Source organism: Oncorhynchus mykiss, chromosome 25, assembly GCF_057628025.1.
Source record: "Oncorhynchus mykiss isolate SJ-2025 chromosome 25, ASM5762802v1, whole genome shotgun sequence".
NCBI classification, from domain to species: Eukaryota; Metazoa; Chordata; class Actinopteri; order Salmoniformes; family Salmonidae; genus Oncorhynchus; species Oncorhynchus mykiss.
In genome coordinates, this window is record NC_143046.1 from 8,432,315 (window position 1) to 8,491,579 (window position 59,265).

Below are 59,265 nucleotides of genomic sequence, written 5' to 3' on the forward strand. Positions count from 1 at the left end.
GCTGAGACTGCACCAGGCACGTGAGACAACACTACTGAGACTGCACCAGGCACGTGAGACAACACTGCACCAGGCACGTGAGACAACACTGCTGAGACTGCACCAGGCACGTGAGACAACACTGCACCAGGCACGTGAGACAACACTGCTGAGACTGCACCAGACACATGAGACAACACTGCTGAGACTGCACCAGGCACGTGAGACAACACTGCACCAGGCACGTGAGACAACACTGCTGAGACTGCACCAGACACATGAGACAACACTGCTGAGACTGCACCAGGCACATGAGACAACACTGCTGAGACTGCACCAGGCACGTGAGACAACACTGCACCAGGCACATGAGACAACACTGCTGAGACTGCACCAGGCACGTGAGACAACACTGCACCAGGCACGTGAGACAACACTACTGAGAATGCACCAGGCACGTGAAACAACACTGCTGAGACTGCACCAGGCACGTGAGACAACACTACTGAGACTGCACCAGGCACATGAGACAACACTGCTGAGACTGCACCAGGCACATGAGACAACACTGCTGAGACTGCACCAGGCACATGAGACAACACTGCTGAGTCTGCACCAGGCACGTGAGACAACACTGCACCAGGCACGTGAGACAACACTGCTGAGACTGCACCAGGCACGTGAGACAACACTGCTGAGTCTGCACCAGGCACGTGAGACAACACTGCACCAGGCACGTGAGACAACACTGCTGAGACTGCACCAGGCACGTGAGACAACACTGCACCAGGCACATGAGACAACACTGCTGAGTCTGCACCAGGCACGTGAGACAACACTGCACCAGGCACGTGAGACAACACTGCTGAGACTGCACCAGGCACGTGAGACAACACTGCTGAGTCTGCACCAGGCACGTGAGACAACACTGCACCAGGCACGTGAGACAACACTGCTGAGACTGCACCAGGCACATGAGACAACACTGCTGAGTCTGCACCAGGCACGTGAGACAACACTGCACCAGGCACGTGAGACAACACTGCTGAGACTGCACCAGGCACGTGAGACAACACTGCACCAGGCACGTGAGACAACACTGCACCAGGCACGTGAGACTACAACGGATTAGTCACTCATCCGAGACGAGTGAGGGGTCCCGTGCAGCGCTGCAGGCCGAGAGGAGTGTCAACAGTGGGGTTGGGGTGCAGGACCAGACTGGAGTGTGGTGGGGACTGAGAGAAAGGGTCAGGCTGAGGTCTAACAAAGCATTGGGCCAGGCAGGGTGTTGGGTAAGGGGATTGGGGCTGTGCAGCCTGGCTTAATACCCAGGAACGATTAAGAACACAAAGGACTGTGATGAAGCAGGATGAATGGTAGCCGTGTGTCCCACATCACACAAGGGTCTTAGGGAGAGGAGGCGAGGCTGGGGGTTGGTTGGATTAACGCTTGAGGAGGAGTGAAAGTGTCTGGGATGGAGAGAGAGAGGGAGAGAGAGAGAAAGAGAGATGGAGAAAGAGGGCAGACATTCTTAATTGTATTTTTTTTCTCAAATGCAGGCGTAGCTCTGTGTAGGGTGGATGGAGAACGCACATCAAGGCATGAGTGAAATTTAAGCTCATTCTAGATTCTTTTGAGGGAGACCCACACTTCCACCATCTCTATATTAAATTATCAAATCAAATCACATTTTATTTGTCACATGTGCCGAATACAACACAATACAATATACAACCTTACAGTGAAATGCTTATTTACAAGCCCTTAACCAACAATGCAGTTTTAAGAAAAATACCCCCCCAAAAAAGTAAGAGATAAGAATAACAAAGGATTAAAGAGCAGCAGTAAATAGCCTGGGTAACCACTGTGCACATTTAACTGTATTTTGATTCAGGGTCCTGATTCAGGGATTCAGGGTCCTGATTCAGGGATTCAGGGTCCTGATTCAGGGATTCAGGGTCCTGATTCAGGGATTCAGGGTCCTGACCATATTTAGATATCTACAGTCAACAGTCTTGGCTGTAATACTCCTCACACCTGCCACTAATGTTGCAAACTGTCCAAGTCTTGAAACTTGATTTGTCATCATCTCTGGACTGAACACGGTGGATTGTGTTTGGTGAATTAGTGCACAGTTATTTGTATTGTCCCATAATGGACAATGTGTAGCACCTGCATCTCCCTGGCTGGGAGACTCACTCAAGTGGAGTTGCATCAATCACATTATTAGCAGGCAGGCAGGCAGGCAGGCAGGCAGACGCGATCCATAGGCCATGTCATTACCCTCTATAATATGCAATGGTATTTCAACACAGAGAAAGAGAGAGAGAGAGAGAGAGAGAGAGAGAGAACGGTCTTCATTTAGGCAGTACTATTGATTCAAGAACGGTCTTCATTAAGGCAGTACTATCACTCCAAGAACGGTCTTCATTAAGGCAGTACTACCACTCCAAGAACGGTCTTCATTAAGGCAGTACTATCACTCCAAGAACGGTCTTCATTAAGGCAGTACTACCACTCCAAGAACGGTCTTCATTAAGGCAGTACTATCACTCCAGGAACGGTCTTCATTAAGGCAGTACTACCACTCCAAGAATGGTCTTCATTAAGGCAGTACTACCACTCCAAGAAAGGTTTCATTAAGGCAGTACTGCTTCTCCAAGAACGGTTTCTTTACCTCAAGGATACATAGCACAAAGAGGCAAAGGGGTGAATGGAAACAGTGTATTACAGACTTGCAAAACAAGGAGGTCGTCTGTGGACATCAAATCTTCCTGGTTCCTCCAGCCCTCTCATGCGTCCACAACATCTTCCCTGGTTCACCTTTGTACCTCGCCCTCACCCTCGACAGCTCCTTGGGGAATGGCGCTCATGTGCGTTTGAACTCTGCTTCCCTCTCTCCACAATACAGCCCACCCGAGGCCCCTCTCCATTTCCTTGCAAAGCTATGAGCACGTCTACACAGGGGTCACAAGGGGCATCCCAAAGTGGATAACAAAGCTTTGAAAAGCTTCGCCACTTGAAGATCGCCTGACGGAACCCCCTGGCCAAGCCCCCTCCTCCCCTTCCTCCCTCACAGAGAGGCTCAAAGTGTTGCCTGTCAGATTGGCCCACCCTCACTCACATCAGGTCCTGTAGCCTGGAGCGGTTTCTGTCCAGCTACCAACACAAAGAGAGCCCCTCACTGCAAAACGCTCTATAGTCTCCACTCTGCAAGCTCCTCAATACCTAGCCCTCAAAACAATAGACATGGCAATGGTGGCTATGGTCCAAACAGTAATTGTGGATAGTGTGTCGGTCATGACTAGTACAGTCTTCAGATATGGTCCCTTATTCTTGGTGGTGTAAGAAAATAGCCCCCCCCCCCCCCCCTATCCACTCCTCCCCTCCAGGGTCAGAGAGCGCCTCAACAACTGGCAGTAGTCACGGTTCTGTGACCTCTTCTGCTGTGGGGTATCGGCTTACTCTCAGAGATTTAGCCCCAGCTTATCAGCTGCAATACCCTTTCCCATTTTAATTTATTCTCTGCGCTATCCTAAATTCATTATCAAAAATGTTACTATTTGTATTTGAACAATTCTGATTGGCTCACATTCTTCCAACAGCACATTTCCATATTGACAAATAGTAAATCACATTTTGCGCATCATGAACATTTGTAGATTTTCCTTTTCAAATAATTTGTGCCGTTATGGAAGAATGTTTTTTTTTTTGGGCCAACTGACAACTGATACCAGTTCAACGATTTGGTTTATCTCTTATGATCTGCATCTGTTTGATACAAAATAATTCAGATCGATTCTCTGTGTCCCAAAATGTCCCAGCTGATCACAAGTTGCCTCTCAGACACACCTGCAGTCCAGGAGAGAACAGGAGCCAGACCCCCTTCCCCTCTACTCGTGTACTCGTGTCCTAATGTCACCCACCCCATCCCCACTCCCACACCTTGGGGACTTTGTATGGGGACTTAGTATCACCTGTAGCGGTAACTTCTAAACCCAACTCATCTGCTCCCTCCGTCCATCTTTGGGTTTGGGGGCCCCCACTGTGCACACAGGACAGAACAAGGGTGGACTGAGATGGGATGGGTATGGGATGCGGGGGGCTGCAGAAGTGTGCCGCCTGGCAGCCAAAAGCCTCCCTGAAAGAGCCAAGCAGGAGATCAATGCAAGCCCCCTGAAAATCCTGTTAGCTCTCAAAAGACACTTGTTGCCTTGGCTTAGATCTCTGGCTCTGACTGGCTCGGGCCGGCCGGCCAGCCTGCCCTGGACTAGTCTTTTTCTTAGATTTTTATCACATTAGTTCCAGGGTAAACTGGAAATCGGCAATAATTACAAGTTCTGTGATGCTGGCAAGACGGAGGGGGACGGGGGCAAAGGGGCACGCTGCAGGGGGGGGGGGGGGGGCAGAGGGGTATCTGGTCAAATAGGGTAGACATTTTGTTTGTTCTTGATACTTTAAAAAAAGGAGAATATATTAAGGCAGCACTTGATAGTTAATCTGGAAGATTCCTTTGGTGGGATTCAACAGATCTAGAGAGAGAGAGAGAGAGAGAATGAGAGAGAGAGAGATAGAATGAGAGAAAGAGAGAAAGAGAGAAAGAAAGAAAGAAAGAAAGAAATAAAGAGAGAGAGAGAGAGAGAGAGAGAAAGAGATAAAGAAAGATAGAAAGAAAGAAAGAAAGAAAGAAAGAGAGAGAGAGAGAGAGAGAGAGAGAGAGAGAGAGAGAGAGAGAGAGAGAGAGAGAGAGAGAGAGAGAGAGAGAGAGAGAGAGAGAGAGAGAGAGAGAGAGAGGAGAGAGAGAGAGAGAGAGAGAAAAAGAAAGAAAGAAAGAAAGAAAGAAAGAAAGAAAGAAAGAAAGAAAGAAAGAAAGAAAGAAAGAAAGAAAGAAAGAAAGAGAGAGAGAGAGAGAGAGAGAGAAAGAAAGAAAGAAATGTAATTAAACATTGAACATACTAACAACACTAAGGATAGTTACTGCGCAATAGTTCCTAGTGGCTTCAGATTAAGTCTTTCTGTTACTGGGGGAAACAAGGACCTGGAGAGGTATTGCATCGTTGTGGGCTTTGTGTCACGCTTCAGCTGCCACAAACTGACATTCCAACTCTCAGGAGTACGCCAGATAAATGATCAACTAGTCCTGTTGACCAATCACTGCTCTCCCTTTCTTATTCGTGGATGCATGGGCAGCAGCGGCCCACTCCAACACTTGACGTAATGCTTCTCTGGCAGATCCTCAGATCCACAGATCCTCCCGCTTCCTGTTTCTCATTATCAGAGGACCAGAGGAGATCATTGATCACTGACTCCAGTGGGGCTTTGGTCTGACATTGATCCAGCAGCAGTAGCAGCAGTGGTGGGTTGGTTTAAGTAGGGCCACTGGGCCACTGGGCATCCATCATGGTCCATCATGGCTCCTGAGGACCTGTCAGTGGGATGAGGTAGCAGATAGGCTGTCGCTATCAGCCTGACAATAGAATGATTACCAAACGGACTAATATCCCCAGCCAGGCCAGGCAGGACTCTCCTCTTTCACAGTGAAATACAGTACAGAGCAGAGGGAGGTGAGGAGGATGTCAATACGGCAGGAGGAAATGACCTGGAAGATGAAGGGTCATCTTTCCATGACATTCAGAATCTCAGACTCTCTGTGCAATTATATATTTTAAGATGTTCCTAAATTGTGCTTTATGACTGAATAAGTAGAGTTCGAAAGGTACTGGCATTCAAACCATGAAACAGAATAACCCAAGTAGGCTGAGATGCAGAAATAATATACTTATTTGAAAGAATACCAGGGGTGACATTACTGAATAAGGTTTGGTTTGTGTATGTCGACGTACAGTCTTGTCAGAACTCAACGGGAACATGTCCTGCTATGATAAATTGGAACTGAACTGGATACAATAGCTGGCACAATTACATGGTGTTTATCTTGGTGATATCGAAGACTAGACATGTTGCATGTGCTAAAAGGACAGGTGTCCATTATAATGCCTGTCATAAAAAAACAAACACTTACAGAGGTCACAATCAGGGCTCTAAAGTGCTACTATATTGGTCGCATTTGCTCCTAGATAAAAAAAAATTGCAGTGGGGCCCGTGACAATTTATTTTGGGAGCACCAGTGTGATCAGGAAAAGAAAACTACGCGTTAGTCATTCGTATTTCTTGCATCTTTGTGAAGATGGGAATGACTGGGTCTACAACTTTGTGTAGCCAGTTAGTGATGTAGTCATTTCTAGAGGCTTTCCCATACAACTTTCCAAATGAATGTTTAAATAGGCACAGGCACATGCACACACACACACACATGATAACCTACGCACTATACACACACGTACAAATGGATTTTGCGTTGTGGATATGTGGAAGTGGAGTATGGACCTGAGGGTACACACTTAGTGTGTTGTAGATATGTGGTAGTGGAGTATGGACCTGAGGGTACACACTTAGTGTGTTGTGGATATGTGGAAGTGGAGTATGGGCCTGAGGGTACACACTTAGTGTGTTGTAGATATGTGGTAGTGGAGTATGGACCTGAGGGTACACACTTAGTGTGTTGTAGATATGTGGTAGTGGAGTATGGACCTGAGGGTACACACTTAGTGTGTTGTAGATATGTGGTAGTGGAGTTTGGGCCTGAGGGTACACACTTAGTGTGTTGTAGATATGTGGTAGTGGAGTGTGGGCCTGAGGACACACACTTAGTGTGTTGTAGATATGTGGTAGTGGAGTTTGGGCCTGAGGGTACACACTTAGTGTGTTGTAGATATGTGGTAGTGGAGTTTGGGCCTGAGGGTACACACTTAGTGTGTTGTAGATATGTGGTAGTGGAGTTTGGGCCTGAGGGTACACACTTAGTGTGTTGTAGATATGTGGTAGTGGAGTTTGGGCCTGAGGGTACACACTTAGTGTGTTGTAGATATGTGGTAGTGGAGTATGGACCTGAGGGTACACACTTAGTGTGTTGTAGATATGTGGTAGTGGAGTATGGACCTGAGGACACACACTTAGTGTGTTGTGGAATCTGTCATGAATGTATTGTATTGTTTTTAAAACTATATAACTGCTTTAATTTTGCCAGACACCAGGATGAGTAGCTGCTGCTTGGCAGGAACTAATGGGGATCCATGATAAACCCCAGGAAAAACCACAGGAAGAGTAGCTGCTGCCTTGGTAGGAACTAATGGGGATCCATAATAAACCCCAGGAAAAACACCAGGAAGAGTAGCTGCTGCCTTGGCAGGAACTAATGGGGATCCATGATAAACCCCACAAAAAACCACAGGAAGAGTAGCTGCTGCCTTGACAGGAACTAATGGGGATCCATGATAAACCCCACGAAAAACCACAGGAAGAGTAGCTGCTGCCTTGGCAGGAACTAATGGGGATCCATGATAAACCCCACGAAAAACACCAGGAAGAGTAGCTGCTGCCTTGACATGAACTAATGGGGATCCATGATAAACACCAGGAAAAACACCAGGAAGAGTAGCTGCTGCCTTGGCAGGAACTAATGGGGATCCATGATAAACACACATACAAATAACTGCAAAGTAGGCTTACCTAGTAGAATGACGTGATATTATGATGACTTGTATCAATCGGGTGGTCTTTTGATTTGCAAACTCTGCTATTGAGCAGTACAGACACACCTCCAGACAAACACCAGTCTCTTGAGGTGTGCAATTTAAATTAAAGGGCAACTACACCATTCAAAATGTTTAAAAATGTAAAACTCTTCCCCAGACCTCAAAAGTTGTTTCCTGATGTGGTGTAGTAAACATTGTTATTGTTGTAAACGTACAACATACAACATCCAATTTGGTTGTTTTTCTATTTTATGAAAGTGTAATTCTGAGAGTGAAAACCTGGAAAAACAAAACCTAGAAATGTTTGTGTTTTTTTATATTATTATTAAATGTATTGGCTGGTATGAATTCTGAGTGGCAGATTTTTGATCTACCTGCCATAGTGACTGATGCACCCAAAAAGTTAGTTTTTAGGCCCTGTTCATAAACCATGTCACGAGTCGTTCCAAAAATGGACATTTGTTTACACCTCGTTCAGTCACGCTACCTCATGAATTAGTTAATAACCTGGTTACTTTACCAGTATATTTAAACATCTGGCGGCACAGAAAGACAGTTAAAGGGATAGCTTCTTTAACGTCACATATCTTGCAAGTCTTCACTCAAAAAACTTGACGCTCTTAAAGAGACAGAGTAGAATTGTCTGTGTAATACATCTCAAGAGGTAGTGGTTTTACACAATGCAGAAACCTGATATTCCACAAATGACGTTGTAATTTCAATGACAATGGTTTTTTGTATCAACATTTTATCTTATTTTTTTTTTTCAATAAAAAAATATCATGTTGTGCTCCTTACTTTTTGAATGACATTTTTTAATTTAGAGCGCTGATCACAATGATTGTGAACCAACAGTGAAGCCAAGAAAAACAATATGGAGAACAAAGAATGTGCCCCCTTTCTCTGCTAGAACAATGGCAGATTCTTCAGAACAATTGTTGTTGCGTTTATGACATGAACTATTGAACCCGTCCGTCCGTTCGCCTTTTATGTCAGTACAAACTTGGAATAAGTCTGGGCTCCTAAGGACACTTGTAACGTTTTATAGCGGTTGTGAAAAGAGCTGTTGAATTCATTAAATAGGACATCAGAGTTTTAGACATGGACTGGAAAAAGATCATTGCATTATCTGGATATTTTGTGATCAGTAACAATGACTACGACTATAAATAATTGTGTAAAATATCTTGACAAGGCATGAGAGCTCGTGAACAATACTTCATAGATTGAAGAAAAACTAAAGATAAAGGCAGCTAGCTAGCCAACTGTAGCATGTGCTATGCTAACCTTATCTGCTAGCTGTAGGCTAAATTAGAAATCCTAGCTAGCAGACTACACAAAACTACACATCCTGGAGGACATGTTCAAAATAACACTTATTTTCACAATGTTTGCAATGATCTAAGATGTGTTTGTAAAAGGTGGACTGCCATGGAGGTTATAGGCTAACTAGCAGACTGAGGCCATAGAAAAGCTAGCAGGCTGTGAGGCTATAGGCTAACTAGCAGACTGAGGCCATAGAATAGCTAGCAGGCTGTGAGGCTATAGGCTAACTAGCAGACTGAGGCCATAGAATAGCTAGCAGGCTGTGAGGCTATAGGCTAACTAGCAGACTGAGGCCATAGAATAGCTATCAGACTGTGAGGTTATAGGCTAACTAGCAGACTGAGGCCATAGAATAGCTAGCAGGCTGTGAGGCTATAGGCTATCAGGCTGTGAGGTTATAGGCTAACTAGCAGACTGAGGCCATAGAATAGCTAGCAGACTGTGAGACTATAGGCTAGCTAGCAGGATGTGAGACTATAGGCTAGCTAGCAGGCTGTGAGGCTATAGGCTATTAGGCTGTGAGGCTATAGGCTATCAGGCTGTGAGGTTATAGGCTAACTAGCAGACTGAGGCCATAGAATAGCTAGCAGACCGTGAGACTATAGGCTAGCTAGCAGGCTGTGAGACTATAGGCTAGCTAGCAGGCTGTGAGGCTATAGGCTATCAGGCTGTGAGGTTATAGGCTAACTAGCAGACTGAGGCCATAGAATAGCTAGCAGACCGTGAGACTATAGGCTAGCTAGCAGGCTGTGAGGCTATAGGCTATCAGGCTGTGAGGTTATAGGCTAGCTATCAAGTTGTGAGCAGTAGCCTAGCTGTGAAAGGCAGCCACTGCAACCAATGATTTGCCCCCTAAATAAATATCCATGCTTACCCCACTATATAGTCAAGAGGTGTTCACTGCTCACTAATTGGACTGTGAAATAGCATAATGAAGGAGGGACGACATTTCCTGTGAGGCCACCAGCCTCATCATTAAAGATGTCCTATTCCTCTTAGGTAACCTGACCTGGGTTTACTGTTAGACCAGAGTGCCTGGCCCCTTCTTAAGAGTTGGCCACTGTGGTGCCACCTTCAACCCTATTCTATTGTCTCTAACTAAGAGGCAAAGATGATGTGGTTAAAAACAAGAGAAAAGACTTTACACATCACCCCAACTCACTTCTCCCTCTTAAAACCTCCCGTAAATGGTCTCTATACAGCGTGGTATGGTTTTACACATTAGGGAGCACTTGACTAACCCTTCAGGTTGCTCCAGTCACCTGGTGTCTTTGCCACCCAGCAGGACGTGGCTTTCATCTTTTGTGGCCGAGAGGGGAATGGGGGGGGGGGGGGGGGGGGGGGGGGGGTGTATCTACCAAGCAGCTGGTATAGAAGGCCTGTCTGTTCCAAAACCTCCCTTCATCCCCAGATATCCGCCAGCTTAACCCCAGTAACCCCATGTTCCCACCGATACCACACAATTTTTTTTTATTTTCATCTTCCTTAGGAAAATTATGAGTGAGAGTATACCACCACCCTACCTAGCCTAGTGGTTAGAGCGTTGGGCTAGTAACCGAAAGGTAGAAATCTGCCGGCCCCTGAACAAGGCAGTTAACCCATTGTTACCCGGTAGGCCATCATTGTAAATAAGAATTTGTTCTTAATAACTGACTTGTCTAGTTAAATAAAGGTTTAATTTAATTTAACAACCACCAACAACAGCAGAAACAACACCATGCAAGGTACCTGTTTTTATGAGGTACCTAATCTTTCAAGGTACCTAATCTTTCAAGGTACCTGTTTTTATAAGGTACCTAATCTTTCAAGGTACCTGTTTTTATTAAGGTACCTAATCTTTCAAGGTACCTGTTTTTATAAGGTACCTAATCTTTCAAGGTACCTGTTTTTATAAGGTACCTAATCTTTCAAGGTACCTTTTCTTTCAATGTAACTGTTCTTTCAAGGTAACTGTTCTTTCAAGGTAACTGATTCTTTTGGTCGGGATAACAACAAACCAGCCACATTGGCTAAATTCACCAGAACCATCAGTTTGACGGATGTCAGTGGCGACTCACTCCACTGCTCAGCGATGTGTGAGAGGTATACAGACTGTGTGGAACACTTTTTATTGGATAAGTGGAGTGCCTTTGTGCCTGTGAGCTGTAAGATAGCCTGTTGGGTTCCTAATCACTCACTCACTCTGAGGTAACCAGTGTTCAGAGGCCGAGGATAAAGGAGCCGAAGGAGCATTTGACTGAGCTGTTGCTGTAGGCGTCATTGTCCTGCGCCGGGGACTTGGGGAAGCAAGGTAAACAATGGACAACAAAAGGCGCTGCTTCACAGAGAAGCAGGCTCTGTTGGGGGGGGCTCCCTCTGAGAACAGGAGAAGAGAACGCGACCGACCGACCATGGTCCCCCCCTTTGGTTCGGTCCCCTCTGTGCCTATTAGCTATGCACCACCCTCACCTATACCCAGCCACCCACACTACTCCCCTGTTAGGCACGAGAGGCCAAGAGAGGCCAAGGAGTGGTGGCGGTCCAAAGCACGTCACACTTACCCTTACACACAGGCCCTTTGAAAGAACAACTTTGAGAAGATTATGATAATAGAGTAGCCTGGATTGAACCAGTTTTTTGGGAGAGTTTTTTCTCCTAAAGGCAGAATTGGTTTAGTGAAATTACATATCTGTGAAATGCAGGTCCCCACTTGAAAATACTTTAAATTGCTGAACAATGGACATTTTGGGCCATCTCGATCTGTAGCCTACAAGGTTCCTTAGGATTCAGAGCACGGATGACTTTGACAAATACTTTTGTGTAAGAACCAACGCTGCAGATGATTTGCAAGTGCAGGGAGTGAACATTTAATGAACAGACAAGTGACAGAACAGGAACAGTGTCAGAACAGGGAGAACAAAACGACATGACGACAATAATGCTGAAGCGAGGAACAATCTCAGGAAAAGACAGATATAGAGGAGGTAATGAAAGCAGAGATTGAGTCCAGGTGAGTCCAATGAAGCGCTGATGCACGTGACGAGGGAAACAGGTGTGTGTAATGATGGTAGCAGGAGTGCGTAGCGCTGGGCTGCCCTTGAGCGCCAGGAAGGGAGAGCGGGAGCAGGCGTGATGTTTTTGCATCCCAGAAATGTTCCATACACACAAAAAGCTTATTTCTCTAAATGTAGTGCCCAAATTTGTTTACATCCCTGTTAGTAAGCATTTCTCCTTTGCCAAGATAATCCATCCACCTGACAAGTGTGGCATATCAAGAAGCTGATTAAACAGCATGATAATTACACAGGTGCACCTTGTGTTTGGGACAATAAAAGGCCACTCTAAAATGTGCTGTTTTGTCACAAACCACATTGCCACAGATGTCTCAAAATTTAGAGGTACCATGCAACTGATATGCTGACTTCAGGAATGTCTACCAGAACCGGCCTTACAACCGCACACCACATGTAATCAAGCCAGTCCATGATTTCCACATCAAGCTTCTTCACCTGCGGGATCGTCTGAGAACAGCCACCCGGACAGCTGATGAACTGTGGGTTTGCACACCAAATAATTTCTGCACAACTGTCAGAAACCGTCTCAGGGAAGCTCATCTGCGTGCTCGTCGTCCTCACCAGGGTCTTGACCTGACTGCAGTTCGGTGTCGTAACTTCAGTGGCCAAATTCTCACCTTTGATTGCCACTGGCACACTGGAGAAGTGTGCTCTTCACGGGGGAATCCAGGTTTCAACTGTACCGGGCAGGTGGCAGACAGCTTGTATGGCGTCGTGTTGTTTGAGTGATTTGCTGATGTCAACGGAGTGCCCCATGGTGGCTGTGGGGTTATGGTATAGGCAATGCATAAACTACGGACAACGAACATAATTGCATTTATCGATGGCAATTTGAATGAACAGAGATACTGTGACAAGATCCTGAGGCAATTGTTGTGCCATTCATCCGCCGTCATCACTCATGTTTCAACATGAAAATGCACGGCCCCATGTCACAAGGATCTGTACAGAATTCCCACTAGCTGAAAATGTCCCAGTTCTCCGATGGCCTGCATGCTCACCAGACATGTTCACCCATTGAGCATGTTTGGAATGCTCTGGATTAACGCGTACGACAGCGTGTTCCAGTTCCCATCAATATCCAGCAACTTCGCACAGCCATTAGGAGTGGGACAACATTCCACATGTCACAATCAACAGCCTGATCAACATTATACAAAGGAGATCGCACTGCAAGATGCAAATGGTGGTCACACCAGATACCGACTGGTTTTCTGATCCACGCCCTAACTTTTTTTTAAGGTATCTGTGACAAAGAGATGCATATCTGTATTCCCAGTCATGTGAAATCCATAGATTAGGACCTAATTTATTTATTTAAATTGACTGATTTCCTCATATGAACTGTAACTCTGTAAAATCTTTGAAATTGTTGCATTTTTTGGTTCAGTATATAATTATTGCATAATTACTTAAAATATATATATCAAACATCTTAAGTGGCAATCATGTTGGGAACAATATAATTTTCATAATATTGTCTTCATTAAAAAAAATCTACCAAGAGAGGGTTATGTTTAGAATAGAGAAGCATCTTGTGATCCAAGACAATTGGTAAGGCCTACAACACAGTGCCATCTGCTGGCTGCTTGACGCATCAATACTGCTGTGTTTTAAAGTTGAATTCTATCATGATGTAAAATGTTACATAGTCTCTATGTGGTCCCTGGTCTCCCTCTGAGTGACAGGGGAGGCCCCCCATAGATAACAGGCCCAACAGGTCTGGACAATACCCTTTCAACTGGCCTTCACAGCAGATATAGTCCAAAATGCATCCGACTGTTAAGTGTGAAGAAGGGAGAAGCTACATTTACAGAAACTAGGTGTGAGGTTTTCAACAGTCTATAGAATCAGTAGAAGTTGATCTCTGGTTGGATCACAACATAGCATTAGATGGTGATTATCAGACTGTTGGGTCCCAACATAGCATTAGATGGTGATTATCAGACTGTTGGGTCCCAACATAGCATTAGATGGTGTTATCAGACTGTTGGGTCCTACATTGCATTAGATGGTGATTATCAGACAGTTGGGGTCCCCAACATATGCATTAGACTGGTGATTATCAGACTGTTGGGTCCCTACATAGCATTAGATAGTGATTATCAGACTGTTTGGTCCCAACATAGCATTAGGATGGTGATTATCAGACTGTTGGGTCCCAACATAGCATTAGATGGTGATTATCAGACTATTGGGTCCCAACATAGCATTAGATAGTGATTATCAGACTGTTGGGTCCCAACATAGCATTAGATGGTGATTATCAGACTGTTGGGTCCCAACATAGCATTAGATGGTGATTATCAGACTGTTGGGTCCACATAGCATTAGATGGTGTTTATCAGACTGTTGGGTCCCAACATAGCATTAGATGGTGATTATCGGACTGTTGGGTCCCAACATAGCATTAGATGGGGATTATCAGACTGTTGGGTCCCAACATAGCATTAGATGGTGATTATCGGACTGTTGGGTCCCAACATAGCATTAGATGGTGATTATCAGACTGCTGGGTCAAACCTAGCATTAGATGGTGATTATCAGACTGTTGGGTCCCAACATAGCATTAGATGGTGATTATCAGACTGTTGGGTCCCAACATAGCATTAGATGGTGATTATCAGACTGTTGGGTCCCAACATAGCATTAGATGGTGATTATCAGACTGTTGGGTCCCAACATAGCATTAGATGGTGATTATCAGACTGCTGGGTCCCAACATAGCATTAGATGGTGATTATCGGACTGTTGGGTCCCAACATAGCATTAGATGGTGATTATCAGACTGTTGGGTCCCAACATAGCATAGATGGTGATTATCAGACTGTTGGGTCCCAACATAGCATTAGATGGTGATTATCGAGACTGTTGGGTCCCAACATAGCATTAGATGGTGATTATCGGACTGTTGGGTCCCAACATAGCATTAGATGGTGATTATCAGACTGCTGGGCCCAACATAGCATTAGATGGTGATTATCAGACTGTTGGGTCCCAACATAGAATTAGATGGTGATTATCGGACTGTTGGGTCCCCAACATAGCGATAGTGATTATCTATGTATTTAACCAAACGTAGGTATGTAAACAAACGTAGGTGTTACCAACTGTGATAGAGTAATATTTGAACATAGCGTCTACAACAGGGTTATGTAGCTAACAGTGGAGGCCCTCACACTTTGTGGATGGATTCAAGCAAAACTACAGCATGTGATTGTTTGTATTCCATATCAGGAGAATACCTAATCATCAAAGTATTTTATGTCATCAGCTCATTAGAACAGAAGACATAATCAATACAGCATCACAAAACACAAACCAGATTTCACTGCAGGTTATCATTTGCAACAACAACAAAAAAAAGTGTCCTATTTATCTTTTAAAACGAGTCTTTGTTGGACAGTCAAACCAAGCAAGCGTAGATGATAAATTCCCACATCAACAAAGATGAACGCTCATTGTAAAGTGGACAATAACGGCTCGCGAGAGGAACACTGGATTCACTCATCTCATTGCACCACTTTGGGACGATAGTGAGTGATAGAATCAAAGCAGCTACTCCAAGTTAAGAGCAACTCACAGATTCTGTCCCATCTCAATACACCATCAATCATTTCAGATCTGGAGTCAAAAAAAACTGATGCAAATGTTGGTCAAACTCATTAATCACGATCCAGACTTGGGCCTATTTTTCTGTAATTGTTTACACTTTTTTTTTTGGGGGGGGGGGGGGCATCATCCATTCAGTCCTATCTAATGTTTTACATGAGAATGTCTATATTTAATCAGAGAGTAATCGAAAGAGGAAAAGAATGGCTCAATACATTGGCACCCTCGCCTGATTCACCATCTCTTCTAAAAAATAATTGAAATTGTAAAAACATTTGGTGTGGTTTACACCTGTATTGTTTTGGTTTACACCTGCACAGGACCAAAACAAAAAACAAATACTGAAATTTATATTTTTCACTTCAAAGTCCGAAGATTTCCTGGACTAAAATTATTCCAAATTCAAATGAATTTGATTGAAGGCAATGATTCTCATTTATTGTGTAATTGATCTCACCTGTGGTAAACTCCGGGTGCATATATGTAAAAATAGCCATTCAATCAGTTTTGATGAGAAAACACAGAACATTCTGCTCCATTGCATCCCATTGTACAGTGCAAGGGTGCCAATGTATTTGACTGCATCTGTATTCCATTGGGACATGACTGCATGTTGTGAATGCCGTATATGAGCTTTATCTAGTCTGTAGTTTATAGTTGCCCCTGTAGTTGTCATGGAGACAAGCTGAAGGCCGCATGCAGGGGAGGTTCCATGGAATCCTTTGGCCCAGTGTCACTTGTTTCACAGCCATGTATTTTATGTTGTTTTGTATAAACAGCGACATCACGCAGCAACTTTATCGTGCACGGTGCATAGCGTTGATTATTCCTCCCTTCCAAAGTCCCTCCATCTGTCCCTGTTTATCTGGCCCGGGCCTCTCCCCTCCTTCCCCTCAACAGAGCTACAGCTAGCAGAGGGCCTGGCCTCTCCCCCCCCCCCCCCCCCCTCCCCCTCCAACAGAGCCTACAGCTAGCAGAGGGCCTGGGCCTCCCCCCCCCCCCCCCTCCCCCGTCCCCTCCAACAGAGTCTACAGCTAGCAGAGGGCCTGGGCCTCCCCCCCCCCCCCCCTCCCCCTCCCCTCCAACAGAGCCTACAGCTAGCAGAGGGCCTGGGCCTCTCCCCCCCCCCCCCCCCCCCCCCTCCCCCTCCAACAGAGCCTACAGCTAGCAGAGGGCCTGGGCCTCTCCCCCCCCCCCCCCCCTCCCCCTCCAACAGAGCCTACAGCTAGCAGAGGGCCTGGGCCTCAAACCCACCCTCTGATTGTGCCCTTCAACACAGAACTACTCTTCTATAGCTTTTTGATAGGCTTCAATCCCCATGCCACTGACAAGGTTTTCATTGGGAGGGTAGGAGTTGTGGCTTTTTCGGTGTTGGGGCGGGGGGCTTACTGTGGAGATTTAGGGAGGGGGGTGCAGAGGTGAATTTTTTGGGGAAGGGAGGGAGGAGGGATAGAGGAAGGGAGGAGGGATAGAGGGAGGGAGGGTGGAAAGAAAAAACTAGAACAGATGGGACTGATTGTGCGCTCTACGCAAATTAAGAAGAGAGACATCTGCAGGAGAAGCATACTGGTGGTCTGAGTTCAGGCAATTAAGAGAGGAGGGGAGAAGACAGTCTTGCCATCCCGGTGCACAGAGATGAAGTGAGGCTCACATTACAATGAGGAGCGTGACAATAGGGAGAGCCGGTGAGGAGGATGAGGATTCAGCTGGGGGGGAAGAAGATTAACGTAAGTAGAAAGAGAGAGTGAGAGAGAGAAAAAGAGAGGAGCAGCTAGCAACACAACACTTTGGGCAGTCTTTAGTGGAGGTTCAGTCTAGAGTTATATACCATAAGAGGGGTCTTTAGTGGAGGTTTCAGTCTAGAGTTATATAACCATAAGGAGGGGTCTTTAGTGGAGGGTTTCAGTCTAGAGTTATATAACCATAAGGAGGGGTCTTTAGTGGAGGTTTCAGTCTAGAGTTATATAACCATAAGGAGGGGTCTTTAGTGGAGGTTTCAGTCTAGAGTTATATAACCATAAGGAGGGGTCTTTAGTGGAGGTTTCAGTCTAGAGTTATATAACCATAAGGAGGGGTCTTTAGTGGAGGTTTCAGTCTAGAATTATAAAGTCTAAATGAGGGGCCTTTAGTGGAGGTTTCAGTCTAGTTATAAAACCACAAGGAGGGGCCTTTACTGGTTTCAGTCTACAGTTAGTTATAAAGGCTAAAGTAGGGCCTGATTGGTTCTGTCAGGGGTTTCAGTCTAGAGTTATACAGGCTAAAGGAGGGCCTGATTGGTTCTGTCAGGGGTTTCAGTCTAGAGTTATGAAGGCTAAAGGAGGGCCTGATTGGTTCTGTCAGGGGTTTCAGTCTACAGTTAGTTATAAAGGGTAAAGGAGGGCCTGATTGGTTCTGTCAGGGGTTTCAGTCTAGAGTTATACAGGCTAAAGGAGGGCCTGATTGGTTCTGTCAGGGGTTTCAGTCTAGAGTTATACAGGCTAAAGGAGGGCCTGATTGGTTCTGTCAGGGGTTTCAGTCTAGAGTTAGTTATAAAGGCTAAAGTAGGTCCTGATTGGTTCTGTCAGGGGTTTCAGTCTAGAGTTATACAGGCTAAACGAGGGCCTGATTGGTTCTGTCAGGGGTTTCAGTCTAGAGTTATACAGGCTAAAGGAGGGCCTGATTGGTTCTGTCAGGGGTTTCAGTCTAGAGTTATGAAGGCTAAAGGAGGGCCTGATTGGTTCTGTCAGGGGTTTCAGTCTAGAGTTATGAAGGCTAAAGGAGGGCCTGATTGGTTCTGTAAGGGGTTTCAGTCTAGAGTTATGAAGGCTAAAGGAGGGCCTGATTGGTTCTGTCAGGGGTTTCAGTCTAGAGTTATGAAGGCTAAAGGAGGGCCTGATTGGTTCTGTCAGGGGTTTCAGTCTAGAGTTATAAAGTGTTTTCTTCTATCCTCTCTTTCTTCTTCATTTGAAACCAGAGGTCAGAGGTCCCTTCAATGTTGTGGATTTAATGTGTAGCTGCATTTATTTATTTTCGGTCCCCTCTCTCCCTCTTTCCCTCCTTCCCCACTCTTCTCTGTTCTGTTTCAGACGAGTGAGGTGACAAAGCGAGGTCGTCCCTGGGATTATTCCCTTTAACCTAGGCTTTATGTACTGGTCTGGTGCTGGGGGACGTGTGGGTTAGGAGAAGAAAACAGGTATGGTTTTCACAGGCTCGTCCGGCCTGGCCTCTCCAGGGATGTATGTATACAACAAAGAAACTCACAGTGCAGATTTGCATAACTCCATGCTAATCAACACAATCCCGGGTTGTTTCAGATAATTGGGGCAACTAACGGTAATGCAATTGTTTGTGTTAGTCGGGGCCTTTCCTTTTACACTATACAAACCAATGACCAATTATTCTACACTAATTATTCCATGTGGAGGCTGGGGGTAATATTTCCAGATTAGTCTACATGGGTGAGTATCCATGGTTTGTATGGACCATGTTTTGTTACAGATTTAGGAATAAGGAGAAGCATTGCATTGAACTAGTGCACGTTTTTGCGTGTGCGGTTGATGGCAGTTGTCTATTCCGTTATGAACTGAAACCATTTACCTATGGCTGAAAGTTACACATTCTGATACTATTACCATCACATTTCTGTTATACTTCAACGACCTTACGTGACAATACAAAATATGTTCACAATCAATCAAATTCATTTATAAAGCCCTTTCTACATCAGCAGTTGTCACAAAATGCTTTACAGTAACCAACCTATGCAGTTCCTAATTGGAGCTTTACAGTAACCAACCTATGCAGTTCCTAATTGGAGCTTTACAGTAACCAACCTAGGCAGTCCCTAATTGGAGCTTTACAGTAACCAACCTATGCAGTCCCTAATTGGAGCTTTACAGTAACCAACCTATGCAGTCCCTAATTTGAGCTTTACAGTAACCAACCTAGGCAGTCCCTAATTGGAGCTTTACAGTAACCAACCTATGCAGTTCCTAATTGGAGCTTTACAGTAACCAACCTATGCAGTCCCTAATTGGAGCTTTACAGTAACCAACCTATGCAGTCCCTAATTGGAGCTTTACAGTAACCAACCTATGCAGTCCCTAATTGGAGCTTTACAGTAACCAACCTAGGCAGTCCCTAATTGGAGCTTTACAGTAACCAACCTATGCAGTCCCTAATTGGAGCTTTACAGTAACCAACCTATGCAGTCCCTAATTGGAGCTTTACAGTAACCAACCTATGCAGTCCCTAATTGGAGCTTTACAGTAACCAACCTATGCAGTCCCTAATTGGAGCTTTACAGTAACTGACCTATGCAGTCCCTAATTGGAGCTTTACAGTAACCAACCTAGGCAGTCCCTAATTGGAGCTTTACAGTAACCAACCTAGGCAGTCCCTAATTGGTCTAGCCAATGAACAAGTAGCAGTTGTCTGAACGATTTCTCTTGTTGCTGAGCAAAATACTCAATGACTCCCTATTGTCCCAGAGAGCCCTCAGAGCTGCTGCCTCATCAATATACCCAGAGAGCCCTCAGAGCTGCTGCCTCATCAATACACCCAGAGAGCCCTCAGAGCTGCTGCCTCATCAATACACCCAGAGAGCCCTCAGAGCTGCTGCCTCATCAATACACCCAGAGAGCCCTCAGAGCTGCTGCCTCATCAATACACCCAGAGAGCCCTCAGAGCTGCTGCCTCATCAATTCACCCAGAGAGCCCTCAGAGATGCTGCCTCATCAATACACCCAGAGAGCCCTCAGAGCTGCTGCCTCATCAATACACCCAGATTGCCCTCATAGCTGCTGCCTCATCAATACAACAAGAGAGCCCTCAGATCTGCTGCCTTATCAATAGACTGAGACACTGGATCCCTCTCTCTGCACTAATCTGGTGGTGTCTTCACCTTCTCAAGCACATCTCTCCTATCCCCAATGGGGCCAGCCAGACAGACACCTCTCATCGGGCCAGCCAGCCAGACAGACACCTCTCATCGGGCCAGACAGATAGACACCTCTCAAGTGTGAGACACACTACCAAGATGGAGTCAAAAGGAGTGTGAGGCTGTGAGGTCCACATCCAACTCAAAGCACTCAGTGACAACAACATCGGTTAGACCAAGGCCAGTGCAGTCCACAGCCTCTCTGATCCTTACAGCTATCTATGGTCTTAATGAATCCTTACGGGATCCATTCACAGGGGGGTATTGTAGTTCCGGTGGGGCCTGTATTGTAGTTCCGGGGGTGCCTGTATTGTAGTTCCGGGGGTGCCTGTATTGTAGTTCCGGAGGGCCTGTATTGTAGTTCCAGAGGGCCTGTATTGTAATTCCGGATGGCCTGTATTGTAGTTCAAGAGGGCCTGTATTGTAATTCCAGAGGGCCTGTATTGTAGTTCCGGAGGGCCTGTATTGTAGTTCCGGAGGACCTGTATCGTAGTTCCGGAGGACCTGTATCGTAGTTCCGGAGGACCTGTATCGTAGTTCCGGAGGCCCTGGACTGTAGTTCCGGAGGCGTTGTACTGTAGTTCCGGAGGCGTTGTACTGTAGTTCCGGAGGCGTTGTACTGTAGTTCCGGAGGCCCTGGACTGTAGTTCCGGAGGCGTTGTACTGTAGTTCCGGAGGCATTGTACTGTAGTTCCGGAGGCGTTGTACTGTAGTTCCGGAGACCCTGGACTGTAGTTCCGGAGGCCCTGGACTGTAGTTCCGGAGGCGTTGTACTGTAGTTCCGGAGGCGTTGTACTGTAGTTCCGGAGGCCCTGGACTGTAGTTCCGGAGGCCCTGTACTGTAGTTCCGGAGGCCCTGTACTGTAGTTCCGGAGACCCTGTACTGTAGTTCCGGAGGCGTTGTACTGTAGTTCCGGAGGCATTGTACTGTAGTTCCGGAGGCGTTGTACTGTAGTTCCGGAGACCCTGGACTGTAGTTCCGGAGGCCCTGGACTGTAGTTCCGGAGGCGTTGTACTGTAGTTCCGGAGGCGTTGTACTGTAGTTCCGGAGGCCCTGGACTGTAGTTCCGGAGGCGTTGTACTGTAGTTCCGGAGGCCCTGGACTGTAGTTCCAGAGGCCCTGTACTGTAGTTCCGGAGACCCTGGACTGTAGTTCCGGAGGCGTTGTACTGTAGTTCCGGAGGCGTTGTACTGTAGTTCCGGAGGCCCTGGACTGTAGTTCCGGAGGCGTTGTACTGTAGTTCTGGAGGCCCTGTACTGTAGTTCCGGAGGCGTTGTACTGTAGTTCCGGAGGCGTTGTACTGTAGTTCCGGAGGCGTTGTACTGTAGTTCCGGAGGCGTTGTACTGTAGTTCCGGAGGCGTTGTACTGTAGTTCCGGAGGCGTTGTACTGTAGTTCCGGAGGCCCTGGACTGTAGTTCCGGAGGCCCTGTACTGTAGTTCCGGAGGCCCTGTACTGTAGTTCCGGAGGCCCTGTACTGTAGTTCCGGAGACCCTGTACTGTAGTTCCGGAGGCGTTGTACTGTAGTTCCGGAGGCATTGTAATGTAGTTCCGGAGGCGTTGTACTGTAGTTCCGGAGACCCTGGACTGTAGTTCCGGAGGCCCTGGACTGTAGTTCCGGAGGCGTTGTACTGTAGTTCCGGAGGCGTTGTACTGTAGTTCCGGAGGCCCTGGACTGTAGTTCCGGAGGCGTTGTACTGTAGTTCCGGAGGCGTTGTACTGTAGTTCCGGAGGCCCTGGACTGTAGTTCCGGAGGCCCTGTACTGTAGTTCCGGAGACCCTGGACTGTAGTTCCGGAGGCGTTGTACTGTTGTTCCGGAGGCGTTGTACTGTAGTTCCGGAGGCCCTGGACTGTAGTTCCGGAGGCGTTGTACTGTAGTTCTGGAGGCCCTGTACTGTAGTTCCGGAGGCGTTGTACTGTAGTTCCGGAGGCGTTGTACTGTAGTTCCGGAGGCGTTGTACTGTAGTTCCGGAGGCGTTGTACTGTAGTTCCGGAGGCGTTGTACTGTAGTTCCGGAGGCCCTGTACTGTAGTTCCGGAGGCGTTGTACTGTAGTTCCGGAGGCGTTGTACTGTAGTTCCGGAGGCGTTGTACTGTAGTTCCGGAGGCCCTGGACTGTAGTTCCGGAGGCGTTGTACTGTAGTTCCGGAGGCGTTGTACTGTAGTTCCGGAGGCGTTGTACTGTAGTTCCGGAGGCCCTGGACTGTAGTTCCGGAGGCGTTGTACTGTAGTTCCGGAGGCCCTGGACTGTAGTTCCGGAGGCGTTGTACTGTAGTTCCGGAGGCCCTGTACTGTAGTTCCGGAGGCGTTGTACTCTAGTTCCGGAGGCCCTGTACTGTAGTTCCGGAGGCCCTGGACTGTAGTTCCGGAGGCGTTGTACTGTAGTTCCGGAGGCGTTGTACTGTAGTTCCGGAGGCGTTGTACTGTAGTTCCGGAGGCGTTGTACTGTAGTTCCGGAGGCATTGTACTGTAGTTCCGGAGGCGTTGTACTGCAGTTCCGGAGGCGTTGGACTGTAGTTCCGGAGGCCCTGGACTGTAGTTCCGGAGGCGTTGTACTGTAGTTCCGGAGTGCCTGTACCGTAGTTCCAGAGGCCCTGTACTGTACTTCCAGAGGCCCTGTACTGTACTTCCAGAGGCCCTGTACTGTACTTCCAGAGGCCCTGTACTGTAGTTCCAGAGGCCCTGTACTGTAGTTCCGGAGGCATTGTACTGTAGTTCCAGAGGCCCTGTACTGTAGTTCCGGAGGCATTGTACTGTAGTTCCGGAGGCGTTGTACTGTAGTTCCGGAGACCCTGTACTGTAGTTCCGGAGGCCCTGTACTGTAGTTCCGGAGACCCTGTACTGTAGTTCCGGAGGCATTGTACTGTAGTTCCGGAGGCGTTGTACTGTAGTTCCGGAGGCATTGTACTGTAGTTCCGGAGGCGTTGTACTGTAGTTCCGGAGGCCCTGTACTGTAGTTCCGGAGGCGTTGTACTGTAGTTCCGGAGGCATTGTACTGTAGTTCCGGAGGCGTTGTACTGTAGTTCCGGAGGCGTTGTACTGTAGTTCCGGAGACCCTGTACTGTAGTTCCGGAGGCGTTGTACTGTAGTTCCGGAGGCATTGTACTGTAGTTCCGGAGGCGTTGTACTGTAGTTCCGGAGGCCCTGGACTGTAGTTCCGGAGGCGTTGTACTCTAGTTCCGGAGGCCCTGTACTGTAGTTCCGGAGACCCTGTACTGTAGTTCCAGAGGCATTGTACTGTAGTTCCGGAGGCATTGTACTGTAGTTCCAGAGGCCCTGGACTGTAGTTCCGGAAGCGTTGTACTCTAGTTCCGGAGGCCCTGTACTGTAGTTCCGGAGGCGTTGTACTGTAGTTCCGGAGGCATTGTACTGTAGTTCCAGAGGCCCTGGACTGTAGTTCCGGAAGCGTTGTACTCTAGTTCCGGAGGCCCTGTACTGTAGTTCCGGAGGCCCTGTAGTGTAGATTCAGAGGCCTTAGTTGTATTTTGTATCATCAACCAACCATTGACCATCTCAACACGGACGTCTGAGGAGATAATACGAAGGACAAACATTGGAAAGAAGAGCTTGATTTGACATGAAGAACTCTTAATTACGGATCATTGGGACGCTACTGTCCCACCTGACCAACATCCGATGAAATTGCAGAGCGCCAAATTCAAATTACAGAAATCGTAATAATAAACATTCCTTGAAAATACAAGTGTCATACAAGATTTAAAAGCTTAACTTCTTGTTAATCAAGCCGCGTTGTCAGATTGTAAAAAGGCATTACAGCGAAAACACACCATGAGATTATCTGAGGACAGCTCCCCGCACACAAAAGCATTACATACATTTTCCAACCAAGCAGATGTGTCACAAAAGTCAGAAATAGCAATAAAATAAATCGCTTACCTTTGAAGATCTTCATCTGGTTGCAATCCCAAGGGTCCCAGCTACATAACAGATGGTCCTTTTGTTCGATGAAGTCCTTCTTTATATCCCCAAAAGTAAGTTTCAGTGGCGCGCCTGACTCAGTAATCCACCGGTTTCCAACGTTCAAAATCCATGCAAAATGAATCCGTAAGTTATCAATAAACTTCTTCTAAACAAGTCAAACAACGTTCCTAATCAATCCTCAGGTACCCTATTATGTAAATAAATGATCAAATTTAAGACAGAGAATACCGGAGACCATTTACCGGAGAAAAATAACGAAGTAGGCGCACTCACCGGAACGCATTACAAACACCACAGCCAAAATGGGAGCCACTTAGAAAAACTACAAATTCTAGCTCATTTAAAAAAAAACAAGCCTGAAACTCTTTCTGAAGACTGTTGACATCTAGTGGAAGCCCTGGGAACTGCAATCTGTGAGGACTTCCTTTTATATTCCCATTCCCAGCCATTGTAATCAGAGGTGAGCTGAAAAAATACAATTCTGGATGGATTGTCCTCGGGTTTATGCCTGCCATATCAGTTCTGTTATACTCACAGACATTATTTAAACAGTTTTGGAAACTTTGGAGTGTGTTACATCCAATACTACCAATTATACGCATATCCTAGCTTCCGGGCCTGAGTAACAGGCAGTTTACTTTGGGCACCTCATTCATCCAAACTTCCAAATACTGCCCACTAGCAGAAAGAAGTTAACAAGATCAGGCTACTCCATGGAGCTTGGGTGTATCACAAGTACCCTGTGTTAAAACGGGAGTCTGAACAAAGACTTTAGGAACAAAGATAGACTTGATGACCAAGAGTTTGAACAATTACAGTGTATGAGAGCAACTTGCTCACTGATTTAACACGTCATTGGAGGTAGAGTCTATGTATGGGCTGATCTTAGAACAACCGTTTCTTTAGTTCTCGAAAAGTCTACAACGGTCATAGACATTTCAGATTGTCAAATGTTTAATCTAGGATGTATGCTTATGATACCAACCAAATACATATCCCTGGTTGTTAGTCCATACATGTCCATGCAAGACTGTTAGAATCAAGCAATGGTTGTGAAAAACGCCACAGACATTGTATATGACACCTGTGTCGGGCCACCAAGTGCATCCATGTGGGAACAAGGCCCATGCAACTTGAACTAAATTTGAATAGGAGGCTACTCGTACCCCGGGGATATTTTCTCTGGAGCCCCTCTCTGGAGTCACTCATCCTTCTTACTATTGTTCAGTGGACTGGATCGGCCAATCACAAAACACGGTAGCACATTAAGAGGGCTGCATGGTGGAGGGCATCGGTTAGGTGACGAACGGACTGGCAGTGAGAATGAACTTAATCCCTTAAGCCTCGTGTTGGGGCTTGTCTGTTATATATCTCTCTCCCTTCCTCCATCCCTCCGACAGAGCAGAACACAGGCAAAAAGCAACAAGAGAACCTCAATCTACTTTGTCCCAAGAAATCTGTTTTTCACACATTTCAGAAATGAATTTCACGAACTTGCTCATGCAGGTTTTATTGTGAAAACCATTGTTTTAGTCACTTTTTTTTTTTTTTTTTTTACCTCAAAATGTATTTGAGGGCATCTACAGTAATATCTAAACAGAAATCTTTAAATGGTCATAATAAACTAGCGAATAATTTGGAAGAGTTCATGTTCAGAATATTGTTTTTAATCAGTCCTTGCATGTCATTTGAAAACAAAGGAATATATCTCGTCATTAGCCACATAAACAAATTCAGATTTATGTCTGGCTGATGACACCTGAAGATGAAGTGTCACTTAAGGGATAGAGGCAACACCACTTACCTGTGATCCCGTTACCTTGAAAAGGTATCCTGCTAAAAGCTAGAATAATAAGGTGATTAAGTGTCCTGGATGGTTTGGAGTGATTGATTTCAGGATGATTTTGGGAGCAAATGCTTGGAATAAACCCTCTTTGTTTCCAATAATATTATGATAGTTTACAGGAAGGCCAGCATGAGTCTAATTATCTAATGTAACTTCTCTCTCTGTCACACAACATGTCCCTTAACAAATTAATAACCTTTTTTTTTGTGGATCTTGACTTCTTCTGACTTTTTAATTACAACCAATACTGTGTAGATTCTGTAAACCTGCAAAAAAAGCCAGAGGCCCTTTACTGATATCAACCAGGGTCGTAGCCAGAGGCCCTTTACTGATATCAACCAGGGTCGTAGCCAGAGGCCCTTTACTAACATCAACCAGGGTCGTAGCCAGAGCCTGATGATGAGATGCAACGAGGGTGTGCCTGCAACACACCAGGGTCATGAACTTGTGACTCTGCTGGGACATCTGTACACATTCTCCCACTGCGACTCCAGCACTCGCCTTGATATTAAGCCTAATGGTATAAAACCTTGCTTGGTCCTCTCCTCTGAAAGAATTTGGCACGCAGACAGAATAGGAAGTCCCAAAGGAGAGGACCCTCCTCGGTGAGGGACGGACAAGCCTTTTTGTTCGGAGACTCCCCGCAACAAACCCCAAAATATTTGTGGACATCTGCCCTGGCCTCATCTACATGCATAGCCTGGGGGGGGGGGGGGGGGGGGGGGGTGACTTGCTCAGGAGACAATGGTGCTGCAGTCTGATCTATAGCCACTACTGCCTTTATATTCCAGCTCAAAGAACAGACTCTAAAAACTGGAAAGAGAGGGGACTAAGGGAATGTCAGGACCTCTTTCCAGGGAGGATTGATACAACTCGCATTTTGGTTTCTCCTCCCTCCAAGCCTCCCAGGAACGATCATTTTTCACCATGCAGGCGACCAGACCTTTGTCCATAAGCTGCCATTCACGGAAACTTGGCAATGTGAAGGACAGTGGACACAGAAAACAGGATGGATCCATCTGGATGAAAGGTGGATTTGGTGGTCCCTAAATTATCCACCAAATAGTGATGCTTTTAGCAATGCATGTTGAATTTAGATACCTTTTTAACATGTCAAATTCAAAAATATTGATTTATACAAATATTGTTTTTTGTGAAAAGCGGCATTTCATTTAAGATTGCTTTGTGAAGTCACTGGGAAAAGTAGCAATCACAAGTAATCCTGAGAAGAACTATCATCCTTAGCCCTGTTGACTTGTGTGTGTGTATAGTAGGAACAATAACACCATCTGCTGGTCTCAACATGAACTGTGTGTGGGTACACATTTCTGTGTACCCATTCTCCTCCAGTAACATGCCAATATACACTGAACAAAAATAGAAAACTCAACATGCAACAGTTCATACAAAAAAAAAGGGAATTCAAAAAAATAAATTAGGTCTTAAATGGATGGATTTCACATGACTGGGAATACAGATATGCATCTGTTGGTCACAGATAGCTTTTAGAAAGAGGTAGGGGTGTGGATCAGAAAACCAGTCAGTGTCTGGTGATCACCATTTACCTCATGCAGCAGAAAAAAAAATCTCCTTCACAGAGTTGTTCAGACTGTTTGTGACCTGTGAACCGTTATCTCACTCCTCTTCAATGGCTGTGCGAAGTTGCTGGATATTGGCAGGAACTGGAACAATGTCGTACACGTCGATCCAGAGCATCCCAAACATGCTCAACGGGTGACATGTCTGGTGAGTATGCAGGCCATGGAAGAACTGGGACATTTTCAGCTTCCAGGAATTGTGTACAGATAACTGAGACATGTGGCTGTGCATTATCATGCTGAAACATGAGGTGATGGCCGGCAGATGAATGACACAATGGGCCTCAGGATCTCGTCACAGTATCTCTGCATTCAAATTGCCGTCGATAAAATGCAATTGTGTTCGTTGTCCGTAGTTTATGCCTGCCCATACCATAATCACCCAGGGGGACTCTGTTCACAACGTTGACATCAGCAAACCACTCAAACCACACGATGCCATACAAGTTGTTTGCCATCTGCCCGAAGAGCACACTTCTCCAGCGTGGCAGTGGCCATCGAAGGTGAACATTTTCCCACTGAAGTTGGTTACGATGCCAAACTGCAGTTGGGTCAAGAGCATGGTGAATATGAAGAGCACGCAGGTGAGCTTCCCCGAGACGGTTTCTGAGTTTGTGCAGGAATTCTTTGGTTGTGCAAACCCAGTTTCATCAGCTGTCCAGGTGGCTGGTCTCAGATGATCCTGCAGGTGAAGATTTTTATTTTACTAGGCAAGTCAGTGAAGAACAAATTCTCACTTACATTTACGGCACACACAGGCCAAACCCGGATCGACGCCTGGCCAATTGTGCACCGCCCTATGGGACTCTCAATCAGGCCGGTTGCGATACAGCCAGGGAGGCAGATGTGGAGGTCCTGGACTGGTTACACGTGGTCTGCGGTTGTGAGGCCTGTTGGACGTACTGCCAAATTCTCTGAAACGACGTTGGAGGCAGCTTATGGTAGAGAAATGAACATTCAATTCTATGGCAACAGCTCTGGTGGATATTCTCAGATCATCCCGCAGGTGAAGAAGCCGGATGTGGAGGTCCTGAGCTGGACTGGGCCGGAGAGAGGTCAAACGTGTATCTCTTGGCTCCACAATGTCTGTGTGCCAGTCAGTGTGTCTCTGTGATCTTGTCAAGATAGGATGGATTTGATATATGCCTGTTGATATGGAGGATTGGTTTAGGGTTCTGAGTTTGAGAGAAGAGCATAGTTTGGGAGACAAAGCTGAACGATGAGTTATGCCTATGCTGTCTGGCTATGTGTGTGTCTTTGCTATTAAAGGATCTCAGTTGCAATGCGTGAGGGATTCTCAGAGAATTCATTGATAGACACTGAATTGATCTGAGAGTCACAGGGTTGTGATAGAGCTCATACAATTAAAGATGGACTTTGATAACTAACTCTGACTTGTGTGTGGTTTGCTCTCATGATTTGGTAAATAGAGGAAATTTCCACGACACAGCTTACGGTAGAGAAATTAACATTCAATTTTCTGGCGGACATTCCTGCAGTCAGCATACCAATTGAGTGGCATTGTGTTTTGACAAAACAGCACATTTTAGTGGCCTTTTATGGTCCCCCCAGCACAAGGTGCATCTGTGTAATGATCATGCTGTTTAATCAGCTTCTTGATATGACATATCTGTCAGGTGGATGGATTATCTTGGTAAAGGAGAAATGATCACTAACTGGGAAGGAAACACATTTGTTCACAACATTTGAGAAATATGTTTTCAGATGCACAAAACACTTTTCTGGGATCTTTTATTTCAACTCATGAAACGTGGGAACACATGACATGTCGAATTTATATTTTTGTTCATTATACATCCAAGCAATGCAATTATCTGAACATCTGCATGGGAGGCATTTATTAAAAATGATCAACCAAACTCCTTTCTTTAGACACTTGCCCTAATATAATTGGTTACGTTATTTCTCGTCTCTGCATCACAACAGTCGGGGAACCAATCAAAAGACCAGCATCTGAGAGGGATGTCGTCCTATGACTTCAACACAAATCAAAAATGTGTCTTGCACTTAACAATTTAGCAAGACGAGTTATCAGAAAATCTTAAAAACAAAACCAGGCATACAAAACTCCCTACATTCTCCAGACCCATTCATGGTTGGTTCCTCCTGGTACGGTACATTGGTTAAAATAAAGAGTTACAAGACTGTATGACTAAACACGAAAGCTTTAAAAAAAAAAAGAAAAGACAAGAAAAAAAGAATTGCTGAAACATCCACTCTTGCGTTACAAACGAACTCTATCCAAGCGTAAACATTTCCAACACTCGTCATCATTCCCTAAACTGGAGTCTTCGTCCCTGTGGTACTTTGAGCTTTGGCCTTCTCCTTTTCCAGATGTTTCTGAAAAAAAAGGACAGCATTTAGATTTCAGAACAAAAATGTTTTTTTTTGTTTGATACAAAGTGAGAGACGTATTGGTGTGTTGTGTCAGAGTTTTAAATGACTGCTCAAATATTTTGGTATATCTGCTAATTGACTAAAATAGTGCATTTTTACCTTGAGTTTTTGGTAGTGAGATTGACTGCTGCAGTGAACTTTCTTGGCTGTCTCCTCATTGGAATAGAACAGGAAACAGACTCTACAGTAGTACCCCATCTTCACATATTCAACACCTGCAATCAGACAACAGAGTCACTATGATGTTTGGTTGGAAGAATTTCACAAAAAAGGTCTACACCTGTTCTATTCAGGGCATGTGACAAAATAACATTTGATTTGATGTATGAAATATGATATCTACATTGTCAAAAGTATGTGGACACCTTCTCGTTGAACATTCCCAAAATCATGGGCATTAATATAAAAGTTGCCCCGCCCTCCTTTCGCTGCTATAACAGCCTCCACTCTTCTGGGAAGGCTTTCCACTAGATGTTGGAACATCCATTCAGCCACAAGAGCATTGGTGAGGACGGGCACCGATTAGGCATGGCTCGTAGTCGGCGTTCCAAATCATCCCAAAGGTGTTCGATGGGGTTAAGGTCAGGGCTCTGTGCAGGCCAGTCAAGTTCTTCCACACTGATCTCTGCAAACCATTTCTGTATGGACCTTGCTTTGTGCACATGGGGCATTGTCATGCTGAAACAGGAAAGGGCCTTCCCGAAACCATGAAAAACAGCCCCAGACCATTACTCCTCCTCCACCAAACATTACAGTTGGCACTATGCATTGGGGCAGGTAGCGTTCTCCTGGCATCCGCCCAACCCAGATTCGTCCGTCGGACTGCCAGATGGTGAAGCGTAATTCATCACTCCAGAGAACGCGTTTCCACTGCTCCATAGTCTAATGGCGGTGAGCTTTACACCACTCCAGACGACGCTTGTTATAACGCATGGTGATCTTAGGCTCGTGTGAGGCTGTTCGGCCATGGAAACCCATTTCAAGGAGCTCCAGTTCCTGTGCTGAGGCCATTTTGAACTCACAACCGAGGACAGACAATTTCTACATGCTTCCGAACTCGGCGGCCCCGTTCTGTGAGCTTGTGCGCCCTACCACTTTGTGGTTGAGAAGCTGTTGCTCCTAGATGTTTCCACTTCACAATAACAACACTTACAGTTGACCTGGGCAGCTCTAGCAGGGCATACATTTGACGAACTGACTTGTTGGAAAGGTGGCATCCTATGACGGTGCCACTTTGAAAGTCACCGAGCTCTTCAGTGAGGCCATTCTACTGCCAATGTTTGTCTATGTAGATTGCATTGCTGTTTGCTTGATTTTATAGACTGAATCCACTAAATGAAAGGGGTGTCCAGATACTCGTCTATGTAGTGTATATATTTTTAATGTGTTGGACAAGACAAAAGTTGTCTGACAGAAAAATAAAATGATTCTTTGTGTTATTAATATTTCTAAAACACATAGAAAACCATTTCCCCCCTCGAGTATTAATCTGAGCATGTCCTTACCCACTGGGTTGTTAGGCTCATAAGGCCCCAGAGGAACCGGGCTGGTTGATGAAAGCTTCCCCTCAGCCTGGGATGGTGTGCAGGCAGTCTCTCCATTCTCCTCAACGCTCCTCACACTCACTATGGAAATGGCCGTCTCGTTTTCCTCCATTTTGATGTTCTACGGCACAGAGCAATAGAGTGTCAGTTCCTTAAGATACTACATTTGGTTGACAAACTAAAACGGCCTGGGGTTACATCCCAGAATGGCGTCATATTCCCCATCAGATCATCATAGAGGGATTGCTGATGATGACAGCGAACTACGTTTGACCAAAGCCCCATAGGACTGTGATCCGTAGTAATACACTATAGTGAATATGGTGACATTTTCAGAACAACCTAAGCCAGATAAACTTACCATGTCAGTGTCAATCTTGTGTACAGCTGAGGTCTCAGAGGATTGACCGTGCTCTCCATGTACCTCCTCCTCCTCCTCCTTCCTAACCTCTACCTCACTCTGCTCAGTGGGCGCCTCCACCATTTCCTCGTCTTCTTTCTCAGGCTCGTCTGCTGATGAAGATGCCGTCTCCTCTCTGGACTTCTTGACTGGAGGTTCTTCATCCTGTTTGGCTGAGCTTTTGGCGGCTGAGCTTTTGGCGGAGCTCGTTTCACTGCCTGATCGCTCCCTCTTCGACGACCTCTTCTTCTCCTCAGAGTCAGGGGCAGGTGGTCGGTGTCTAGTGTGGGGAAAGAGTATTTCATCTTTAGTGTCGCGGAAGAGCCGCAAAAGAGCATTTCATCTTTAGTGTCGCCATCTTAGTAGTGACAGAAATAAGTTGAAATGTACATGGCTCACAGCAATTATATTAACTGTTGTTTCATTTGACTCACCCGTATTTGAGCTGTTTGTACTTCCTGCTCACGTACACCGTTAGTCGCTTGCCTTCGAATTTAGGGGGCGTGTCCTTGTAGGTCTCAGACATTCTCTCAGCGTCCTCGCCACGTTCCATCTCAATGAAACACTAGAAATTAAATAATTAAATAATTAACAAACAATAGAAATCCACATTTGTTTTGTTTCCCACTCTTTCCAAGAAGCTCCGAGAGCCGAAGAGAGAACAAAATATTGAATTACCTCGTTGCGAGATCTGTTCAGGAAATAGCGTCTCACTTTGCCGAACGGTTCAGCGATTTTCAGAAGAGAGGCGTCGGAGGATTTGAAGTGGGGAATCTGTCCCACGTATACCACTCTCCCACTCTGCAAGAAGAACAACAAACATTACAAACAACTTCTACAGTAGAAGGCTGACCAACAATCTGCAGGTACGGAGCTCACCTGAATGGTAGCGTACGTCTGTGAATGGTAGATTTTCACAGACTTCCCACACACAGTCGGTGTTACATTCCCACTGTAGAAATTGACCATTGCTTTGGCCTCTTCTTCCGAATTGAGTTGCAGAAAGGCCTAGGTCCACCAACAAATAAAATATACACAATAGTTAAACTTCACTATTTTTTTTCTTCTTCGCTTTTTAACTGTCAAATTAATCTATCAACCAACTTTACCTCAGGTCTCACGTCAAGCACCAGGTGCTGAACTACAGTACCGAAGGGTTTGGCCAGGGCCAAGATCTCGTTCAGAAAACCATAGGCTCGTTTAAATCCCACAACGTTGACCACTCTCAATCCCCCAATTTTCTTAGAGCTCCCTGCAAAGAGAGGATGAGAGCGACAATTACACAACTGTTTACTTTCACCCAACAACAGTTGCTGTAGCTTACTTTTCACGTGGGCCGACACTGTAGCAATGGTTTTCAATTCCACAGACGCAATCAATCAATCATCCTAAATTAAATGATCATACATCATGCTAGATAAGAGGTGAAGTTAATGTTGTTTACCTGAAGAGGAGTACTTTTCTTTGGATGAGGAGTCCTGTCTCTCCAAGTCCTCGTCCTCTGCCAGCTCATCCAGAGTCACAAAGTCATCCATGTTTTCCGGGAAGTCCTGCTCCATGCTGCCCTCCTCCTGGCGGAAACGAACAACATGTTAGTTACATATTCAACATAAAGCACCAGTCAAAGGTTTGGACGCACCTACTCATTCAAGGGTTTTTTCCTTTATTTTGACTATTTTCTACATTGTAGAATAATAGTGATGACATCACAACTATGAAATTACACATGGAGTCATGTAGTAACCCCCAAAAAAGTATTAAACAAATCAAAATATATTTTATATTTGAGATTCTTCAAATAGCCATCATTTGCCTTGATGACAGCTCTGCACACTCTTGGCAATTCTCTCAACCAGCTTCACCTGGAATGCTTTTTCAACAGTCTTGAAGGAGTTCGCACTTATTGGCTGCTTTTCCTTCCCTCTGCGGTCCAACTCATCCCAAACCATCTCTATTGGATTGAGGTCGGGTGACTAGGTCTGATGCAGCACTCCATCACTCTTCTTCTCGGTCAAATAGCCCTTACACAGCCAGAAGGTGTGTTTTAGGTCATTGTCCTGTTGAAAAACAAATGATAGTGGAACTAAGCCCAAACCAGATGGGATGGCGTATCGCTGCAGATTGCTGTGGTAGCCATGCGAGTTACATGTGCCTTGAATTCTAAATAAATCACTCCCACACCTCTTCCTCCATGCTTCACGGGGGGAATTACACACGCGGAGATCCTCTGTTCACCTACTCAGCGTCTAACAAAGACACGGCGGTTGGAACCAAAAATCTCACATTTGTACTCATCAGACCAAAGGACAGATTTCCACCGGTCTAGTGTCCATCTCTAGTGTTTATTGGCCCAAGCGAGTCTCTTCTTATTATTGGTGTCCTTTAGTAGAGGTTTCTTTGCAGCAATTCAACCATGAAGGCCTGATTCACACAGTCTCCTCTGAACAGTTGATGTTGAGATATGTCTGTTACTTGAACTCGGCGAAACATTTATTTGGGCTACAATTTCTGAGGCTGGTAACTCTAATGACCTTATCCTCTGCAGCAGAGGTAACTCTGGGTCTTCCTTTCCTGTGGCGGTCCTCATGAGAGACAGTTTCATCATAGCTCTTGATGGTTTTTGCGACGGCACTTGAAGAAACTTTCAAAGTTCTTGAAAATGTTCTGTATTGACTGACCTTCACGTTGTTCATCTTTGTGTATTTGAGCTGTTCTTGCCATAATATAGTCTTGGTCTTTTACCAAAAAGGGGTATCTCCTGTATACAACCCCTACCTTGTCACAACACAACTGATTGGCTGAAACACATTAAGACAGAAAGAAATTCCACAAATTAACTTTGAACAAGGAACACCTGTTAATTGAAATGCATTTCAGGTGACTACCTCATGAAGCCGGTTGAGAGAATGCCAAGACTATGCAAAGCTGTCAAGACAAAGGATGGCTACTTTGAAGAATCAAACAAAATCTATTTAGATTTGATTAACACTTTTTTGGTTAGTGCATGATTCTGTGTGTTATTTAATAGTTTTGATGTCTTCACTATTATTCTACAATTTTGAAAATCGTAAAAATAAAAACCCTGGACTGAGTAGGTGTCCAAACTTTAGACTGGTACTGTATGTCAACATTAGTTACATATTAGTTATACATTATAAATAAATGTTTACAATATGAACAATATTTTAAAAAATTATATAAGGGAGATATGTCACTGTGCTCAACAGAACAAAAACACAAGAGTAGTGCCAACTTGTAAGCAAGACAAATATTTTCTTGGACTGTAAATGTTTTCTGTTGTTGACCTACCTGGTCTGCAGGTAGTTGTTCCTCATGCATCTCTGAGCTCTCTGCTGGCTCTGCCGACGGCATGTCATCCTTGTCCTCGGTCTCTGGCTCATCTGTAGTGGCTTCAGTTTCCATCTGTTCAATCTCAGGCTCTCCCTCCGCTTTCTCCTCTGGAGCAGGCACAGTCCCCTCCTCCACCTCTGACGCCTCAGCCTTCTCTGTGACATCACTACTGCTCAGAACCTTGGCAGTGCTCGGAACGTCGTCGGAGTCCGGAGCAGGTTCCTTCTCCTCCTGGGATTCCAGACTGGTGTTGGCCGCGGGCTCTGGGTCTTCCGTCACGTCTTCAGCCTTGTCCTCTGACGACCCATCATCACGTGAACCTTGGTCTCCCTCGCCTTTGCACTCCTCAGCGTCATCTCCCTCCATCACACCAGCCACCTCATCACCTGACCCCTCCCCCTCTCCTCCTGACCTCTCCCCCTTTCTCTCTACACTGCAGTCCTCTCCTTTTGGTGGTTCCTTCTTGTCCTCTTTGGCTTTGCTGCTAGAGGAAGATTTACCACTTCTGGAAGAACTTCTGTCTTTGGGCCCAGTACTACTGTTGCTTCTCCTTCTCTTATCATCCATCAGTTTGTTGGAGCGATTACCCACACTGTTACAGACAGACAACAATCCACAATCAGTACAGCTACCTCTGTAAAAAAAAAAAGGCCAACTAAGTCCTCTAATGTGATAATGAAGCACTGAATCAATCTTGGGGAATTCTTACTTCAAGGTCTTGTACTTGGTACAGATGTTTAAACGGACAGTCTTTCCCTGGATGGTCAGTGGATTCAGAGTGTAGTACTTCACCAACATCTCAGCATCCTCCGCAGACCCCAGCTGAACAAAAGACTAGGAAGACAAACGCTAACGTTTATACATTTTAAGCCTTCATGACAGATCCAAAATATAATAACATTTAAAAAATATCCTCATGCCTCAGGCACGTTCACACAGATGAGCAGGGACCCTGGGCATCTTTCTTTTGGTGTTTTTCCAGGGTCAGTAGAAAGGCCTCTTTAGTGTCCTAAGCTTTCATAACTGTGACCTTAATTGCCTACCGTCTGTAAGCTGTTAATTGTTTATGCTGCGTTGAACAACCATGGGAAACAGTGTTTAAACCCTCTACAAATGAACCTCTTGAAATCCAAATAACTTCACACAAATTATCTTTGAAAGTCAGGGGTCCTGAAAAAGGGACGTTGCTTTTTTTTTTTTTTTTTTGCTTGAGTTTAATAACAAATAATATGCGCCATTTAGCAGAAACTTTTATCCAAACATTAGTATACATTTTTTTTTATACAGAGAATAAATAGGACTTTTACCTCATCAGTTAGAAACAAGTGTTTCTCCACGGTGCCGAAGCGGCGCGCGATGGTGAGGAGTTCCTGCTTCTTCTCGTTCTCACGCGGCAAGTTGGAGAAGAAGACTACCTGCGATTGGTTCGCCACCGCTGGATCTTTGCCTTGTTTCGCCTCCCGGTTGATTCTCTCAGTTCTGCTGTCTTTCTGTATTCAGAGAGAGGAACATGTTACGTGTACTGGTTTTGCGTGCATGATCACTGGGGGGGTCGTTAACGGTCAGCTAAGATAGAAACGCAGCCGAGTGACTTGAGGTATTTTCCTCGATACAACAGATACAGGTAAAAAACTAATGAAAAATAGACGAATAAGGACAATATTCCAATATTACCTGAATCACCATGAGTTCCTTGGACAGATATAAGGTGATTTGTTTCCCGTGCAACACCGCTGGGTTCTGCTGGTAGTAGCTCACCACATCCCTAGCTTCCTTATGAGTCTCCATTTCTAAAAAGGCCTGTGGGAGTAGGAATACGCATCATGAACCCTGTGCTACAGGACCAGTCGTCGGGTGGTCTAATACAACCGTTGAAATGGGTAATAGGAGCAAGTCAAGTGTTTGAAAGAGTTTGCGTTGTGATCTACACGTTTCCAGTTGTACTGTAATACGTTAGTTAATAAAGCAGAATTGATTTATACATTGTAATAAGAGGAAAGTGGTGTGAAAACACAACAGGGGTGGTTTCCTGGACACTCCAATTAAGAATCTTTACAGTCAACGACTAGGGGCGTCTTCTCTCAAGTGTGTGTGGGCACAAAACAACAACAAAAAAAGACAACCTCGCGTGCGACAGTTTCAAGTTTGAACTTGAGGGGGAAAGAACTACTAGTGGTTGACCAATTGCATTGCAAGCAAATATTGTTATTTTTTTAGGGGGAGGAGGGGGGGTAATTGAAGTGTTTGAGGCACGAAAATTCTAATAATGGTCGGCCAATAAAAAACAGAATGTAGGTCTGGTGTGAAAACAGATGTATTTACAGTTGGGGAAGGAGATTGCATAGCAGCATATTGACGGATGCATTTCTAAAGTCACTGTAAAATATTAAAACATTCTGCCCACACCTCTACAGAAATGTGATCAAATTTACCATCGCGCTTAAAAAAAACAAAAAACTATCATGACCCAGTTCTAGCATTTCCGAATCACACAGCAAACGAGGGTGTTTTTATTGTTTACATAACAGGATGAACGGAGGCTGTTTTCCAGGTGGGGCTGTAACGCTTGTGTGGGGCTGTAACGCTTGTTCACGAGCGCAGAAATACAGTATGGCTCTGATTTATCAAGAAAAAAATAAAAGATGTTTGATAAATCCCATTAGTTTGTTGCGCACGCAAATCCTAGAATCTCCACGTACGCCCAGAATTGAACATGCCCCTGGCAGGGTGGCACAAAGAGTCGTGCTTTACCTTGTTCTTCAGTACCAGGTGTTCACAGAGAGTTCCAAAGGGTTCAACCAGGGCGAACAGGGCTTTGTTAGAGAGAGGACTCCTGTCATATTTGGCCACCACGACTTTGCTTCTGATCTGAGGAGGAGAACAGTTCAGAACGATACAAAAACAGGTTGAATCCATGACTTTCACACCTAAGACATTCCAGTAAAAATACATTTGTTTTTGATGAGGAGTTACCTGGGTCACTGCATTGCAGTAAAAAAGATTGTATTTGATCAAGATAATATCATGACAAATAAAATACATTACCTGCTTAAGTGCCATAGAGTGTTGATGTGGCTTGCCTGATCCAACATTAGATCCAGCACCACCACCTAAACAGACATAAGAGGTTATATTTATTTATTTACATACATACATATAAATACATACATACACACACACACACACACACAACATATGGCTTTTCAAGGAGCCACAGTCACTTAAATTACAACATGGCAGTAGCCAGCTAACCAAAACATGGATTACTGTCTTCCTTTGTCCCTAGACTGATTACAGGGTCAGGACGCCAATATGTCATTTAGTAATTTGGGTGAACTAGGCCTATCCCTTTAATGACAATGATAACATGGTAATGAACACAGAAATTAAATCAGTAAGTGACAGGAATAAGTATACGTTGGCGGCATCCGGGGGGGGGGGGGGGGGGGAAGCACCCTATTCCCTATATAGTGCACTACTTTAGGCCAGAGCCCTATGGAACCCTAATCAAAAGTAGTGCACTAAAAAGGAATCGGATTCCATTTCAGACACGGACACAATCTTTCACAAAAACACAGCATTACCCCAGCCGGAGCTCATGCGCCCTCCTCCAGCCTGCTGCCTTTCAGCCATGGGGATTGGTCCCAGGAGACCGACTGATTGATTGGTGGTCTCCAGTAGATGAGACCCACCGCTGGAAAAGGGGACAAACATGAGATTCAGTCTAATTACATAAGACTGATTCAGCTACGTATTTTAAAGTGCAACTTCACTTCCTGATTTGGCCTCGTTTTATATTGGGTTCATTAAGAAATGCTATTGTCCATGACTTAATTCAAACTCGAGTTGGTTTTGGGGGTGTGGTTGTCTCGTGTGTGTGTGTGTGTGTGTGTGCAGTTGACAAGAGTTAAAAAATATATATATTTAGACTATTAACTTTAGCTGACTGGTATGCGACGGTGGAGATAATATTCTCATTATTTTTTAGTTCTCAATAAATGCTTTCAATATTTGTAAATTAATTTCTACAATTTATAGTTGGTTTGAGTTTAAGTCACTGAAATTTCAACACATTGTCCCATTTTATCGATGGTACCTAATGAGCCCCATAGGGATATCCAAAGTCAACCCAAATTTACAGAAGGGATTCCAATCGGGTCGAGAGCAGCTCTGGATGTATAATTTCTAGTGTGATGCCAGCTGTTGGCAGGATTAAAAAAAAAGCCAGCCTTCGTTTATGTTGTGATGCAGTCAAGGGCCACAAGCCTCAACAAAAAAAACCAAAAAAAAAACGTTGTTTTATGACCAAAATGACCATATTTATACTTTGTAGTCAATGTTGACATTAGAATAAATGTTTCACACTCATAGATGCCACATAGGCTGTTTTCTAAATGAGAAGTATTTTTTTTTAAAGGGGCAGTTACTCTTTAAATTCAAAACACCTGAAAGGTTTCTTGTTAACTGGTTTATCTTCTTTATCAACTCTTGGGACTAATATTTGCAAACATGTTATGACAACTGGCGTGTGTGTGTGTGAGAAAGAGAGAGCGAGAGCGTGTGTGTGAGAGAAAGAGAGAGCGAGAGCGTGTGTGTGAGAAAGAGAGAGCGAGAGCGTGTGTGAGAAAGAGAGAGCGAGAGCGTGTGTGAGAAAGAGAGAGCGAGAGCGTGTGTGAGAAAGAGAGAGAGAGCCTGTGTGCACGTGCGGGAAAGTGAGACACATACCTTCTGCCTGTGGCCATGTGTGGATCCCATTCTGGGTACCTATAATGGTCATGGGAGAACATTGGCCAAAAATCATTGATGGTTCACACAATTTGATTTTAAAATATTTATTTTTCCCTCTCTTCAAGCTTTTTTTCAAGTAGGCAGGGTAAAAGTTGTACACAGACGTTTCAGTGGGTATCTAAACTTTAGTCAAAACAACCTTGTTTTGCGAAAAGGTCTTTACATAACGTAGTGTGTTTGAAGAGGAAATGTAACTTACATTTGCAGGAGGAGCCTCTGGTTTTCTGTGTGGCGTAATCCATCAGTGTGCTGGTTCCACTCCTGCAGACCAAGACAACCACTGGATGAGTGACTGATTTACTGAAGACATACACTGTACACATTAATTGGCTCCCACACCAATTAGAAAGCAAAAGGGTGATTCAACTACGGCTCTTCAAAAAAAAAGGAGAAAGAAGCTGAATAAGTGGAGATATGATGCTACCATAAAACAGACTTGTTGAATCATTACTTAGTGTACTGTAGGATTGGCTTTCCGTCACTTGATAAATCAAAAGATATAATAAAAGATTTGATTATAAAATTCAAAAAGTGGTCTTGAATTGAAAGTGTCCGTGCCTTTATGAGAGTAGCAATCAAACTGAGATCAGAGTAGACGGTGTGAAATAGACAGGTAAAGTGGAAAATGAATTGGAGTTAATACTCACCATGGTAGAGTGCACGTCAAAATCACAAAGAGAGCACACATGGGGAAACATGTGAGGTATAACTCCTAAGAAGTCCTGCACTTTGCCTTGGGACGGGGAACCCATTCTCCTGGTCATAAAGACACTGTCTGCCGCCGAAGGGGGACCCATGCCCATACCGCTGTAGCGATCACGGGAAAGATCTGAATACCACCCTGGGTCTCTTCCACCACTGCCGTGGCCATAGTCGAGTTCGTACCTTCCAGCTGAAGTGTCTTGGATGGAATTGTAGCCCAAGTCTCCTTGCTGAGCGTGGGCCGAAGCTTGCCCCATGGAACCACCCAGTTTGCCAACACGCATGCCATCCCAGTCGTCTCTGCTGGCTCTGTATGAGGGCTCAGAGGAGAGCCCAGACAGGTCCCCTCTAGAGTTGCCTGCCATGCGTCTGTCAGACTCCACCTTCCGGTTCTTAAGCTGCATTATAAGGTGAGGCAAGGTCTCCACACTAATGTTGTCTTCTGGGATCTGTGCCAGCACGTCCAGGTCAGCGGGCGACAGGCCCAAGCTGGAAAACAGCTTTATGGAGTTGCCAATGTGGCTGCCGCCGCCACCACGACGGGACAGCTGCGGGTCACACTCACCACCACCCATAGCCGAGGACATGCCGTGCAACTGTCTGGAGGTTGAGCCATGGAGACTGTCTGAACGCTGTTCATTCATGCTGAAGTTGAGGGTCTCAGCAGCAGCCAGAAGCCCGCGTCCCACAGCAAAGCCTTTCTGAGAGCTATCAGATGGAATCTTCTGGGACATGGCAATCCTCAAAATGGCTGACGAGCTCTAAACTAACTCAATGTGAGATTACACAGCACAATAAACAGAATAAGGAAGCAGCTAAAGCGAGGGCCAATTTAGAAGTCTTTGAACGAAGAGAAGATTCGGTCAATTCAAAAACTGACAACGACGTGGCAACAAGTCAACGTGGATGAGGAAAAAGGAAAACTCTCCTCTTCATCTGATGGAATATTTCTGCAGAAACATAATGGTGAAAGTGTAGGGTGTAAGTTCTTGTCTGCCACCCTCCTCCACAGTTAGCATGGGGATATGGAGGTGCCAACAACACTGTCTGCAGCCAGGTTCAGTTAGCCTACAATGTACATAGAGCAAGTGTAGAGAGAACAGCCCAATTTAAATAGTCAATTGAACTGTGTTCAGAATCAGAATGTTAGGTTTATATGAAAGAAACAGGAAGAACCATTTATTAAAGCATTGAAGAGAGACCACTCACAGAAAAGGAGGGAAATGTACAGTAAAGATTCAGACGTGAATTGACCTCATACGAAAGTAGAGGAAGATATACAGTAGCATTAACTGTATGTCATAGCCAGAAGAGAAGATATATCAAACATGGTTTCATCTTCATAGAGAAAGGGTAATGCACCAAGTGACCAACAAATTGTCCTAACTGCAGTTTGGACACAACTTGAAAAAGAGCTTTTAAAAATGTTTAGTTACAAGGTAACAATGATTTTTAAATTTTTTTAAAAAAAGGGAATTTGAATCCAGTCTCTGGATCAGAACACTGTTAGATCCTGCTATAGCAAAGACAACGGTATAGACAATGTATCGCAACATTAGCTATTCAAGTTGCTAACTAACACGAGATGCAGTTAACCGCAAGAGCTGATTTTTTCCGCTTTTTGTCTGTGCTGCCAAAAACATATGTACTCAGTATGTGAATATTTGTTGAATGTTGTGCGTACAAGACATAACTAAAAACGTTTAGTTTGAAGATGATAGTAGCCAACTAAAATGTTAATAGATAACAGCAGCATAACATATATTTGATGTGAAAGGCAAGGCCTCTGGCCTAGTTAGCTTACGAAGCTAATTTGATGGCAACGAGCTTGCATGTTTTCATCATGAGGTGTAATATTATGCTACAAAAAAAAGTAAAGGAGCTCAATATAAACAAGATATATTCGTAATATGTAACGTTAGTTATTTTACAGTCAAACGAAGATTTCCCGAATGTAGGGAACTGAGGTTTATTGTCCTTACCTGCGCAGGGTGGGCTCACACGGCGTTGAAGCTCTATAACGAGAGTCGCAGGGAGGATGCGCCCTGGTCACATGGGAAGGTCATACGATTCGTCCAATCGCTGACGCTCAACGTGTAAACAGCCTCAGCGGCCATTATTGCTCACTTGTCTTGGAAATAAAGAGTTGGAGAACAAAACAAAAGCAACAACGGACAGCTTTGAACCTTCACCTGGTAAGTTGACCTTTATGAAATATATCGTAACGTTATATTAACATTGATGTGGTCCATATAAAACAGAAATGTGTGTGCCTAGTTGCTGCTTTAAGCCTTTATAGCGAGTCGTCTTAAGAACGACTCGCTACAAGTTTCTTTAAATAAATATAACCTTTATTTAACTAGGCAAGTCAGTTAAGAATAAATTCTTATTTACAATGACGGCCTACACCCCAAACCCGGACGACGCTCGGCCAATTGTGCGCCTATGGGACTCCCAATCACGGCCGGTTGTGTTACAGCCTGGATTCGAACCAGGGTGTCTGTAGTGACGCATCGAGCACTGAGATGCAGTGCCTTAGACCGCGCTACTCGGAAACTCGGGATTGTTTATTGCTGTGTCTTATTATTACTGTGTTCTGAAATATTGTAATTGTTCCTCTGTTGGTCTATTTTTGAAGATACAACTAACTTACCTCATCTTTGTTACAGCCAAAATGAAAGACCCAAGTCGCATCAACAACACCCCAAGCCTCAGCAACAGCGAACTTATCCTACACGGACAGTTCATCAATGATGACAATCCTTTTGCTGAATACATGTGGATGGAGAACGAGGAGGAATTCAACAGACAGGTACTCTACTTATTCTGCCTATTTATCAGGTACTAGATTAGGTAGCTAGTTGATTTAATATTTAATGCCTATTCCACATACAAAGAAATAGCTGTTTTTGTAATAGCAATGTATCATTATTTCAATAATTTAGTGTTTTGCGAAGAGTGGGTGTCTAAATTATTTTGAATGCTTTGTCCCCAGATTGAGGAGGAGCTGTGGGAGGAGGAGTTCATTGAGCAGTGTTTCCAGGAGATGTTGGAGGAAGAGGAGAACGAATGGTTCATCCCAGCAAGAGATCTCCCTCTAACCCTCGGTCAACTCCAGAACCAACTCAACCTACTGGTCCTCTGTGACACAGACATCGTCGACGGCCTGGCGGTAAATGTTTCAGTGATTTTTGTTTGTCCAGGTTTCCTTAAAGTAAAGTCTGTGGAAAGTAGCCATTTTATTTGGCCTAGTCCTATTATTTTGTAGGGAACCATTCAGGATCAGGTGGCTTGCCAGGCTAGTCTCATGTGGCCATCCTTCAAAATCTTGTCTCTTGGACTCATGAAAAGCCTGTGTTTCTGAGGCTAGCCTAGTCCCAGATATGTATGTGCTTTCTTGCCACCACATTTGAAGTTTTATTAGTCGTATTTCCAAAGGATACACCGTCCAACGAAATGTTTACTTGTATGTTCCTTCTTGACAATGCAACAACAATAATAAAAGATAAGAATACAAACAAAGTATATTTCTCAGTAGAATAGAAGAACATTTTGAGCATACGTATAAAGTATGATTTTTGTCTTGTTTGGCATGAGGAGTTGGCAAGACAACACAGGTTGGAACATACTTTACTAAGAATGGGCCTATAATATCTCCATTTGTTTGGATTGAATCATCTCTGTAAGCTTTGATTACATTTTCCCTCATGTTTTTTTTCCCCTCTTTAGATCAACAGCAATTTGAACCCTGAAGCACAAGAATTCGTACCAGGGTTGAAGCACTGAGACTAGTCCTCTGATGAACGAATCATCTGTCCACGCTGAAGCCAGCGTAGGAAGATCTGTTGGAGTTCTGTTACTCTGTTGCACTTAATGTGTTGCCAAAGTTTTCCAGCTAGCCCTGCATGTTTAACGTTTTGAATAATGTTGTGTACATAAATCATATGTTTGTTGTTACTCTTCTGAATGTAAAAACAGGGTAGGAACCAGAATACTTTTTACTTGTATTTCTTATTTGAATATTATAGGCCTATGTTATGTAAGTTGTTCTAACATACCTGCCCCATCAAATAATGCTTTTCTGTTCAATCAAAACTAGTGGTTCATCTCAATCACAAGATGTATTTTTAATTAGATCTTTGTTTGTGTTATGAATTCAGTAAGAAAGTGCAGAGAACATATTTCTGTATACAGTCTCATTTTGTTGAAATGCAGTTTGCCATGAGATTAATATGTAATATCTTAGCCGGGTTTAAAGCTGGATGTTATAAATTAGATTACCTACTTTATAATATGTCTCTTTTTTTGTGTTCTACATTTTACTTTCTCTTCAGAGTCTGCAATGCCAGGCTTATTTTAGATTTTATTTTCATTGCACCTCTTCTTCCTGACATTATCTTTCAGAGCCTGGAGCTTGAAATCCTACTGCCATGTCGATGTTGACTTTAGTTTTTTCTAAATTCACCTAAAAGGAAAACTACTGTATAAAAACTTATCAAAACTATTGTACAAAAATCTAAATGTTTTTTTCTTTAAGTATTTGAAAATAAATGTTGGACTATATATTTTGTGATTTCACACAACAAATCATGGCCCCTGATCAATTCATACTCTTGTTTTATATATAGCAAACAAACTGCACTCGATTCTTATGGGTGCGTTCGTAAATTCGCGCTGGCTCTATACTCCGATTTCATAATACTCTCGTCTGAGAGTGACAGAGCACAGAATGATTTGTGAATTTACGCTCAACACCGGTAGAATATGGTCGGTGTCAGTAAAATGTTGCCAGCAGCACAGTTACAGCCACCAACGCTCTGGATAACATGAAAACAGCTCTGCTATGGCAAATAAAATAGTCAGTGAGGTGTTCTCTCATTTGTGTCTGGAAGTAGTTAGCTTGACTGCGGTTGTGAGGTCCGACCGCTCGGTTCAACCCCACTCCTCGGCCAGATCGTCCAGTGTACGCTCTGAATTTACGAATGGCCAGAGCGCGCTCTGGAAAGGCAGATGCATTTTTACGAAAACACACTACTTAAAAAAAAGTGGTTACTTCCGGTTCCGGTTTAGACGCCTGAGAAGCTAGCTAGCTACTTCGATACAGGTTTCAGTAAGATACTTAACGAATTAACGTATATGCCGACATTTTATGTTTGTATGTATTCACAAATTATCTTTAAAAAAAAAATGCTAACGTGAGAGGAAGTTAGCTAGTTGACGTTAGCTTTGCTAGCTCAGCCACTGTCCGTTTCAAGTAAATGTAAACAGCAACGTTATGCTTTTAATAATTTCGATGACCTTTCCCAATAGCCTAATATTGAATCCATATTCCCTAGATTGCTTCTTTGACCCATCATCTCTTCACTGGCAACTTTCTCAACAGAGATTAGATACGTTTACGTTCCAGCATGTCTCACAACTACTCCTACAGACGACCACCACCAGCTAAAGGTCTAAGACCCAGCTCTTTCGACTCTCCAGATCACCTGCACCCTGGAGACCACAGTCAGAATGTTTACAGATCGTCCCAGGAGTCACCATCTCATTCCACAATACCATCCTACCCATACTCCTCATCCAGAGCCTCCGCTGCCACCGAGTCCCCTTACTCCTCCTCACTAAGCCGATCAGAACCTTACTCCTCACTAAACAGGTCAGACCAAACTCTCCTGAGCAGCTGTGGGCTCAAGCCCAAAGACTTCTCTCTACTAGCCGAGATGCCTGAGGATCTCATCACCGTGGAGAACCTACCACATCTGGTCCTGGAGATCAAGAAGAAGAGGGCGACACAGCAGTCACCATATCCAGCTATGATCTCTTACCCTCCTGCTGCCACATCTCGTGGCTGTGTGTGGGAGCAGGGTGACCGGAGTCATTCTCAACCATTAGACATCCACCCCTCTCTTCCCCCTTCCCAACTTCTTCCCACAGAACAGGCTGAGCCCTGGCAACTAGATCGGCACGGCAACTCAATGCAGTACACATGCTCTCGCCTAGAACCTGTACCTGTCCAAGTTGTGGACTACCACTATGGTAACGAAACTCCCAGAAGTTACCAAACTCCTAGGTCCACTTACAACACGGCCCAAGGAGGAAGCAGCAACACCTGGAAACCCCCCAACTCGTCCCAACCAGCAGTAGATTACAGGTACCCACCACCACCAACTACAGACTACAGACCACGCCCAGACCAAGATGTCCCAGTTGTCACAATCAAGATGGCCACCTCTGGCAACACTCCCACCAAGAATTCTGCTCTTGACTTCCATGGAGAAATCCCCCAAACGTTTCCTCATACTTGCTCTCTCTGTGATATTACCGTGCTCTCTGAAAAGGTATGTAGCTTACTTCCTGTTATTTCTGAGTATTGCATTGTCTGGATCTCTGGTAGGTTCATGTGTATGAAAAGGTCCAAAGTGTATCAATCTTACGCCTATTTGTTCCACTGATAATATACAGTTAATGCATAGGCTGTGTTTTAACATTCGTAGCAGTATCTTAAATATGAACAACGAGAGAAAAAATGTGATTTTATTTTTGTTGCAGTTCTGGTTCACACACGCCAATGGAACTCAACATGCAGATGGACAGCTCACACTTCTTAAAATGTGAGTAATCACATATTCAAGTTGTTTTTCCAGTTTTCCACTTTACCAGCATGACATTTCAAACGCGTACTGTCAGCATTGATATTGTAATAGGCCTAGCTTAAATCGATTAAGTTCCTAAATTGTCCAGCTTTTTATCACTCCATCTCTTCTTCCTGTGCCTGTGTTTTAGGTATCCTGAGTGGGATTGCCGGATGCAGACCACCAGAAAGTGAGTGCACATCTCTCCGCGTGTACGCTACCGTTCACATCTCTCCGCGTGTACACTACCGTTCACATCTCTCCGCGTGTACGCTACCGTTCAAATCTCTCCGCGTGTACACTACCGTTCACATCTCTCTGCGTGTACACTACAGTTCACATCTCTGCGTGTACACTACCGTTCACATCTCTCCGCGTGTACACTACCGTTCACATCTCTCCTTGTTTACACTACCGTTCAAATCTCTCCGCGTGTACACTACCGTTCACATCTCTCCGCGTGTACACTACAGTTCACATCTCTCTGCGTGTACACTACCGTTCACATCTCTCCGCGTGTACACTACCGTTCACATCTCTCCTTGTTTACACTACCGTTCACTGAATGACAAAGGTCTGCAACGCTGTAATTGCTGCAAGTGGAGGATTCTTTGATGAAAGCAAAGTTTGAAGGACACAACTATTATTTCAATTAAAAATCATTATTTATAACCATGTCAATGTCTTGACTATATTTCCTATTCATTTTGCAACTCATTTCATGTATGTTTTCATGGAAAAAAAATGTCATTTCTAAGTGACCCCCAAACTTTTGAACGGTAGTGTATGTGCTTTAGTATTAATGTAGAAAAGATCTTAACAACAGGCCTTTTTAATCCCTTCAGTGGTGATGACCACACAAAGAGACCGAACGTTGAAGAGAAGACTGGTGGACCTTCCCATAGGTTGATTAACTACTTGGGTAAACTCACTGCATTAGTGTGCCTATTACGGTGCACTGGGAAATTATTCAGACTTGGATTTTTTCCCCATGTTTTTACCTTACAGCTTTATTCTAAAATTGATGGGGGGGGGACGATTTAATCCATTTACACACAATACCCCATAATGACAAAGCAAAAACTGTTTATTTTTATGTTGCTATTTTTATTAGATTTTTTAAATAACATTTACATAAGTATTCAGACCCTTTACTCAATACTTTGTGTAAGCACCTTTGGCAACGATTACAGCCTCGAGTCTTCTTGGGTATGATTCTTCAAGCTTGGCACACCTGTATTTGGCGAGTTTCTCCCATTCTTCTCTGCAGATCCTCTCAATCTCTGTCAGGTTGGATGTGGAGCGACACTGCACGGCTATTTTCAGGTATCCTCTGAGATGTTCGATCAGATTCAAGTCTGGGCTCTGGCTGGGCCACTCAAGGATATTCAGAGACTTATCTTGAAGCCACTCCTGCATTGTCTTGGCTGTGTGCTTAGGGTCATTGTCCTGTTGGAAGGGGAACCTTCGCCCCAGTCTGAGATCCTGAGCTCTCTGGAGCAGGTTTTCATCAAGGACCTCTGTGTACTTTGCTCCATTCATATTTCCCTCGATCCTGACTTGTCTCCTAAGTCTCTGCAGCTGAAAAACATCCCCGCAGCATGATGCTGCCACCACCATGCTTCACCGTAGGGATGGTGCCAGGTTTCCTCCAGATGTTGGCATTCTTGGAACTCAATGAGTTCAATCTTGGTTTCATCAGACCAGAACATCTTGCTTCTCATGGTCTGAGAGTCCTTAAGGTGCCGTTAGGCAAACTCCAAGCAGGCTCCAAGTGCCTTCTACTGAGGAGTGGCTTCCGTCTGGCCACTCTACCATAAAGGCCTGATTGGTGAAGTGCTGCAGAGATGGTGGTCCTTATGGAAGGTTCTCCCATCTCCACAGAGGAACTCTGGAGCTCTGTCAGAATGACCATTGAATTCTTGGTCACCTCCCTGAACAAGGCCCATCTCCCCTGATTGCTCAGTTTGGCCGGGCGACCAGCTCTGGGAAGAGTCTTGGTGGTTCCAAACTTCTTCCATTTAAGAATGATGGCCACTGTGTTCTTTGGGGACCTTCAATGCTGCAGAATGTTTTTGGTACCCTTCCCCAGATCTGTGCCTCGACACTATCCAGTGCTCTGACATGCACTGTCAACTGTGGGACCTTTATATAGAAAGGTGTGTGCCTTTCCAAATTATGTCCAATCAATTTAATTTACCACAGGTGGACTCCAATCAAGTTGTAGAAACATCTCAAGGATGATCAATGGAAACAGGATGCACCTGAACTCCATTTCGAGTCTCAAGGCAAAGGGTATGAATACTTATGTAAATAAGGTTTTTCTGTTTTTTATTTGTTTTCGCTTTGTCATTATGGGGTATTGTGATGTCATTATGGGGGTATTGTGATGTCATTATGGGGTATTGTGTGTAGATTGAGGATTTTTATTTAATCAATTTTAGAATAACAAATGAACAAATGTCACGCCAGGGTAAGCTTACATACAGGGTAACACAGTCCTTATTTTAGGTGAAAATCGCCCATGGGAAATTTAGGTGGAAAAACAATTGGAACCATTTCCCAGTTTGCTTTTTTTTATATATTATATATATATATATATATTTGACCTTTATTTAACTAGGCAAGTCAGTTAAGAACAAATTCTTATTTTCAGTGACGGCCTAGGAACAGTGGGTTAGTTAACTGCCTGTTCAGGGGCAGAACGACAGGTGTCAGCTCAGGGATTTGAACTTGCAACCTTTCGGTTACCAGTCCAACGCTCTAACCACTAGGCTACCCTGGCCTAGGAACAGTGGGTTAGTTAACTGCCTGTTCAGGGGCAGAACGACAGGTGTCAGCTCAGGGATTTGAACTTGCAACCTTTCGGTTACCAGTCCAACGCTCTAACCACTAGGCTACCCTGGCGACCCCAAGGTTTTACAGGTATTATAACACCTTCCCTGTGGGGCTTTATTGTGTATAGGCCAGTGACAAGACACAACAAAATGTGGAAAAAGTCAAGGGGTGTGAATACTTTCTGAAGGCACCGTATATTTAGCAGACTCTTTTCATACATTTTTCTTATTTTGAATTGAACCCACAACTCTGGCATTGTTAGCGCCATACTCTACTAACTAATCCACACAGGACCATTTGCTGTGATTTATATGTGATTTTTAATGATTATTATTATAACGTGCCATTAACTTAGCTTTTCTATTGTCCTGTAGGTAAACCGTCAAGTAGCGGCTCTAGAGAAAGCATATACCCTAAGACAAAGGTTAGTACGGTATTGTTGTTCTTTCCTGCTGTTCTGGTGAATTACTTTTTTCATAAAAATGTAAAAAAGTTTTCACAATGTCTGTTTACTTGCCTTCTTGTTTTCCAGGGGAGTGGCAAAGTGGTTTGTGCCAAATTTACCCCCCGGTGTCTCAACGAAGATGGTTTGAAGGATCTGATTAATCCGTTTGGGGAAGTTGTGAAAATCATCATGTTCCCTGCTTTGGTAAGAAGACTAGTAGCCTATTCATCCTGCCATCTATAGAAATAGCTAATATATGTGTTTTCAATTCCTATGAAATAGGCATTGACTGAATTACAATAATACAAATCTTCTAGTGATTAAAAGGATTGTTGAAAGGATAGAAATAGAATTGCCATCCATCATGACCTCATTGACCAATCGGGATATCCATTCTAGTAGTAATGTTTTTATGGTTCTTGTAACGCTGCATTTTCAGGCTTTTGTGGAGATGGGCTCAACTGACCAGGCCGCCGATATTGTGACATACTACCTCGGTAACCCAGTGATGGTGAAAGGAGGACAAGTCACCTTCTCTGTCTCGTCAACATTTAACTTCCTGCAGGTACATTTTTACAAGATAAATTAATTGGCATCATTATAGTTAAGTTTGTTTAAAAGGGTAATTGTTTAAAAGGGATTTTCTCTAAAACAACCACACACACACACAGAATATTATTCAATGAGTTAAATAAATACATTTACGTCCGTATAGAGTTCCCGGGTGTTGCGTTTTTCCCCGGTGCCTCCTGGTAAAGAGTCTGCCGCGTGGAAGAGACAGTTGCTGGCCGCAGCTAAAAGATTTGGACCTGTGGAGCACTCTCTGTTCTTACCTACGCAGGTATTTAACTGCATTTTGCTTAGAATTATTTTTTTGTTGGTCTGTGTTATAGTCTATTATAATTTGCTTACAATGTTCTGTCCTTTGGTAGGCATTTGTGGAAATGACAAATGCACTGGATGCACAGAAGCTGGTTGGACACCATACATCCAAACACCTGAAAATAGATGAGATTCATATTAAAGTGGCCTTCTCGTCAGAGTATAATACACTTCCGTAAGTTGATGCGCCCCCCTTGTTGTGCCATTACCTTTTGTTTTCATTGATTATGGCTTCTGAGTTCAGACTGTCAGACACTGTCACCATTATAACCATTGTTATTGAAGGAGAAATAGTTCATTTAGACTCTGTAAAAGCCAGAAACGTGGGAATAAAAGTGTTATATGTGAACTTTCTTTCCATCCCATCATGCAGGACCATATCTGACAGGAAGTCTTCAGACAGGAGCAGGAAGTCTGAAGATAGATCTAAGAGGAAGAGAACCCCAAGCCCCAGAAGGCGGAACCTCGGCCCCAGGAGAGATTCCCCAATCTCCTCAAAGAGGAGGAGGAGTAGAGAGAGGGATAGCGACCGTCACAAAGAACGAGTGAAATCAAACAGTGGGGGTAAAGGCAGTCCAAGGTCCCCCAGCAAACAGATCTCCAGCCGGAACTCCAGAAGTCCTCGCAGTCCAAGGTCCCCCAGCAAACAGATCTCCAGCCGGAACTCCAGAAGTCCTCGCAGGCCAAGGTCCCCCAGCAAACAGATCTCCGGCCGGAACTCCAGAAGCCCTCGCTCCCATACTAAAGAGAGGGTCTCCAGTGAGATGAAGAACCCAGGTTCTGGTAAAACAGACCCCAAGAAGGACAAGGTATCTCCCACTTCCACTCGCTCACAACCTCCCACCAAGGATAAGACCCCATCCCTGTCCTCCAATGTGATGGAGAAGTCTGAAGAGGCTGTCGACACGACTGACCAGAGCAAGATAACAACTGAGACTCAGGAGGATGGAGCCACGGAGGCCTGTGATATGGACAGTGACATCGAGGGCATGGCCGTGTATGGGGAGGATGGGGAGGAGAACTCTGACATGGGAGAGGAGGAAGAGGAAGAGGGGCAAGTAGGGGAGAAAGAGGGAGAGGTAGTGGAGGGAGAGGAGGAGGAAGAAGTAGTGGAGGTAGAGGAGGAAGAGGTAGAGGAGGAAGAGGTAGAGGAGGTAGAGGAGGAAGAGGTAGAGGAGGAAGAGGTAGAGGAGGAAGAGGTAGAGGAGGAAGAGAGTGAGGAGGAGGGAGAGGTAGGGGAGAAACGGAAAGAGGGGCAAGTAGGGGAGGAAGAGGTAGGGGAGGAAGAGGAGGGAGAGAAACAGCAGGAGAGTGCTGAGGACTTAGTCCAAGAGCTCTCAGCTACCGGGTCAGAACAGGGCAAAGCGTTCTCAGCTACCGGGTCAGAACAGGGGGAAAAGAGAGATGGTGAAGACCAGAAAGCAGATGCTTCATATGTTGATGAGGTAAAGTACATGCTCTGTCAGGTCTTTAACATGTAGCTCATCTATACATGATCTGTCAGGTCTTTAACATGTAGCTCATCTATACATGATCTGTCAGGTCTTTAACATGTAGCTCATCTATACATGATCTGTCAGGTCTTTAACATGTAGCTCATCTATACATGATCTGTCAGGTCTTTAACATGTAGCTCATCTATACATGATCTGTCAGGTCTTTAACATGTAGCTCATCTATACATGATCTGTCAGGTCTTTAACATGTAGCTCATCTATACATGATCTGTCAGGTCTTTAACATGTTGTTCAGCTATTTAATAAGTCAAATAACATAGTTACAATTTGTAAAATACAAGGTGTCATGTTTAATACGTGTTGTGTGTTTCAGTAAATCCTAAATCCTTATGTTTAGATGTTTGTTCCCCTCATTGTCGCACAGGAGGAGCATGATTTCCCAGAGGGCCATGAGAACCATATCACTTTGGGTGCCCTAGAGCAGGATTCATCAGCTGATGGCCAAGGTGATTACTACTCAGCACCTAGCTACTGGACCACAGATTACATTCAAACTTCAGCACTTTCAAAGAAAGAGTTAGATTGCTATGAAGGTCATTAATTGTATGTTTGTCTTACATTGCAGATAACCAGTCAATAGATGAGCCCAAGAGAAGGTCCAAGAGAATGGTGAGCAAATTGTATTTTTTTAATTCTTGTTATTGATGTGTTCTGTGAGTCAGTTAGAATGTGTTTATTGAACCTCGTGATATAAGACTGGTTTAAAGCAAACGGTCAGTCTAGCACCATATATTATCTGTAAGGTTGTCACAACCACACGTGTGTAAAATATATATTTATTTCAGCCCTCAGGATGTGATCAGACACCTGGTAGAGTGATCTACGTCAAAAACCTTCCCAGAGGCTGCTATACAGATAGTGACTTCCTGAAGATTGTTAAAGGCTTCGGGAGAGTGCATCGCTATTACCTCCATCGCAATGGTGAAGAAGTATGTTTCTCACAGAAGGAAATCTAAAATGGAGTCGATCCTAATGATGTACTACAAGTCTGATCACATTTGTTGTTTCAGTAACCCTGGTCTCTCTCTCCTCTCTCATCAATCTCTCAGGGCTTCATTGAGATGGAGAGGTCTTCTGATGTGACAAAGGCTTTAAGAGAGCTGCGTTATGATAGCTGTAAATTATACGGCCAGAGGGTGATCGTCCTGCGGTCTCAGAAATACAAAAGACTAACAACAGGGTTGGTGTCTGCTCTGCTAAACAGACGTATAACACACTCCGTCCCAACCCGTGTGGGAGCCACTGATAATTGATGTTTCTTTGTCTCTTCTGATAGAAAATATCCCCCGTCTGATCATATTTTATGTACAGTGAATTCTGCCTATCTGTCTTAAAGGTAAATGTTTCTAAACTTATAGTTCTGGACTAAAAAGGAATGATCTTGTTTTGTCAGGTGGAAACCTGAATCAGACTATGATTCTAAAAGTGATCAGAAGAAAGATCACAGGAATAGTAGAAGCAGCAGCAGGATAAGGAGACGGATCAGCAGTCACTCAAAGTCAGCAGCTAAGGACAAGGAGACGAAAGAGGAGGACGAGGAGACGAAAGAGGAGGACGAGGAGACGAAAGAGGAGGACGAGGAGACGAAAGAGGAGACGAAAGAGGAGGACGAGGAGACGAAAGAGGAGGACGAGGAGACGAAAGAGGAGGACGAGGAGACGGCACGACAAGTACACTCCGAACAGCGTAGTAAACAATCGTCTGATCCAGCCAAACACTTTCACATGGACAGAGGAGCGTCTAAATTGAATACTGACAAATTCTCCAACAGTGAAGACCAAAACAATGCCCCTGTCTCTGCTGCTGAGGATGAGAAGCGGGCCGGTAGCACCGAGGACAATGTAGAAACCAAGATGGAGGATAATGTGGAAAGAGGACCAGATTATGTGAAGACTGGTATGGAGTCATCATTCCAGCCCAACAACCCAGTGGGTAAGTGTTTTGATGTGATTTATAGCCTCACTGCATTCTCATGGTAGCCTGGTCCCAGATCTATTGTCTCCTTTTATAGCCTGGTCCCAGATCTATTGGCTCCTTCTATGGCCTGGTCCCAGATCTATTGGCTCCTTCTATAGCCTGGTCCCAGATCTATTGTCTCCTTTTATAGCGTGGTCCCAGATCTATTGGCTCCTTCTATAGCCTGGTCCCAGATCTATTGTCTCCTTTTATAGCGTGGTCCCAGATCTATTGTCTCCTTTTATAGCGTGGTCCCAGATCTATTGGCTCCTTCTATAGCCTGGTCCCAGATCTATTGTCTCCTTTTATAGCCTGGTCCCAGATCTATTGTCTCCTTCTATAGCCTGGTCCCAGATCTATTGTCTCCTTTTATAGCCTGGTCCCAGATCTATTGTCTCCTTTTATAGCCTGGTCCCAGATCTATTGGCTCCTTCTATAGCCTGGTCCCAGATCTGATATCTCCTTCTATATCCAGGTCCCAGATCTGTTGTCTCCTCAATTAGCCTGGTCCCAGATCTGTTGTCTCCTTCTATAGCCTGTTCCCAGATCTGTTGTCTCCTTCTATAGCCTGGTCCCAGATCTGTTGTCTCCTTCTATAGCCTGTTCCCAGATCTGTTGTTTCCTTCTATAGCCTGGTCCCAGATCTATTTGTCTCCTTTTATAGCCTGGTCCCAGATCTATTGGCTCCTTCTATAGCCTGGTCCCAGATCTGATATCTCCTTCTATATCCAGGTCCCAGATCTGTTGTCTCCTCAATTAGCCTGGTCCCAGATCTGTTGTCTCCTTCTATAGCCTGTTCCCAGATCTGTTGTCTCCTTCTATAGCCTGGTCCCAGATCTGTTGTCTCCTTCTATAGCCTGGTCCCAGATCTATTGTCTCCTTCTATAGCCTGGTCCCAGATCTGTTGTCTCCTTTTATAGCCTGGTCCCAGATCTGTTGTCTCCTTCTATAGCCTGGTCCCAGATCTGTTATCTCCTGCTATAGCCTGGTCCCAGATCTGATATCTCCTGCTATAACCTGGTCTGTTTGTGCTCTTGTCAACTTCATGGCATGACAATCCCATAAACAGTTGGCAAGAGAGTAGAAACCAACAGGCACCCTGGCTACTGTCTTGGCCCCTTTCAAGAATAATTACTAAATGACCTTTTTAGACTTGTCTGGACCACTTTCCTCACTGAACCAACTTTTATTTGTTTGCTATGAAAACACTACCAAGTACAGCAATTAACCGTAGTAAGAAGCATTGTCTTTATGAAGTACAGTACTATGTGTTCTAACAAATGTTGTTGTTTTTTTTACAGGAAGGGAATTCATTACACCTGTCATGGGCTATTTCTGCAACCTGTGTCAAGTAGTCTATGTCAATGAGGACGAAGCAAAGAACCAACACTGCAGCAGCCTCCGTCACTATCTGAAGTTTATGGTAAGTCACCAGAATCCCGTTGAATCTCATCAGAATCATCTCACTTTTGAGGCGGCAAGTAGCCTTAGTGGTTATAGTGTTGGGCCGGTAACCGAAAGGTTGCTGGATCGAATCCCCCGAGTTGACAAGGTAAAAATCACGTCATTGTAAAATAAGAATTTGTTCTTAACTGACTTGGTCTGGTTAAATAAAGAAATAAAAACTTAAAAGAGTTTTCTATGCATCTTTACCATAAGCATAGAAACAATGGTTTGCTCACTGCTCTTTACCATATAATGTAAATCACAGGTGATTTGGGTTTGAAAAAAGTAAAGATCATTGCGGGTATTCTTTATTATTATTCAGCCACCATTTCTGTGCAGTTATTTGCTGTGTACGTTACATGTTTACCTGGACGGTTACTGAGCTGTATGATTTGTTATCTCACAGGAACATTCAGCTAAAGACACAGCCTCTAGCTAAAAGATGTCCATCTCTGGAGGAAGTTGACAAGATGACAGTCTTAGACCCAATTTAACAGGAAGTGTTAACAAGCTCTTCTGGAGGAGTGTGAAGAATTTGGGATTTTGCCATGTCTTAAACGCTCAGAAGAAAGCCACAGGTTTTACCTAATCCACAAAAGAGGCTCTTTGTGAAACTCATCCTAGAACAATAAATGGGATTGCAGATTATGTTAATCTGTATTGGTTTATATGAACAAATGTACAGCACCTACCTATATATATATTGTTATGTTTGTGTTGTAATAGCTCAGATCTACTTCCGGTAACTTGGTTTGTTTGTCCTATGCTTGGAATTAAAGCTATTAGAAAACCCTATCTCGTTTGTTTTCAAGATGAGTTGAAATATAATTTAATTCTAAAATATTATGTTAATTAGCATGTATTAATTTTTTGTAATTTTAACATAATTCAAGCACGATAACATCACCACCTATACTGAACAAAAATATGAAGGCAACATGCAACAATTTTACTGAGTTACAGTTCATATAAGGAAATCAGTCGATTTAAATACATTCATTTGGCCCTAATTTATGGATTTCACATGATTGGGGGGGGGGGGGGGCGCAGTCATGGGAAGGCATAGGCCAACCCACTTGGGAGCCAAGCCCACCCATTGTGGACCAAGGCTCAACCAATCAGAATTTGTTTTACCCCACAAAAGGGCTTTATTACAAACATAAATACTTCTGTTTCACCAGCTGTCCAGGTGGCTGGTCTGGGTGTGGCTTTCGTGGTTACTTGTGGTCTGCGGTTGTGAGGCTGGTACTGACAAATTCTCTAAGATGACAGAGGCGGCGTATGGTAGAGAAATTATAATTCAGTTATTCATGTAATAAGGAAATCTCCTTGACCACACCCACAAATTGGGGGGGAAACAAACATTCTTTCCTTTTGACCCCCAGTTTAAAAGAGCCAACTTTGTAGTGGATTTGTTGTTATAAAGAAATAACAAAACATGCTGAAAACCTGCTGTGTTATTCAATGTACATGTAACCAGGTCAAACATCCTGACCTATGGTTTGCAATGCTCCCACTTTGGGAAATAGGCTACCACAGTAGCTATGTGTGTGGAAAACATTTCATCACAGAAAATCCATTTAACCTTGTTTAGTTTAGTCCGTTTGTAACTCTACTTACTACTTATAGTTGTGTAGTTAAATTGTTTGTGTTAGCTTAATGTTCTAGTTGGTAGCTAGCTAGCGCTCACTCATGTGGCCGCTAGCACCCTCATGAAAAGGGCATTTAAAAAAAATGTTTTTATTTAACCCTTATTTCCTGGCGTGAGGGAGCCCTACAAGTAACGAGAACGCACGGGAGCAGGCAACGCTGACAAGTAATCTTTAGATATGTTGTACTTTTCTTTAAATATAGTTTAGCAATTGACTAAAACAAACAGACCACAAGAAAATGCGTCTTTTGAAAAAGGTCAAGTTTGTGCTGTGAGGCAATGGGGGTAACCACAGGTTGTTTTCCTTTACAGACGGCCTGGGCCGTGACATGCTATGTAATATAAAATGACCAGATTTCTGAAATGAAAAACGGGTCTGGTCACCCTAATGTAATACCAACTGGGAGTATGGCGCTGCCATGCTAAAACATGCTTTTGGGCACTAGAGTACTCTATAATCTGTGCTAGAGGCCTCTATAATCTGTGCTAGAGTCCTCTAAAATCTGTGCTAGAGTCCTCTATAATCTGTGTTAGAGGCCTCTGTAATATGTGCTAGAGGCCTCTATGATCTGTGCTAGAGGCCTCTATAATATGTGCTAGAGGCCTCTATAATATGTGCTAGAGGCCTCTATGTGGCCTCTATAAGGTATGCAATAAATAGGACATAGGGGTGAAAATAATTACAATGTAGCATTAACACTGGAGTCATAGATGTGCAGATGATGATGTGCAAGTAGAGATACTGGGATGCAAGAGGGTAAGTAATAATTTGGGGATGAGGTAGTTGCGTGTGCTATTTACAGATTGGCTGTGTACAGGTACAGTGGTC

At 44.4% G+C, this 59,265-nt stretch overlaps 3 protein-coding genes across 9 annotated transcripts; 2 read left to right on the top strand and 1 right to left on the bottom strand.

Moving 5' to 3' along the window:
* Positions 1–29,607: 29,607 nt before the first annotated feature.
* On the bottom strand, positions 29,608–43,101 carry LOC110504508 (uncharacterized). Of its 2 annotated transcripts, XM_021583263.3 has the most exons (20): positions 43,055–43,098; positions 41,018–42,022; positions 40,570–40,631; positions 40,308–40,346; positions 39,167–39,276; positions 38,628–38,692; positions 38,334–38,450; positions 37,257–37,382; positions 36,890–37,072; positions 36,292–36,416; positions 35,541–36,174; positions 33,676–33,802; positions 33,341–33,483; positions 33,111–33,239; positions 32,910–33,032; positions 32,666–32,796; positions 32,193–32,511; positions 31,793–31,952; positions 30,387–30,502; positions 29,608–30,230 (listed from the first exon to the last, which is right to left on the bottom strand). In XM_021583263.3, exons 2-20 carry the CDS (start codon positions 41,804–41,806, stop codon positions 30,168–30,170), a joined length of 3,561 nt encoding a protein of 1,186 aa, XP_021438938.3. In that variant the 5' UTR covers positions 41,807–42,022; positions 43,055–43,098; the 3' UTR covers positions 29,608–30,167. The 2 variants fall into 2 exon arrangements, with proteins under 2 accessions (XP_021438938.3, XP_090076164.1); XM_090220038.1 differs by lacking the exon at positions 41,018–42,022 and having other exon boundaries at positions 43,055–43,101.
* LOC110504511 (polyadenylate-binding protein-interacting protein 2) lies at positions 43,063–45,659 on the top strand. The gene is made up of 4 exons (XM_021583266.3): positions 43,063–43,267; positions 43,742–43,884; positions 44,068–44,244; positions 44,802–45,659. The coding sequence occupies exons 2-4, from the start codon at positions 43,747–43,749 to the stop codon at positions 44,856–44,858; spliced, it is 372 nt and encodes a 123-aa protein (XP_021438941.1). The 5' UTR covers positions 43,063–43,267; positions 43,742–43,746; the 3' UTR covers positions 44,859–45,659.
* LOC110504510 (uncharacterized) lies at positions 45,616–57,580 on the top strand. Of its 6 annotated transcripts, none has more exons than XM_090220034.1 (18): positions 46,054–46,176; positions 46,409–47,407; positions 47,619–47,680; positions 47,853–47,891; positions 48,547–48,623; positions 50,914–50,963; positions 51,072–51,188; positions 51,424–51,549; positions 51,700–51,825; positions 51,917–52,041; positions 52,240–53,311; positions 53,748–53,829; positions 53,949–53,992; positions 54,169–54,312; positions 54,433–54,563; positions 54,777–55,315; positions 56,641–56,762; positions 57,192–57,580. In XM_090220034.1, exons 2-18 carry the CDS (start codon positions 46,481–46,483, stop codon positions 57,222–57,224), a joined length of 3,816 nt encoding a protein of 1,271 aa, XP_090076160.1. In that variant the 5' UTR covers positions 46,054–46,176; positions 46,409–46,480; the 3' UTR covers positions 57,225–57,580. The 6 variants fall into 6 exon arrangements, with proteins under 6 accessions (XP_090076158.1, XP_090076160.1, XP_090076161.1 ...); XM_090220035.1 differs by having other exon boundaries at positions 46,080–46,176; positions 46,456–47,407; XM_090220033.1 differs by having other exon boundaries at positions 46,110–46,182.
* Positions 57,581–59,265: the final 1,685 nt, after the last annotated feature.

Coding starts and splice junctions, on each gene's coding strand:
- LOC110504510 (XM_090220032.1), top strand. CDS start 46,481: ATGTCTCACAACTACTCCTACAGACGACCACCACCAGCTAAAGGTCTA. Junction 51,189..51,423: donor TCATCATGTTCCCTGCTTTG/GTAAGAAGACTA, acceptor CTGCATTTTCAG/GCTTTTGTGGAGATGGGCTC. Junction 54,564..54,776: donor TACAAAAGACTAACAACAGG/GTTGGTGTCTGC, acceptor TTGTTTTGTCAG/GTGGAAACCTGAATCAGACT.
- LOC110504511 (XM_021583266.3), top strand. CDS start 43,747: ATGAAAGACCCAAGTCGCATCAACAACACCCCAAGCCTCAGCAACAGC. Junction 43,885..44,067: donor AGGAGGAATTCAACAGACAG/GTACTCTACTTA, acceptor CTTTGTCCCCAG/ATTGAGGAGGAGCTGTGGGA. Junction 44,245..44,801: donor ACATCGTCGACGGCCTGGCG/GTAAATGTTTCA, acceptor TCCCCTCTTTAG/ATCAACAGCAATTTGAACCC.
- LOC110504508 (XM_021583263.3), bottom strand. CDS start 41,806: ATGTCCCAGAAGATTCCATCTGATAGCTCTCAGAAAGGCTTTGCTGTG. Junction 38,451..38,627: donor ACTCTATGGCACTTAAGCAG/GTAATGTATTTT, acceptor TCTCCTCCTCAG/ATCAGAAGCAAAGTCGTGGT. Junction 32,512..32,665: donor TACAAACAGCTCAAATACGG/GTGAGTCAAATG, acceptor TCCCCACACTAG/ACACCGACCACCTGCCCCTG.